The following is a 61,623-nucleotide window of genomic DNA, read 5'->3' on the forward strand; positions in this document are numbered from 1 at the left end:
CGCCCCATCAAAGGGCCTGACCTAGCCTTAGGAATCTAATGTTGCATTCAAAGACAACAAACAGACACTGGCCTCACATCATGGCAAGTCTGCTCAGCTTTCCTCTTCTAGATCTAATCTCTCTTCCCACACCCCCTCCATTCTGTACTAATCTGGCTTCTCACACACACTCTATCTACACGCTCACAATTCTCCAATTATTAGTCATAAATTTCCCTGACAGACAGATTCGTATGGCTTTCAACATTCCTACATGTGTGCCAGTGCTTGGCAATGTTGGAGACACAGACATGTTATATATCACTATTCCTGAAAACTCTTCACAAAAAGCCATAAAATATTCCAGATTTTATTATAGAGGGGAAACCTTCAGTAACAGCTCATTCTGCAAAGACAGATCTTTATTCAGGACGAATGAAAGACACAAACATAGTCTAGATATATTTAGGCGTCTGCTTTCTCTGCTGTTCTCTCCAGGGCATACAGTCGCCTGCTTTCTCCATTCACTTACACCTTAAAAACCTGAACTGCCCTCATCATTGGAAGCATTTCATTCCACACACTAACCTCAACATTTCATTTTCAAGATAATGACCATTATCACTCCACTGAGACTTAACCAGAACATTTTTTGCATATCCTGTAACAATGTTTGCTTAGTAGGTTTTTTAAAAAATATTAGCACACATTATACTTATGGTTGTATTTTTTTTTTAAATCTCTTAGGAACGTTTACATATACTGAAGTAAATTTAATAAAGAAAAAATGCAAGGTTAACTAATTAGCACACATACATAACAAGTATGCAATGTTTGTACAGCATATTGAAACGCTGGATGCTTTTGCTGATGCCTTTGCCATATTTGATTCCTAAAGCTAAACCACAAAACGTGAAGCAGGAAATAAATTTTTTACCCTTCACCACATACCATGAGCCACTTCTGGAGAACCACCCGGCTATCACTGCCCAAAGTCATATATCACACTAGAACTGTCACTGGCTAGAAGAGAGAAACAGGATACAGCTCACAATTTAAAATGATATAAAGATGATATAAAATGAATAAGGGCAATGAAATGCATTAAAGAATGCTGCGAATAGAGATGTAATTATGTTACTTGCACCATGGTCATGTTGTTTTTATTTTATTTTGGATCTGTTGAAGAAATCATTAAGCAGCCATCTGGAAGACAGTAACAGTGTTATATGTGTAAGAAACAGGCTTCATCATGTAGCACTGGAAATGATATTAACATACTTACAGTAAATATTTATTATCAAAGAATTGCTGTTTAAAAGAAGCCAGATGTGATTTGAGGAAGTTTCTAATCTAATCTCATCTAATCTAGTCTATTATATTAATGATTCAGATCAGATCTGTCTAATTTGAAATGTTTAAACTATGGTAAATATTTTCACACAGTGCTCAGTGCTCTAAAGCTGAACAAATTTGAACTTGTGATCCAAAATTTGTGAATTTATTTATCAGATCTATTTATCAAGTGATTTGCTGCTAACAAACTGCAATGATTGCATCAGAGTGAATGGCCTCAGACTTGTTGCTATTGACTTTTTGTGTATACTTTGTGAAATAAGATTTTGTAGAAACAAAATTCAGGAAAAGAATTGTACAGGGACTGTGCAGTACTGGGGAATCACAGTCAGGATGTAGATAGGAAAACATTTGATCAAACGTAAAATAAAAATTCTTTATTGTGGGTTTTTTTTTTTTGCATATATCCACATTAAACAATTTACATGTATTAGAAATTGATGTCTTTTCAAAGACTTTCACTGATATATATTTTTTATATTTTATTTTTATCTTTAACCTTCTACAAATGACAACATGGCTTTAGAATGCTTAGAGAAAGTCACGAAGAATTGTTGTTTTCAAGCTTCAATTTTAAAACCAATGTGTTCAAGTGATAATGTGAAGCATTCATGCAAAACAAAGCATAACCACTTCTCTCAACTGTGTAAACAAATCATTAATGGTTTAACTGTGAAATGTCACCATTCAGCAGATATGTTCCCCATTTATCCAGACCTTTGTGAGAAGAGGATTTTATATAATTGGACTATCAGAAAGTTTACATGAATACCCACGGTGGAGATGCTTATGCTTGTAATGTACAGTTTTACACACTCTAGCCTTGTCTGAAACAGATGGCTGAGCATATGCTGCCCAATCACCAACAGTTTCTCTACATGTGTCCCTGCAAATCTTAAAGGGGACCAGTATCATTTGTCCAGTCCTCTAAACAAACATGCAGCGAAAATAAAACATTGTATACATTCATTGATACAAATGCTACAGTTTGACACTGCTGACTATGTCCACACCGTACAGACATGTTTTAACAACCTAGCATAGAAGAATGCAGGTTTCTTATCTTCTAGCAATCACTACTGTTAGCATACTTCAGTAAGAAGCTAATTTTCTGCAAAATGAACACATGTTTCTTCAGTGCAGTCAATATGGTGTGCAGAAAGCAAAGCTACTCAACATTACATCCTGCTGCAAGATTTCAGAAGAGGTCAAACATGTTGAGCTGCGATTAACAGCCCAAATTGAAATGAAAACAAAACATTAGATGTCTTAAGAAACAGTTGTGTTTCAAAAGGCTTTAAGATAAGGTTTGAAATGACAGAAAGCAAATCTAGACAGGAAATAAAACATGTGGTCTCCAGAACAATACAAACATAAATGTGAACACTGAAGAAATAACAATCTTGTAGATTAAGTTTGTAAAGACTTAATATAACTAGCAAATACAAAACATGCTGCCGTTATCCCATTGAAGAAAACACTTGCTTGTTAATTACCAAAACATTTGCATCAGGCCATCTAGCTTGCTGAAAGGCCTCCTATGAAAGAAAGAAAGAAAAAAATAAGAAAGAAAGAAAGAAAGAAAGAAAGAAAGAAAGAAAGAAAGAAAGAAAGAAAGACCAACAACAACGATAAGATGAAGAATAGCCTCAAGTGGTAATCTGCAGGATTCATAGAACAGTAAAGAATCTATACATATTAGGTTTTGTAACAATAGTTCAATGCTAGTTGTGTTTTAATTTCTGCTGAATGCTAAGTGCTTGAAGATGGCCATGTTTTTAAGTAGGCTAATTCAGTGATGATTAAAAATCAGATTAGCGTGATGCAGCACCAAATTTGAGCATTTTCACAAAAATCAGACTTTCAGTTTCTCAGAAATAGCCATTTCAACATAACCATATCACCTTAGAAGTGTTTGCTGGACATGCATCATAAGATTTGTGTTATGCACACATCTATGAAGAACAGCTCCACCCCATTTAGACTGATTGGTGTTTGGCAGACATACTGTTTATCAATTTTAACGTTTTAATAGTTCTTCAGCTTCACACTCTCCTATGTGCTTTGACACCAAATATGCAGCAGTCTGAATCTGGTATTGCATATTATGCAAATTATGGTAAATTGGAATAGGTGGGGCTAAATGATTCTAATGCAGATTTACAGTATTTGGGCTGAAACAAGGAATCAACACTGATAAGTGGCTTTGACTCTTATTTTGCATGAGATGCTCGTTTTTGTACGCAAAAACATGAACACCGCCCCCCTGTGGCCAATTTGAGTGTTATTAAATAGTAGTAGGTTCATACTCAATCCTACCATTTAAGTTTCAAGACCATAGCTCAAAGTTAAGCCTGTCAATTGGTTGCTGAAAACGTATTGGCTGATGCCAGTCATGTTTGTCAAGTAATTAGATCATTAAAAATGACAGATAAGCAAAACAAAACACTCTACCAAGTTTCAGCTCAATCGGAGGACTTACTATCTGACCTTAGCTCCACCCTCTATGCATGACCACACCCAAGACTTTGCACCTGAGCTCAGAATCTTGTCCTGTATATGCTTTCATTTGGATGCACACAAAAATCCATAAGTTACAGCTCTTGAATAAATTATGCTCTGCGTCGTTAGAGTTGATATGTGGCGCCATTTTGTTTATGAATGTCAACATATTTGTGATAATTATTGAGGTTTCTGAAGATCAGTCAAAAAACCTAGGACTACTTCACAAACATAGGTTGTGCAAATTATCATATTATGCAAATTATCAAAAAAAAATTAATCATGGTGGAAATGAATGGGCAGAGTCTATAGAGGAGGAAAAAAGAATTTTGAGTGTGCAGCTTATAGCTATCGAAATATAAGATAAGCATCAAAACTTGTGCTATTGCAACACTACTAGACTGATGCTAGACCCTTTACTTGCCTGAATAGCATGGGAATTCTGCACCATGTGACAAACTTGGTGTTTCTATACTTGAGCTATGGTTTGACCTTTTTGTAGCAAATAAGTAGAAGAAGAAGAAGAAGAAGTAGAAGAAGAAGAAGAAGAAATCCCAACAAATATAATAAAGTTGCAAGCACTTCATGCTTGGATCCTTAATAATAATAATAATAATAATAATAATAATAATAATAATAATAATAATAATAATAATAATATTATTATTTCATTTATGTACTAAAAGCCAACAGATAAAATACCTTGCAAAAGCAACTGGCATGCTTGATGTAGATTTCATAGCATCAACCCCAGAAATTTGGTTGTTGATCCATTTTATTAAATATCATAAACTGCAGACAATCTATAGCCCACACTCACACTTTTAATATGTTTCATATTAACAATTTATATAGTACGATGACCGTATATTATCCACATTATTTAGATAAAAAGTCTACAGCAAATAAATTGGGGAGTCTTCATTTCATTTTATGTTTATTAAATAAAATAATAAAAATATAAGAAATAAATATTTTAAAAATAAAATCTAAAAATATTATTTGCAAATACACCAACAAATGAAATACATTGCAAAGGCAAATGACATCCTCGATGTAGATTTCACAGAATCAAAACCAGTAATTTGGTTGTTGATCCATTTTTATTAAATATTAAACTGCAAATAATCTACAACCCATGTCCAAGGAACAACCTGTGACCTTGAATATATTTTTATACTATCATTTTATATTCACACTGAAATAATAAATCATATCCAGGCCTTTAGATGAGAATGTACAACAAATAATTTAGTGAGACTTTATTATGTCATCAGTTGTGTGATGCCTTTCTTACTTTTCAACAGCTTGGTGTGCTGAATTTTTTTTTCTTGAAACTCTTTTCAAAATGTTTTCTTCTTCAAAACTCCTGTAAGTTCCTGTGGGCATGCACAGTGTCTATTCTACAAGTACTAGAGCAGAAAATGAGACACAGCAGGGGTCACGGTGAGAGCTGGGAGTCCACAGAGAGTTCAGTTTACAGTCGACTCCCAATACACAGGAGAGAAAATGCACAGCAGAGGAGAAGTGATGATGATGACGAGGAAGAAGGGAGCCATCAGCGGGTCAGATAGTGAGCAGAGTAAGCAGAAGTAGAGACAGTAACCAGAAGTGAGAAGGCCACTGTTTGAAAGCAGAAGATCTGTTTTCCTCAAAGTATGCTACTTGAGCTGCAGGCAGAAAGCAGAGAGAGAACTCACATTTATTCTACTTTTACGTAACTGATTTTAATCTAATGACATTTTGGTGAAGATAAAAATGTAAGACAGTACAGAGAGAAAGAAAGGAAAGAAAAAAAATTGGAAGCTTTAATGCAGCAATAGAAAAGAGCATCATGGGAAAGCTGTAGGCAGTCATATTTGGCCATAAAATGTCCCACAGTCTTGGGTTTAAAAATGATGCAGTTCATGAAAGCTTAAAGCAGCATGACAGTTGGAAGGCCTCGTGACAGTTCTTTCCTTTATTAGTCCCTAGTCAGCAGTTTCCTACTCACCCACACAGGCTGATCCCTCATCGTTGGACTCATAGCCCTGGTTACACTTCTTCTTCGAGCGGCACTTGAAGCTCCCATATGTATTGGTACAGACAGGACGCTCACGAGGACACACAGAGGGAAACTGTGTACACTCATCCTGATCTAGGAATTACAAGGCAGTGGAATGAAGGATTGTACAGATATGTGGAGGATTTGCAACAGAAAAGTGAGAGATGACAACACAGTTTGAGGGGTTACACTAACACAACTCTAACAATCTGTAAAGGCTATGAAGCTTACCAGTGCATCGGCCATTCTCATTAACAAAAAATCCATGTCCACACTGCAAAAGGTACAGAAAGGTAACATAGCATGAAGAGACTGAAATGATTTATCGTAAAGTTTCAGTTAAAGTGGAACAATGTACAGAATTTTATTGTATCTGGTTCAATCTGTCTAATCATTATGAACCAATATTTCAAAACTCACTGTAATTGTTTATCTAATTTTGATCTGGAAGTAACAAGATGGAATAAATAGGTTTAACAAAACAAAAAGGTGATTTTAATCTACTGTACATCAGGAAGACGCACAGTTATTTGAATGGAAGTCATTTATATTACTAAGGCCTAATACATATACATGTATTGGTAATAGTAAGCAGATTAAAAGCATTAACCTCTTCATTTCAAAATTATAAAACAGAACATAGCACTGTGCACACCTCAATCTCGACTGCTGGGGTCACTTCCTCCTCAGATGTTGGATAGTTGATCTCCATAACTGTGTTCAGGTCACTGAGCTCCAATGGTTTGGCCACAGACTGTCCATCTGGCCAGTACACCTCCACATTGGTGGCCACGTCTTTCCCTGTTGGCGAAGTACATGGCAGGGAAGCAAAAAGCCTCTCAGCACTTAGAGAACAGTCTGCCTTTGTAACCTCCCCTCCGAGTTAGGAGACACAATGAATGATTTCTTCTCTTTAAGCACAGCTCTCAATGGAAAAATTCCACTCAGGAGAAAAGGCCTCCCAAGAAGCTCTTTGGCAAAAGCCAGGTTGGAGCAAGCTTGGGTTTGGCACAAGGGTTGCAAGCTCTTAACAAATGCACAAGAATGTGCAGGGTTGCAGCTGTGTGCTGTAAGGACTAAACTTGTCTGATTTGATACAGTAAGTGAACGTCTCACAACTAACAGCAAACAAGACAGGATTATGGAGTTTGGAAGCTAGTGGTATAGCAGGCAATGTTCCACAGAGATGTTCATCCACCAGATTAGAACTGAGGTAACTGTGTTACATACTGTGCTCTATGCCAGAAGACCATGAATTTTCTATATTAATGCTTTTGGACAGTTTTTTGGCATAGTAACTTCTTAAACTAGCTATATTTAGACATTGTCAATCCATCCAAATTCCCAGTGTTCACCGCCCACCTGTTGGCAATGTCACAACCAGAGCCTGGCTACAGTTACTTCAACAGTTGGTATGGCAATGTCCAAAACATGATGATCATCACAGCGCCCATGCAAACGAAGCAAAACATGGCAGAAGAAGATTGCAGAACTTGAAAGAGACAGATATGGGAAGGAATGGGGAAAGAGCTTGACTGCGAGCAGCTCCCGTTTCCTTCCATTCCGCTTTTTAGTCAAGCATGGAGAGACGCTTTGAGTGCCTTGCCAGTCTTTAATTAAAGCAACATTTCTTAGGTAAACAGATCCGCAAGGGCTCCTGCCAGAACCAAGTCTGCTTCTCCAGGTGGCCCTTGGGAGAACACATTGGACATTTCACCTGCTGAAGCTTATGATTTCTCTGCAAGAGACTGTTCTGCTTAAATATTTTACATGCAGCTCTTATAGGGTAAAAGTAATCACACTGAATTTTATGCTACTATTCAACTATGACTCAGCAGTGACGGTTTCATGAGACAAAATTTTTAGTCAACAGAGAACGCATGAAGCAATGTACTGAATTTACTAAAACTGTATGGCTAACAATCAAGTACTCTAACAGCTATTCCAAGAACATGGAATTAGTCGTCCTTTAGATCTCAAGTTATCTGATGTGATTTACAATCTTTTAGCTCCTGATCGAAACATCCACCTTCCAGCACCAAATATGAATGCGTGGCTGTACCCAACACCAGGTATGCACATATTTACAGGCCCTCTGGGTGATCATTTGAGCACTAAAAGGGAGCATTTTGATTTTCACAGCATATTTAGAAAGTTCAGAGCTTCCAACTGGCTTCCTAGCAGCGCTACAAATCTGGCTGATGGCTCCCTGATGAGTTGCTGAAGCCACGCTCGGCAGAGCATCTGTAACTGAGCCATGGAGAGGGAGCACGTTCTTGCGCTGACCACCGGCTTCTGCACCTGTACACCAGCATCTCATCACAGACTTCTAATCAGTGAGGATATTAAAAATGCCGGCTTTCACATGGATTATGTTACCACCGCATGAACACACTTGACCTATGCACCCCAATGAAACAGGAATCATAGTGGAATCAGGCAAAGCACATGCTGCTTCACTTTGTACTGGCTTTGAAATTAAATGAAATTATTCATGCTTTAACAGTAAAGCTGTCAGATTTTATGAAGTATAATGTGACTCTTGTATTGATTCTAATGTTAGCTGTTAACATCTAATATCAGCTGGCCTTGGCTCTTCTTATTGTCAAATTTGTTATTAATACCATTCTCTAGATAATATTTTGAATGAATACAGCATAACATCAGACTTAAACACGAGCACTGTCAAATTTTTTACTCATGTCGTCAACACATTTGCCTGAATTAACAGCATAGCCAGGGGATTCTGTGAAGCTGCTCTGCATTTTGATGTTAGGAAACTAAAACTGTGAGAGTTGTGTATGCTGACTCAGAGTAAAATCAAAATACAACACCTACCAAGTCCAAAGTGAGCTACAGGTTCCATTTCACACAGGTATCCGGAGCCTCCGTCGATGATACGTGTGTGAACGCCATTTCTTTTAGTGTAGACGACCACTTTGGCTCCTCGAGCAAAAGCACCAAACTGAGTACGTGGAATCACACGGAGCCATCTGTTAGATGATCCCTGTGAGGCGCAATCAACAGCATGAGACAATTGGAAGAAAAACTCCAAGAAAAGATTCCATGTAGCAACAGCTGCATTTTTTATTGTTTAAATGGATGGTTTACCTAAATGGATTTACTAATGACTGCTGAAATGAAATGGCTAACTTATCTAGTAACTAGACAACAAAATACAGAGCAATATTGCAAATAAGTGTTTCCCTTCACATTTGAACGAAAACCCAATTTTCAGTTTAGAATGTATTTTCCTTACTTTTCCTCAGAAGACACTCACTTGGTTCACTCGGTACACAGAGATAGGCTGTGCTGCACTCTCGCCATGTGTTACCAGCAGATCTAACTGTCCGTCTCCATCAAAATCAGTCACAGCAGCTCCTTCAAAACAAACCCAAATGTCAGATGCAACACAGGTGATTGTGTTATGTCATGAAATCAGCTATTTTTTGCAATATATATAACAAGCTTAATAAATTAGAAACATATGGAGATCTAAATCAGAAGCACTTGGAGTGACTTGAAATGTGTGGTTTATTTATCATATTTAAATTATGGTGAAAAATCAAAGATTGATCATTTCTGCTTCCCTCAGAGTCTTCATAAAATACCCTGAATTTTATTTCTAACCTTAAATTGTCACAATGACTCAATTCTTACACTACTTTCCTCATAATTCTTACACTACTTACAACTTACAAATTGTCTACAAAGGTAAGTGAATATATACCCCATGCTTACAAACAGATATGCTTGGCACAGTAGAGCTCTAACGCCACCCACTGGTAAAGAACGGTCACATGTTTATGCTTGGGTAATTTTCAGGTGATAGGAATTTAACCTGGAGTTTAACCTGAAGGAATTTGTGTTTCATATAATAAAAATACTAAATAATGTGCTTGTTTGCATTTGCATAAAAGTACACACACAACTGTACTATAATCATAGGGCGATACCTGTTCCCCTCCCTTCTGGCTCTGCTGCCTCGCCAATGTTCAGCTCCTCTATATGCGGGTCAGAATTTTCTCTTCGAGACACCCTGTGAATGCAGTTAGCAGTTACATGTACCTTACTTTTACTTCAAAGTGGGCTTAGAGCGTATTTCACTCTAATCACAGTGATATACATATAATTACTGTCTTTATGCTTTCCGTTTCTGGTTCAGTGTTACATAACAGGTCTCACTTCTCCTCTACAAAAGTGTGCTTGGTGTGCTGATTCACTGATTCAAGGCAGGAAACATAATAAAAATCCATTAAGATAACTTTATAATTGCTTGATTAAAATACAAATACTGCTTCTTGTGACTTCAAATATCTAGGACTGCTCTTAAATCCACAAAAACTTTGGGCTTTTTCATTAATGCTTTAAATAATTAGTGTTAAGTCTCTCTTTTTTTGTTAGATATTGTTATTCAACTTGGTTTACCTAAACAATCTGTTAGCTGATGATCCTCTATATGCAATGTTGTTGAAAAAGACCTCCAGCTCATTGTCACTGTCAAAGTCTGCTACGATGACCGTGCGTACTGGAGAAGGCATGGAAAACTTCTGCGTAGCGATGTCCTGAGACACAGGGGTATCAGTATCACTTCCACTCATAAATACACACACCGCTTTAACACACTTTCCTAAATTCATTGTGAAAGAAAAAAATCTACAAAGACAAATATTGAAAATGGCACATGCAGACAGCTCAGTTGTAATATAGCCGGATGAGTAAATAATTCATGTCTGGTGTCTTGTATGCTTGACACAGAAGGCAGAGCTCGGGGTAAATCATGCAGCTCAAAGACCTGCCCCAGCAAGAAGTAAGAGCAGGAGGAAGTAACTGATATCTCCTTGGTTCAGTGGTGCAGCAATAAGTCCATGAAGAGTTATAGAGCACTGCACTCCCTCAAGTATTTACCCCTCATTTTAATTATAGGGCTCATAAACTCTGCTCGAGGAGTACCCTAGAATGACCTTGTCCTCCCTAGGTAGAGAAGATGCGATGGACAGCTTTGGACAGGATTCACACTGAGAAAGGCAGAAAATCAAAGGTGAACATGAAGTGAACATTTCTTACAATCTGCTTTTGGCTATTTGGAACCATCACTCTTGTGTGATAAAGAAAGCATACTGAGTGCATGTTTGGTCTAAAATTCTAGTGCCTTAAAATGATAAAGTTAAGCAGTTTGCAGTGCCTGTGCGGCTCGAGGTCACTTCAGATTTAATTAGCAATTCAGCAAAGTGACAGAACATCTTAATTAGAAATGGCAGTGGTCACACGAGCCAGCAGTGCATTGCAGATGTCTCTGTACAAGTGCTCCCACAGGACATTAACCCAGTATGTGACCCCTATAAAACAGCTCCCCTGTGACATTTATCTATCTGGCCAGAAAAAACATCAACCCCTAGTGACAACAGCATCTAAAACAGCACAGCAGGTCGACACAAAATGCTTTTCCACAATCACACAACGCTCGAGTTCAGCAGCATACTTAAAAATCAGGTTGATTTATGACTTGTATTTGAAAATAAATAATGCATGAAAAGCCCTATAGTTTAGATTACTCCAGGTTAAGTATATTTAGTCAGGGACGATGAACAACCACCAGGATAAGCTACTAGATAATTTATCTATAGTCTCTGGGCAGGCAAAAAGACACAAACAATTATTTTGCACTGTACAGGAGCCATTGATTCTGGCATGACCCCAAATACTATGAACACATAAATTTATTCGCAGAGGATTATTATAGCTTTGTTAACATGGACATATGCTGCTGTGTATGCAATAATATATGTGGTGATTTAACTGATTATTGATAATGCACTGATATTAAAATAGTTTCACTACAAGCAGGACTTGCAAGCTAAACCAGATGAACATAAATGGATTTTATCATATTATATTATTTTATTTTCTTTGTCAGTCTTCCAGGCTGGTGCTATACTGGATGTGCATCAGAACAAAATGAATCCAGCATAATTTAGTACAATTTGGTCGAACCGAGACGGAGAAGCTGTCCTGCACATCTTTCATTTTAGTCTACTGTAGCTGAATACTTTAATCAGTCAGATATAATCAGGTAGACCTCTGATTGTATGTGAAATTGCAGTGTGGTCATAGCAAAGGCCTCAGACAGTTTGAGGATGGCAGTCACTCTCTCATCAACACTTTCTCCACCAGCATTAGGATAATCAACACTGCTCCAATCTGCAGAGCACTGTAATCAGCAACCACCATCATAAAAATCTTGCTTTCTGTAGCATCTTACTATGTTTGCCTCGAGAGGAGTGGCACAGAGTTAATTCAGTGGAAATGAATAACAGTCAGAATGCTCTAATCAAAAAGAAGAAGATGTAGACAAATTCTGAGTCACGGCATATGAATTTCTGCAATGTGTGACTGAAGTCATTTTGTAAATGGACAAGATAATTTAGCTTCAGTTATACTGTTCATGCATCAAATTAGCAGTACCAAGAGACATGGTAAAATAATTAACAAAACCAATATAATTATTATGCCAAAATAAGCAATTATGTCCACTAACAGATTACCTAACTACACCTACTGTTTTCCCTCAGTAAATATTAGATTTCAATTTGCAGCAAATAAATGTACTGAAATAAAAGCAAGCTATCAAGCAAGCAACCACTTGCCACTAGCAAATAACAGCTGGTACAGCACCATCCAGCTGCCATAGTTAGATCAGTGAGCAAGATCCTTAACCCCTCTGCTCATGTGTGGGTGAAAGCTTGAGCCAAATGAGCAAAATGAGCAAATGTAAATGTTAAGATTTTAAAAACCCACCTTGAATCTTTGTTTGCGGTTATTGTTCAGTTGCAGGAATAGACGATGTGGCCCGTTCCAGTTGCCATACACAATGTCTGTCTTTCCATCTCGATTAAAATCTGCTAGAGCTACTCCACGGCCATGCTGCATCGGGTCCTCGACTCCTGCAGTGTGTATAAAAATGCATATATTTTGTATATTACAAAATACTGACATTTGCTGTTGATGGGATTGTACACTTAACAACAAAAAAATATACTATTTGGGCAGAAGTATGTGTTCACCTCACCATCACTCCTATATTTGGGCCTTCCTTAAAAGTTGGCAGCATGCAGTTACAGGGAATAGCATTACGTTTTCCCTTCCTAAAGCAATAATCCATAAAGCCATTATAGCCAAGGTTGATGTGGAAGTTCATGAGTGGCCTGAACGCTGGTCTCAACCGCACTGAACACCTCTGGGATGAAGTACTCACCAGGCTTTCTCAAATTTTAACATCAGTGCTAGACCTCACTAATGCTCTTGTGGCTGAATGAGCACAAATCCCCACAATTACACTCCCATATCTAGTGGAAAACTTTCCCATAAGAGTGGAGGCTGTTATATCATGCATGGTTTTGGAATGGACCTATAGGCTTGTGATGGTCAGGTGTCTAAATATTTTACAGCTCACCTGCCTGTGCAGCCACATCTGTAAACGTCCCATCACCGTTGTTGCGGAACAGAAAGTTGGGGCTGTACTCGTTGTCACAGAATATATCAGGAAGGGTCTGGCTGAATATGGGTCCCACCACGACCCCACGTCCTCCTATAGTTCATCGGAGGGACATCCAAATTTACCATATGCAGTCTGCAAATCATTACTGCTTTTCCAGCCCATTTCTCCATGCAGGCATGCCACTGTTTCTGCTGACACAAACTACAATCACATTATAGACTCTCTACAGCCATATTGCCCCTCACTGCAGTGCTCCCTTTACTAACCCAGAGGCAATACTAAAGCTTTGAATGTTTAAAGCTTACATCTTGAATTTTTGCAAGTTTAATTTCCTCTGCAATATATTCAATTAAATACATTTACATAATGCATTTGGTTGCACTGTCCATTAGCAAAATATTTCAATTCCTATTTGCCCAAAATGCTCCTGAGCCTCAACCAAATTAGAACAGAAATGATTCTAATTACACAGACTGAACATGGCTTTATCATATATCCAAATGACCTTTCATAATGATTCTATACACAGGTTCTCCCTGCCTCAGTGCACAACCTTTCATAACTGTGCTTCCACTGAAACAGCGTTGAATAGAGGATCAAAGTCCACTTCACAGTCTGTGCTGATTAATGGAATGTTTGGCCCATTGAGCAAGTCTGGGTTGAAGTATGGCTCTGTTGTCCTTGTGCCACCCTATGACTTTCAGAACAGCAAACAGCTGAGTGGGCCAAAAGCTGCCACTGTGCGGCTGCAGCAGCGACTCACGCACCTTCTCTCTCTATTAGAGCTGCTTTACCCAATAAACACTGTCCATAACTCAATGACTCGCAGCTGATATGAGCACTGGCTTCGGGTGTAAATCAGCCATGGGGTTAAGCACACTGACCCTAAAGCCAGCTGCTTTTAAGGGTTTCTAGTAATAAACCCTTTCTTTTAAGTATATATAGAGTAATACAAAATTATACCCGTAAACTTCTTGACTCCGGCCTGCTCTGCCATGTTGGACAGCGCAATAATCCCCATGGACAGGTCGCTGGCACTTTCATCCATTTCAATCAGCGCATGTGGCCCCACATTCCCGCTGGCATAGTTGGCAATGTAGATTGCATAGCGCCCTGTTCCCTAATACAGAAGAGAATTACTTATTGTGCATCTACCATTGTAAGCGATTCATATTTCTACACAAATACAAAATGTCTGATTATGCTAATACCAAACACAGCATGTATGAGCGCCTCCAAATGTTAACTACCACTTCATTGGATTGGAGGCCCTCATTTCTCTTGTTTGAGGACCCCATTCCTTCGCGTTCTCTGCATTCTCCAGCACCTACCCTGTGGATATTAATTTCACACTCCATTATCAGACAGAGTCCCTGTGGGCCTGAACTCAGCGAAGGAGCCGTCTAAATGAACTTACGCACACAGTTTCAATAAAGTCTCCAGCGATCCCTGCATCTCCACACCAGGGAAATGATGAACTAAAGAAATGTGTGCATAAGTATATAAATACCACTACCTAGTCTCTGCAGTCTTAATGAGGCATAAGAATGTAAATGTCAAACACATTACATTGCTCTCTGCACTCTACTGAGACGTCAACTCGGGTCAAGAAAACAGCTCGAGAAGGGGAGTTAAGAGAGTAGTTTATATGCCGTAAATATGACAGGCCTCATTGCCTTCAGTTTACTGAAAATGACTAAATGGATATCTTTTTATTTGATTCATAAATGTAGTAATTACAGATTGGAAGCACACACATAGACAGGAATATCATTCTAATTTAAATGGTACTGCATTGATGTATCTTCACCTCACTTACTAAAAAGAACACTATAGTTTTATATTTTGTTCAAATTTACGTCACTTAGGATAATTACCAGGAATTTAAAAGCCACCTATCAGTTAGAGAAGTGAGGCCTAACATGTGCTTTCTCATGTGAACTCAGTGACCGCATCTTTTAGAACTGTTGCTCATAGAGCAGCTGAACACAACGCATTAACAGGTTTCTTTCACAGACGTGCTGACAGACAGACATAATTGGTAAGTGTCGCTCTGCTCTACAGAGTGTTGCCATCCTACCAATCCAGCAAGGCCAATTATACTGTCTTGGACTCTTGGCCATGAATGACTATGGCATCTTCAGTATTTAAACTTGAGACAACAGAAAGACAATGAAGTTGAGGAGCCTCAGGAGCTCAGGAGCCTCTCTAGCAGTTTTTACCTCATTCAATAACCATCAATCCACCACTGCCTACAGTGTATGCAATCATCATAGATGAAAATTTTGACACACTGAAAAAGAAAAAAAAAAAATTGGTTTATTTAAAGCATGCCCATAATGGATGTTCATGCAGTTGTTGATTTTTCCAAAATCTTACAGATATGACTACACTCTATGTTACAGACTGAGCCACACATAAAAGGGATGTCCTAACAAAGTTCTCCTTGTGCAGTGTTATCCAGCTTCCTATAAAGTACACGTCACTATATGTAGCCACATAAAACATTGCAATTTTTCACACATAACTGATTTTTTTCATAAGAATTTAGTAGCCCTATCTCTGAAATATTAAATTATGCAGATGTTATCCAGACTGTATCCCTGTCTTGCATTTACTGATAAGCAATTATGCTCCAGATCCACTGGGACCCTTCATTCATTCATAATCACTGGCTGTTGGACATAACTAAGAGAACTAAGAGAATCTAAATCCTGAATCAGAGACCTGAGGCAGAACATGCAGGCTATGAGCAAGATCTGGTAAAACTGGTGATAGTGGTTTGGATATGTGACATGCTGGGGTTGATAAGACAATGCCCTTTTGGTGACACTAATTTGATAGTTACACCCCTTTTGCCAGGTATCACTGCTTTTAAAAGCTTTCTGTAGCCATCCAAGAGTCTTTCAATTTTTGTTTAATAAATTTTCACAGACTTTTCCTTAATCAGGGGACTGTCAGAGCCATTCCAAAAGATTTAGCTTGTACTTCTTGTAGTAGCTCCTCATAGATTTTGAGGTTTTTTGGATAATTGTCCTGTTGTAGTAGCTTCAGTTTCTTGACTGATTATGTCACATTTGGTTCCAAGGTTTGCTGATTTTTACTGGAATCTGGAAGTTAGCAATGTGTGCTTTTCATCAAATGCTCATGTCATCAGCACATTGCACTTTTTTCCAATGTGCCCCAGGCTTCTGGAAACTGTTTTGCATACATCAGACTATGAGGTTTGTAATGAGATCACAGGTAAGGTTTCCTTCTGATGATACTTCCATACAGGCATTTCTATCTGTAAGTTTTCAGTCTTCCAGAGCTTGCCTTGGCTTCCACAGTTCCCATTTGTAATAACATATTGGATAGTGGAAATTGTGATCTTGAAGATATTTTTATAGTCTTCCTTTACTTTGTAGACATCAATGAGCTTCGTTTTAAGATCCTCAGTTAGCTGTACAGATGAGCTGATGGTAGTTAAGTCTTAGCACAATGTTTAAAGAGTCAGAGATTTTTTTACTGGAACTGTTCTTACTAATAACAAGCTTAAGCTTCTTAATAAAGAATTAATGAGTCCGTTAAGGCCTAAATGTGAGTTAAATCAGTTCTGAGAATTTACAATTGGAACTTTTTCACATGCCAAAATTACATGTTTTTATTAACCAACTGACTGTTGGACTAAATTGTTTTTCAATAGTTTGCTACAGAAATTGTGTTTATCATTTTTTTTGTTTGTTTTACAACCAAGAAATTAATATTGAATATAAATTTCTCTTTTTCTTTTCGCTCCACAATGAATATAGTTCCTAAAGAAGCCATAGCTACATTAAGTGTTGCATGTTACCATGCAACACACAGTCTGGCTGACTGACAGCCCACAGTAAGTGCAGTAAAGGTTTCAGTTTAACAGACTTTTGCTAGTATTGGAATTTTATGTAGCGAGTCATTCAAACAGTGAAAAGTCCCAGTGCTGTTATACTAAATATAGCACTCTTGGAATGCTGCTTGTCTAATCAAATAAGTGGCTTGGAACTACTTGTTGTGCAAAGAAGTGTGTTTTTGGTGAAGGGTACCACATTTTTGCATTCAGCTGCATTAATTGTCTCACTGTCAATAGGGAATGTGCAATAATCATGGAAGAAAGTCTGACACAGTACCTAAATGTCCGGTAAAATCTGTTAAATGTTTTCAAATATAATAATAGAGATTTTCCCTTAAGAACAAATTTTCCCCTAGGAGAGTAGCCTGATGCAGAAAAGTTAAAATATACAGAATTTATTGATTAATTTATTGACTCATCTTCTCAATGAAGGCTTCATGTAAAAAAAAATGTGATTAAATAGTTCTTGTCTGCCCAACACTTCCAATATAACTGCATTTCAGATAAACTGTTCTTTCATCAGGACAGTGTCAAAAATGTTGAGCTCTTGGTTTAAAATTTATTTATCGACATGGTGGGCTATTTTCACTACATAATGCCAAATTACTATCCACTGAAATAGCCCTCACTTCAGCTCTATCTAAATGGACAGATACAGCTGCCATTTCATTTTTCACTTCATCTTGTATTGTGGTTCAGTCTCAAGATCAGTTTCCTAGATCAAATTATTCAGGTTTGATATCTCACAGATATCTATCTAGCTGAGGTGAGTTAATTACCGATATCGAACTCACATCAACTGTGTTGACACTAATTTGATAGTTACACCCCTTTTGCCAGTTATCTCAGCTTTCAAATGTTTTCAGTAGCCAGCCAGGAGTCTTTCAATTTTTTGTTGAATACATTTTCACCCACTTTTCCTCAATCAGCCAACTGTGAGAGTCATTCCAAAAGCTTTAGCTTGAACTAGCTGGAACTACATCTTGAAGTAGTTCCAGGTAGATTTTAAGGGTTTTTTGAATAATTGTCCTGTTGTAGAAGCTTCAGTTTCTTGACATTTGGTTCCTGGTTCAGGTTTGCTGATTTTTACTGGAATCTGGAAGTTAGCAAGGTGTGCTTTTCATCAAATGCTCACTTCATCAGCACATTGCACTTTTTTTCCAGTGTGCCCCAGGCTTCTAGAAACTGTTTTGCATACATCAGACTTTGAGGTTCGTAATGAAATCACAGGTAAGGTTTCCTTCTAATGATACTTCCACACAGGCATTTCTATCTGTAAGTTTTCTCAGTCTTCCAGAGCTTGCCTTGGCTTGAGTTATTTACCGATATCACATCAACTGTGTTGCACAGCCAAACTGCCACCTGGAACATCTGCTTTTACAATGTATTTCAATAATATGATGTTAAACATGGCTGAGTGATAAAAGAAGCTCTTGTGCTTTTGTTGTTTAGACATTAACAACTAAACATGGACATTATCTCTTGCTTGTTAAAAATTTCTATTAAACTATTAAACGCTATTGAAATTACTCTAGAAATGTCCCTCTGTGATGCCTGACAGCCAAACAACTGCTAAAACTCAAAGGAATAAGTTAATATACGGCAATATCCAACAAAAAAGAAAATACATACAATCCGGGGTAATGTAAACTTAGCTTATCCACTGATCAGCTTTTCTGTAGGTTGGAGGAAACTGAAGAACCCAGCAAAAACCCATACAGAGACAGGGAGATCAAGAGAAACTCTACAGACAGTATGACAAGCTCAGGATCAAACCAGACACCCTGGAGCTCTGAAGAGGCAACTCTACCCTTACACCATTAGGCCATTAACATATATTTCAATATAAACATGCAACCCCTGTCCATTTGGGACTGTCCATCTGGTAGCAGTGCAATACCAAAAATGCACAGATACAGTTCAAGAGCTTCAGGTAATACTTACTCACTACAAAGATGACAATGAAGAAAATTAAATGTGTGATCTCTGATTGTGGCATGGTTGTTGATGTCAGATGGGCTGGTTTTAGTATTTTAGAAAATGATGATCTCCCGGAATTATCACACACAATAGTTGCCAGAGTTTACACAGTATGGTGTGAAAATCATTGAATGAGCAGCAGTTCTGTGGGTGAAAAAGCTTTGTTGATAAAAGAGGTCAGAGGAAAATGGCCAGATCGGTTTGAGCTGCCAGAAAGGATACAGTAATTCATATAATCACAACTGTGGTGAGCAGAAAAGCATCTCAGCATGCACAAAACCTAGAACCTTGAGGTGGAGGAGCTACAAAAGCAGAGAAACCACATCAGGTTCCAAGAATGGCAAAGATTCTGTTAAACTGCACAGATGATGATTAGTTCAGACATCTTCAACTGTTCAGTCCATGCAACAGTAAAAGTCACATAGAAGAAGTTTTTCCCCATTCTGATGTTTGATGTGAACATTAACTGAAGACCTGATTTCTGCATGACTGCATGCATTGTGCTGCTGTTACATGATTGGCTGATTGGTTAACCACATGAAGGAGCAGGTATACCAGTGTTCCTATTAAAGTAATGGTAAGAGTATTTAATGTGTTTCCTTTAAATTCTACAGACTGGCGTTCCTTCAACTCATCAAGGCCAAAAGGACTGAATACATTTGTTTCTGTGCTTCATTATATTGCAATTAGATGAAGATAAAGTCAGTGCACTGCCGGTTAAATGCCAGTCTCTTCCTCTAATGTATCCTGCTCCTGCTGGACAGGGTTCCAGAGGCAGCCATAAGCCCATGGATAATTATTGGCCCGTACAGATAGGAGTGAGTGAGAACCAATTTATCTCCATTTCATGAACAGGTCAATACATCTCCCTGTCCACCCTTAAGAGACAAATGATAGCACTTCACCGTCAAACAGGACACATTCTTTAAAAATGCTTTTCAGTATTCACTGTCCTCTGTGATGATGGGAATCAAGCAGATGGATAAACAGGATCAGACATCAAGAACTCTATGTCTTTTAGCACCTAATATCTCATTGACTAGCATTTTCTCATTGAATAGCATTGCAATAATCGTTGCCATTGCCCTTTTAAAAGACACAGGATTAATATTACAATCTTCCAGGGGTTCTCTCAAGGGGTGCTTGCTGCTAGTAAATGATGCCACATTTCTTTCCCCACAATTCAGTTAAATCCAGACTGATCACATTTGTGTTTTGTTTTAGTTTACACCCTCACCCAGCTGTGCTACATCATTTATGCAGTGCCGCAGAACAGCATCCTCTTATTGCTCAGTCAAATGGAGCTGCAATCAAAAAATCTATTTCAATCCCTCGGTTGCTGCCTCACAGGATAAGTGGACATCGTTCATTGCTGACGGCACTGGAGAAGAGTGGAGAAGCCAGAAATATGCAGTTCAGCTTATTGTACTCTGGCTATCAACCAAATAATTTACACCATAAGCAATCTATCAAATTTTGCTGATTAGTTTGGGATTGTATGGAATGGGATAATCGTTCATGTGCAGCTCTCATATAAGGTCTTATCTTGTAACATGACGTTCTGTCAGGTAGAAATATTTCATAGCCATTTCAAAGGAATGAGGTATAAAGCTTTATGTAGCTCCCCGTTTGACTCTTGGTAGTCTTTAACCATAGATGATGTCCGCAAATGATGAAAAGGAAAAAGATTCACCGGGTTCTGTTACCTTTCTATCCACACAAGCTACTGAACGACCTGCCATTCGATTCGCCACATCTCTCTGTTCGTTTATCTCATCGTTTAGGAGATCCTCAAAACGTCCATTGCGAAACTTGAAGAGCTTATCAGTGTATGTTGCTCGACCTGGTCAAAGAAAACAGAACATTGTATTGTATAAATAGTCATGTATTCTTTTCCTTAAAACATCTGGTATGTTTTTAGCTCTCCATGAGAATATTTATATGTACATACCAGAGAAAGCATTATTAGAGTTGAGAACGTAGATCTCCTCCCTCCCATCGCCATCTATGTCACATGCTGTGACTCCAATAGCATTTCCCTGTCGGTCTCTGAGAGCATAGTATGGCGAACTGCGGTTGTCTACAGCAATGTTTATTAACCTCTTCTTTTCTTTATCATACTTCAGCACCAGGTTTGGGCCATTGTACCTGCAGGTGGAAGCATTATTTTTTTTATTATTTTTTTTATTAATTATAATGAATTATATCCTTAATTATCCTTGATTAGTTAGAGACAATATTTAAGAGCGTGTCAACTATCAAGCAGTGCTAAATGATAATAATGTTGGTTTTATTTTACACGTTGTTATTGTTGGTTTCGATCTAGATTTAATTAATTAGATAAATTAAGATAGATAAATTAATTCTAAGCCACCTACAACAGAGCAGATTTAAAGAAAACTAGAGTTTTTAGTGGATTTTTTTCCAAAATGTTCCCATTATGTTAATAAGTATCCAAAATATATCTTCCTCATTCCACTAGTTTTAAATCTTCCTTAAATGCAATGCCAAATCGTTTTACAAACGCGCGTTGCCGTTCTGGGTTAAAAAATCTTCTCTGACTTCTCTTGTGTGTTTGTTAAATTACTTTCTTCTAACATTATCATATGTTCCTCTAACAGTCAGCAGGTCTCTGTAAAGTTATGTGCACATTTATATCATAGCTTGTATCAGATCAGGCATAACATTATGACCACCTGCCTAATATTGTGTTGGTCCCCCTTTTGCTACCAAAACAGCCCTGACCCATCAAGGCATGGACTCCACTAGATCCTTGAAGGTGTGCTGTGGTATCTGGCACCAAGATGTTAGCAGCAGATCCTTTAAGTCCATGGGCACCTTGCAACTTACAGGACTTAAAGGATATTCACTGGACTGAAAGATATTACAGAACTTAAAGGATACTTTTGATAGACCACTGCAGACCGTAAAACACCCCACAAGAGCTGCAGTTTTGGAGATGCTCTGATCCAGTCATCTAGCCATCACAATTTGTCCCTTGTCAAACTCACTCAAATCCTTACACTTGCCCATTTTTCCTGCTTCTAACACATTGACCTTGAGGACAAAATGTTCACATGCTGCTTAATATATTCCACTCACTAACAGATGCCATGATGAGTAGATAATCAGTGATATTCACTTCACCTCTCACTTTTCATAATGTTATGCCTGGTCAGTGTATTAGTGTAACAAATCTGAAAGTACAGAAAGCAGTGTTTCTAGTACACAATACAATTTTTTTAATAAGAAATGAACATGTAATGTAATTGTATGATGCCATCATTCTCCAACTATGAGTCTTTCTGCAACTATGAAATGTTAAAATACATTTGCTTACATTAGGGATTAAAAAGTTTTAAAAAAAACTTCTTCAAGAAGATTTAATTACATTTACAGAAATCAAACTTTGATATTCAAACATTGGTCACTGTAAATTCCATCAAACCGTCATGTGTTCTAGCTGCAGAACAGTTCACTGTCAAATACAGCAAGATTTCAATCATTTAAAAGTCTCATGGAAAGTAGCTTATCTCCCCAAAAAGAGAAAATGCCATCTAATTACATTTCAACATAAATCCATACTTTTAGCTGAATTCCTCTTCTTAAAATGCTTCTTAAACATCTTTCATGTTTTAACCGAAACGTAACTTCAATCAAGCTTAATTAAAATAATTGACTTCAAATCCTTGGCTTCAAAATCAAATACATTGTCCCAAATCATGTTTTTCTTTTCTAGGTCTGGTATTTTAAAATCCAGATGCAGACATGGAACAAAATACTCACCCAGCCACAAATATTTCCAGGTCCCCATCCCCATCCACATCAGTGACAGCCACACCATAATTCAGCTGAGTGGGGTTGTTCTCATAGTCAGGGGGCAGCACACTCTGAGTGACAGATACAAACATGGGCTCTGAGCGCTGAGCCAGGCACTGAGCCACCATACCGAGAGCTACCGCTATCATCCACGCTGACATGGTCACCTGCTGAATACATGTACAGTGTTAGTTTTTCTCTTCCAACCAGGTGTGTCATCTTGTCATCAGTGTAAAAGGCACTTTCTTTAGGCAAGGTAGCCATCTACTGGAATCTGAAATACTTGATATTCATTACACTGGTTTAGGTGTGACAAACAGCCAGCTAGTCCATGGATAATCTTACATGTTACAATTTTCTAAATAAAACAATTAAAACATTTAACCAGTTATATTAACTGTAGTATTAAAATGTCAAATTTTAAAATGTCTTTTATATATTTGTTGTTGTTTTCTACACATAAATACATAGTTCTACCATACCAGGTTTTTACTACACAACTTTAAATACATTCTTTATTTAATGGATCAGTCCTTGCTCTTCGAATTATTAGTAACTCTTTTATATTTTATCCATAGCCATTACCTGGTAAGAAATTTGTGTTTCTAAAATGTAAATCTTATGTTTGACCTTAAATAGTGCATAGCATAAAAGAAATAAAGTCACATGTTAAACAGTACACCAGATTATACAAAATGATTAAACAAACATGTTGATGTTAAATCAAGTGCATTAACTTCAACTTTCAAAGTGTATGTACACCAACCAAGTGGCAGCAACATAACAAACCACCAGGAGATGCTTGAGGCTCACTTATGTAGCTTGCCTGATGTACTGAATGTAGCTTTAAACTTCTCTGTACAAAGCACAATAGAAAACGCCATTCACTGAGAGCTGGATTTAAGATGTCTCAATGTTTTCCCCTGTTAAAAGCCAATTACCTGGTCAACATTTCACTTACAGGGCAAAGGTATAAATCAGAGCAGTGAAGACAGGTGATAGACCAGGTATAAATTAAGACCTTAGAGTAAAAGCAATCCCACCACACAAGGCAGACATTTTGGACAGTAAAATCCATACGTAATAAAAAAAAGATTCAAAGACATTGGAGCATCTACTTAACTGTCTAAATGAGGTCAACTAAATGAGAGTGTTTCAAATTAAATACTGGACTGCCTGTGGATAGATGTAGTAGTAGACGAGATTCTGTGGTCTGTCAAAAGATGTGCAGGAGTTAATTCATCATACTGACTAAGTAGTGCTTTAGTAAATGTACCGCTTAAAGGCTAGGCATTGAACCCTAAATGTGTGTAAACACCAGAGTACATAACTGAGGTGAAGCAATAGTGAATAAATTACATACAGAAAAAAAGAGGTGTGATAGATAGAGAAGAAAAACCACAGCAAATTTCACAAGCTGGCAAAATGTATAAAGAGCTCCTTTTATTAATACAATATACTATGATAGCCCCAAATTACACAAGTCCTCAATGTCACAAAGGTACCCTTGTTAAATTAAACAGTTCAAGCATGAACACACAAGCACACAAAGTCCAGTAATTTGGTTACTATGCTTCAGATATAACAATAGACATAATGAAAGTGTCTGATTGCTTAAACACAAAAGGTAACCATTATGCTGACTAAAAGAGTGAGAATCAGGTTAGAGGAAATGCTAAATGAAAAGTGAAAAAAAATGAATGCCATTTTATCTATTATGCAGTGATTCTAAGAATAGAGGACAACACCTAGTACTGATTTCTCTAAACTAAAATATTAAATAGTGAGTTTGAATAAAAAGGCAGTGTAATGATGATCATTAAAAGGACAAAACGTATGTATAATGTATTGTTCTGTATTTTGCTGAAGGAAGTGTTCTGCTGGCTGGGATTGGAAACAGGCCAAGTTGCATTACAGGCCAAGTTATTACAACAATTAATGGATATTTTAAAACTACTGTCCAACGGCAGAGGACAGTAAGGACAAGTAAAAGACAAATCCTAGGTGAACCCCTCCTTACACATGCTATTTGTCTTGAGGTGGCATATGGTGTCTCTGCATCTCACTGCAGTTGTGAAGTAATGAACATATCCATACAAATACCACAGTGCACAGCCTGATTGTGTTAACTTTAAGCATTATACTAACTTGTATTCGTGAATGCAGGAGCTCTACTTTACATTTGGACTAAAGCTAAATCTTCTTAACATAAATTATGGAGGAAAAAACTCTAAGGTACTACTTTAACAACATGAAGGGGAAAAAAATAGGAAAGCTATATATTAATGCTTTAACATTTTGATATTCGTATCAACATTCGTAGGATATTTAGTAGCCTTCTAAGGTATGGAGGTAGCCCATGACAGTTTGCTCTTATTTTGCGTCAGGAAGGCTATTCAATTTTAGCGTAAATGACTGCGTCAAAAAGCTGCAGCATCAGTTTATGAACCCGAGACTCTTCTACACACACTCACAGCAAGTGCACACAGCAAGTACACTCACAGCAAGTGCACACAGCAAGTACCCTCACAGCAAGTAAAGCACAGATGGAAGATAAATGACAGTAGCACTTCTTTCATCAGCCTACAGAGCGCATAGAGATCATGTCAAATAATTCAAACTAGGCAAATCTGACAGCAACAAAAAGAAGATGAAGACGTATATTTCATGCAAAAAAAAGAGAAAAAGTTTACATGATCAGGACACAACTAGTAACCATACTGATCGCCATTTCACCCCGATTATTAACAAATCTCTTTCAAGTTCAGAAAAAAAACTTCTCCCATCATCTGTTCACCAACCAAACAGCCGACATTACCTATACCTATCAATGATGCGTTATTAGAGATAATACGCACGCTGCATGCACTGAATCCTGATGATCCACCGGTAAACTTTCTATAGGTGACATGCCAAGCGCGATAAAAGCATGCACTTTTATAACACCTACATGAAAAAGACGTCTCCAGCGACCCAAAGGATTCCCTCCGATGCGATTCCCAGCGGATTTCCTGGATCACTCTTCTGTTCAACACAACTGTCTCCCTTTGTTTTTTGTTAGTTTTTTTTTTTGTTTTTTTTTCTTGCACAACTTCTTACACATCTGAGCTTATGAAACCAGTTGTGTAAGAATCTGCCCAATAATAAGAGCTTGGAGTGAATACTTAAAAACATAGCCAATGACGTGCGCGGAGGGCTGAGCTAAATCTGCGGCAGGAGAGACAGCCTTCTGTGTTCTTCATCTGATCTGAGATCAGGAGGACTAGATCGCTAACCTTCACGTGCTAAAAGACATATTATATGAAACGTGCTGAATGAAACTGTTAATTAAAAAAATAATTAATAATAAAAAAAATCTTTGTCGAATGACCCCCCAGATCGTCTCTTGTCATAGATACACTATGGATACAAAAGTTTTGGGACACCCCTCCAAATCATTCAATTCAGGGGTTGTTTTTCAGGGGTTGGGCTTGACCGCTTAGTTCCAGTGAACGGGCCGAGCCCAAACCCTGAAAAACAACCCCTGAATTCATTGATTTGGAGGGGTGTCCCAAAACCTTTGCCAATATAGTGTATTTTTATCCATCGTAAGAGTTCATGTTCCCAGCTTAGCTTCTTTAAGGAACATACTGTATACAATACAATAACTTGTTAAGACTCTTGTTCCAGGCATGTTTTTTTTTTGTTTGTTTGTTTTTTAAATATAGCAGTCCAAATGCATGTTAGTGACCAGTTAATATAATATACAGCTGACCATATAAAAGTTAAATATCGCTCTGATTATGCTCAAAAAAGGCATATGAGATGATCATAGCATCTCATTAGCATTTCTGCCTCGCACCTCCAGGGTTGAAGGTGGCATGTTCTCCCAACTGCTTTGTGGTTTCCTCTCAGTACTCTGGTTTACTCTTCCAGTCCAAAGACAAGTGTTGTAAGCTGATAGTCATTTCTAAATTGTCTATATTGTGTGTGAAAGGGTTTGTGTGAGATTGTACCCTGTGAAGGGTAGGCACCGCATCCATGATGTCCTTTACCTTGTGCCTCCAGTCCCTGGAAAGGATCCAGGTTCCCTATGACCCTGTGTAAGATAAGCGCTACAGAAACTGGATGAATGATGACTGCAGCTACTATAGTGAGAATCAGGATCAACCATTCAGAATCATTAGTACCTATCATGGCTTACCCTGCTTCCTAGCAAACTAAGGCATATGAAGAAAATAATTCATTTCCAGAGGAAATGGCCATTTTGATATACTGTTTTTTTTTTTTTTTAATTTCCAACTGTCTTTTGTTAAGGTATCTGGCATCTGAGATACAAACAAGATACTTCTGAGATTAAAATTAATGCTTAGAATTAATCAGAGAAGTAAAGCCATGAACTACTTGTTCATGACTTTGTACATAGTTCACTGTAGTGGTAATTGTAGTGGTAATATAATTAAATCATAGTGCTTAATTTGAAAAATTATTTCACTTCACTATATTTTGTCAGCAGCAAAGACGGCTGGAGTCTGGGAGTCTGATGCCAGAATTCTGGCAATAGCATGACACATTTATTTAAAAAACAACCCCAGTAGACTGTATGTCAATTAAAAAAGAGTATGCAAAATTGAATGTCACTTCATATGCCAAGTGGTTAGTCCAAAGCAATGTCTGAGGCAGTGGTGACAGAAATACATCCCTGGGCCAAATTTTCAGGTATCCAAAATTTTAAATATTGCAAAGGAAGCAGGGTGATTATGATCTGCAAATTATTTCACAGCTCAAGACCCAACTTGTGGAAACATTAACAGGAAACCCATTTGTGTTAAGATGTCACTTTGATATTTAGTATATATTTAACTGTTGTGTTAAATATATGAACTAACAAGAGATACCTAGCAAATAACCTATAAGGTTATTGAATCACTTAAATAGCTAGCCATACTGTTCGTTGAGGTGGTGTTCACTACAACATAAAAGAAACAAAAAAAAAGTCAGCAATGCAAAAAAAAGTATGAACAAATGGTATGTGGTCGGCTCATAAAAGCTCATCATTCCTCTCACGTCAAGTAAAAAGTGCATCATGGAGCCAGTGGCAGTACAGCTAACAGTGCAAAATCTCCTTTAATGCTTTGAATGAAGTTTTTACCCATGTGAAATCCTTTGTGGCTGGTGCATTACAAAAGATTACATTTGATGCTCTTGACTGCAGGTCAGTCTGCCGATCCAGATTTGTTTCTGAGGCCAAAGGTGAAAATTGTGTTTCAACTGTCAGTTTAAAAAAGATTTCCCATACCCAGCTGTAGACATAGTATGCTGTTGAAGGGTGCAAGATTCCTTTGCACTTGGCTTTATCTTCAGAATCTATCATTTATCTCATCCACATTTATTGACAGGTTGTTCATATGCCTGTAAAGAGGTTCAGATCAGTTTCTTGGCTGTGGTGGGCTGTGATGACTGCCACATAGATCTTTAGGCTTGGGAACTGGACAATGCATTGGGCCCACCTGAAAAGGTGAACAGAATTTACACAACCAATTGAATTCACACAGCCTAAAGTACTTTTAGTCTGTGACCTAATAAACCACTATCAGGATATATTAATTGATAGAGACTTTCTGGATAAAGGATACTGGCAAATATAATAAGGATACTAGCTCTTTCGGCTCCCCATTTTTAGGCAGTTCGAAGTCTTTGATTTCAACTCTGATTTTTCTGTGGATGGAACTGTTTCATGAAATCTTAGTATACACTGTATTGTATTTTTATCAGATCTATTTAAATACCTTAACTAGTGAAAATCAAATTTGCATTAAACAGTATAGTAAACATTCATGCATTCTTGTTCTTACTTGTGTTCCTACATACTGCATACAGTATATGTACAACAAACAGAACTGCAGGCAGTTTGTCTCTATTATGCTAACCAGTACACACAGCTGACAGTCAAACTCATTCACACAAACAGCTCAGATACTGCAAGAGTTATATCATTGTCTAAAAAAACTTGTCCATTGCTCTCAAAATTCACCTACAAAAATTCTGATAAGACAAATGACTCATCAGTACACCTCGGAATCCACCGGGGTTTTTTCTGAATCAGTCAGATTCTGGAATCTGTTCATTGCAAGAAGTAAGGGGGTTAACTATGAAATAATAAGGGTTTATGTTTTAAGGGTGGAGTCCTATAGCATTGTATTGCCCTATATTGTTTTAATAGTGGATGCAAATTCTTGCTAGTCTGAGCTCAGACTGCAGTAGAGGAGAACACATTTCTTGGATTTTGGTTTATTGCTAGGTCCATGGATCATTGAAGCCTGGCAGCACACTAAAACGTCCTTGGCAGAATCTCTCTTCCACTTGCTTCTTCTGCCTGCCTGCCTAGCTTCTGATGGATGCTGTCATATTTCTCCCACCCTCCTGAAGTGCACTCATCATCGTTGGTTCTCGTATTGTGCAACATAATCCTCTATAGATGCTAATAGTTATTGCACAATGAATGAACCCTGTTCTGTGCTTTAGAGGCATTGTCTTTATTTATTTATAAACCTGGTATCTATGTCATGTATGGGTTTTGAGAACACTGCCATTCCATAGCTTTTAATTAGCTCTAGGGTCTAGTTCTAGGCTTAAACAACCACTCTGTTATAGTCCAGGGGTCTGGGAGTCCAGTCTTGAAGTGCCTGAAGTATACTGCACATTGTAGAGTTCCACCTCAGAAAACGCGTGTTTTACCTCATCCGCTAACCATTAGGGTTTTCAGACACTGAATTTGGTCTGCTTAAAATAAAAATAAATAAATAAATTTTGGATGAAGTCCTCTAGCACTGCTTTCTGGCGTACATCCATGTTATAGGCTTGTCAGGTTAATGCATCCAACTTCCATATAATTCCACCTTTAGGCAGACTGATGTGCTGACTATTTTCACACTTTTGTTAAACTGTCCTCTAATTTACCTCAAATTACTCCCAATTGTTAGAATGTAAATAAAAGCTTTTCTACATTGTTTTGGAGAAATATAGGCTTTTTAAGTAGATGTCTCACAGTATGTGTTAGGCAGAAAAACAAACTGGTTAAAACCAGATTTTTCATTTCTGAATTTTTGCCACTACTACATTATCTGTTTTTCCCCCTAGATGCCATTTACTGATGGCAATTCAGAGCATCCACAAAGGTTTTTATATTGTGCCACTTCGAGTGTGACATGCCAAATAATTCCTATAGAAGCAGTATTATTATGCTTTCATTTTGTCCTCACCCTGCCAGACAGATAGATCTGGATTCAGGGATCTGCTGTGCATGAAATCAGATGAATTTGATTTCCTATCAGACTCTCATTGGTTCTTTGTCAGCGCTCTTCTTTATACTTGCATAGAGAGGCACACACTACAGGATTCAACAGAGAGAATATCAAAAATATCAGTGTGTAGGCTATTGTTTTGTAAATGGAATGCCAATTACTCTTTACCTGTTATGTTGCATAGCAAACTAAACTTGTTAACAGTTGAATAACAAACTTGTTTGACAAACTGCATGGTGGATGAATTTCTTATTGGAACCCTAATTAATAATAGGTAAATTATTTACTGAACACTATTTATTAGGCTGTTTTTGCCACCATTAATGCATAATTAAGGTATGCATTACACTGATTTCATCACAGGTAAGGTTGTTGTTAGGCATGAAAACTGAAAATTGTTAGGCACTGTAACTGGCACCCACAGGTGGATTTTTGCTCTATTCATTCATCATTCACTCATCTAACAGACACAGAGGACCCAGTCTATCCACTGGGCATGCGACTATAGCTTAGAGACGTTTAACTGCCTGAAACTTCTGGCACTCTAAAGCCTTTCTTCTCTGCCTCACTGATTCATTTTTTTACTTGAACCAGTACTTTTTATACCCACTTTCCCACCCCACTATATGTCACTCTTTAATTTGATGTATGAATATATGACTTATGCGTCAGTAGAAGGACACATAAATCTGTTTTGTGTTGGGGAGCAATAATGGCATTTATGTTCCCTGTATTGATTGATATCCTTAATAGTGTTTGTTCTTTATGAGCTGAGAAAATAAAGGAATTCTGTAGTTTGGAATGAACCTCCACCTCCATTGCATTAGAGTGGTTAAGGTCTGAAAGAGCAGGATATTGCTTAGAAGTTCTTTACATTAGAATATATATGGAAGTAGTTCTAAGATCTGAAGTAATGCACTGTGCCACACCTGAGATATTTTGTCTAATAAAGTGTGCTGTCTGCAGAAATTAGATTTTAATTGTTAATTATTATTTAATATAAAAGTTATAAATATTATTTTCAGTATATGTAAAGTGAAAGTCTTGTTAGTTTAATTTCATATAATTGCTTTTTGGCACTGTGATTAACTTCTATTCAGAGTGTATTCCTTCCTCTCCCATTGTTCAGAAAGACACAAATGGGGAGAGCAAATGCAACACAAATAACTATTCTTTAAAAATGAGCAGAAAAACATCTCTGAATGCTTAGCACGTTAGCTATAACACACCAGAAAAAACTGTTCAGCCAATGTGGCATTCTCACCACAGCTGTAAAAAGGGGATATTTGAGTTAGCATATCCTGGTCATCTCCTCTGACCACTCTCATCAACAAGGTGCTTCTTCCCACAGAACAGCTGTTCACTGGAAGTTTTTTTTTTTTTTTGTTTGATTCTTTTCACATCATTATGCGTAATATGAGCATTCACACAACATATGAGACTGTTGGTTGTAAAAATCCCAGAAAATCATTAGTTTATGAAATATTCAAAACATCAACAACCCTCTGGCACCAACAACCATGTCATGGTGAAACTAGAAATCTGTTCCTGTGGTTTATTCACTATTAATTCTAGATAAAATGCATATTAGGATGTGATCAAATACTTAAAACAAGCGTAAACTCCCCCCAACTGTTCCCACACAGCAGATCCTTGTTAATTCCTCTCCCTTTTCTCTCAGCTTTGAAGCATATGTTTAGAAGATTCATTTTCAGGTAAATGGTTGTGTTGTTTATATTTTAATGACACTGTTAACAGTGACATGAAGTCTTGTTTAGAGATTGAAATGGTTATAGATTTGGTGGGCCATTTGGAGCAGTCTGTACTTTCACCTTGTAAAAGCATATTAATTTCAACTCTCCAGGTAAAGCATACTATAGTAGAGCTGAATGTTACAGATATTATTACACCAATGAACTGATAAAAAAACAGTATATCTTAGAGCATTACACAGAATGCTTTATCAGAAAAGCAGAAAGAAAAGCAGGAATCTGCACCATATCACTGACTACCTTCAGTTTTAGCCCATATATTATTTCATGTCTAGGCTACAATAAAAAGTCTAATACACTTTAACAAATTCAAGAGATATGCAACAAACCCAAGAATTCCATGCATCATGACAGTTTTGACACATGAGTTTCATGTCCTCAGGATTTGTCAAATCAATAAGAGAAATCAAACAGTGATTTTTAACCATTCCAGCTTGTTCAGGCTTTCAGGGAGAGAGTCTCAAATGTCATAACAAATCAGTGTCACAGTGTCAGTCAGGAATGTTATTAAAATGAATGTCACTACATATAATCTGGCATGATTTAACTGTACAAAAAAAGCATGTTTGTCAGTCTTTCATATGAAGAGAGTGTGTGAATATCTGCTCCAGTGTGTACTGTAGAGGGTGTTAAATGAGGAGGAGTAGGACAAATCATTCAAAACAGTTATGTCCATGATTTAAATTGACATTTTGCAAAAATTGCTTTGCTAAGATAAAGAGGCATGTCACCACAAGGTGCTTAACTCTTACCTCTGTCATATTTCTCATTCTCTTAAATTAATTACAAATCGATTTAGAGAACTCTTATAAAGGATTAGAGAAAACCTGTCCATCTCCGGTGATGGGAGTTTGAGGTAGAAACCAAATGCCAGCATGGATAGGTTTTGCAGAATGAGTTTCCTGGCAGTTAATCATAGCAATATTCCTCAGAAATTGTAATTGCTTTTATCCTTCATGTTCCATTCTCCAGATTCTACAGCACCATGCATGTTGGATGGCAGGGTGCTGTTCCTTGTGAGGAATCTGGGCTTCCTAATTTAAATGTAGCAACTCACTGTAGCAAATGCAAATCATTTTAGCATTTGTTTCTGCTTCAAAGGAATTTATTTAATCTGTAAAGGCCTACCTACACACCATTACACCTTATGCTGAGTGCAAAGGCATGGTGACTTACATGGAAAGAATTTTTTTTGCACTGAAGCTAAGCGCAAGGATAAAGCTGGTCCTATTCCCAAACTAATGGACTATTGATTTAAAGGAAGTGGTCAAGTAGGATCTCTCAAACAGATCTTCAACCTCAGCACAGTACAATGGTCTGCTTTCTGCACCTCAAGTAGTTCAGTCGGTAAAACGGATTGTTTGGTCAGCTAGGGGTTTTAAGTAAGCTAAGTAAGTACAGACTCACTCAAACCATGGTTTATATGAAGTACAGAGTCAGTGGGTTCAATAGAATATAAAGACCAAGAGGCCTGTTCAACTTTTGTAAAAGTGTGTAATTGCTGGACAGGTTTTTTTTTTTACGCAGAATGGACAAAAACAATCCGGCATCTACTCTATATGCTAGCACTGCAAGTTAGGCTTTAACAGCCTTACAGTGTTACTTTTGATGTCTGCCTGCCTCGGGTCTGTAGGCTAAATTTATGATAATTCAGCAAGGTAACTCCTGCCACCTATGAGTGTGGCCAGCTGAGGAAATTCACTTTTTGCTTTAATTTAAGGAATATTGATCCCAGAGGGGTTTATTGCTGTATGACATCCATAATCACAACAACAGTGTGACAGAGCAGATAAATAACAAGGCAGCATCAGGGAGGGGGCATGCCAGAGAGAGAGCTGGAGGTAATCTTTCATACCTCCGCATTAATTACACATTTCCTTGACCTTGATTGATTTCTCATAACGCCTATAAATTCCTTTTTTGTAAACTTCTATGACTTCTGTTTGTTGAACATCACTTTGGAAGATTGAAATTCAGCTCTAATAAATCAGAACACTTTTTGTAATTACATGGCATATCAGCAAGCCATGATGACAAAGAGCTATAAAACAGCGTATGCATAAGTCTCACTTCACTCGAGAATGAAGAACTGGGTGAGTCTCTTATTAACCATAAAATAATGTTAGGCTAGACAATTACTTAAATGTGCCCATTGTGCTCTTCTCAGGAATATTCCTGAGCTGAGTGATGTGAAGTTAAAGAGCAGTGCTCAGAGGACTAAAATGTCATTTGAGTTCTGTTCTCTAGCACGGTAGAGTTATATGGTGAGTGAGCTCCGAAAGGCCTTGTTCAGGATTTATTTATTGTGCAGTAAAACCTGGCAGCACCTAGTGATGTGTCACTGCGTTCTGTTTTGCATATACAGTTCAGGGTTTATCTGCACCAAGGGTGAAAAGAGATGCAGGACTGTGCATTTCCCCTCATTATTTAATTGACAGTAGGTAATAAATAAATAAATAAATAAATAAATAAATAAAAGATTTGTTTTCTTGTAATTTGCACACATTGGTACAAAACTATATATTTGTTTATAATCATATTATATGGGTTTAATTGCTTGCAATGTAAAATTATTTATAGAATTATTTCTACCCAGGATTGAGTCTTACCCAGCTGTAATTTGGAAACATAATTAATTTTTTTTATAACACTAAAATCCATGATTAATAAAAACCTGCAATGTTGAATGAACAGCTGTAATGCTGAATGAACAGCTGTAATGCTGAATGAACAGCTGTAATGCTGATCAAAAATTTATCTGTAAAATAAAGCACTCGGACACTAATCAAGCTAGTGTTTAGTTGCCTTGAAGCAATGCTCTGCACAAAGCATCATAAACAGCATATTGCAGGTGGAGATGTTTTTCGATGGAGATCATTTTAGATAATAAAATGATAATAAAAAGTGTGAGGACCAATAAAGATTTAACTTTTTGCATGTTGTTTGGAACAGTCAAGAACTGTATGGTGTGTGTGTGTGTGTTATGGCTCCCCTCATACACCTCATGCATACAGGTAGGATGTGGAAAACATGTAGCTACACCTACAGATGAAGGAAGATTATAATCAGCACTGGATGATATTATAAAGGTAATATAAATGAAACATATTGCTGTGTGGGAAATGTGTAGCATTAAAAGCCAAGAAGAAATTGTCAATAGCTTTAAGCAATCATTTACTCAATGTTACCTATTTATGGTTAAAGAATCCTTTGGCATCAAATCTGGAACTCTTCTCAACAAGCCTTGTCTTATCTTACCCTCTGACCTAAGACAGAAGTTCATCTTATCAAGAGAACATGTTAAGGAAGTCGCACTTTTTTTAAATATGACCTTGAAATAATTTTGACATCGATATGCCATCCTGGCTGTGTCTCCATGCAAAAGCACTTTCAATTATGCAGGCCAGTGGAGTGAGAACAAATATGTGATAAATGACTGGAAGACCAGCCAATAGTTAATGTCCTTCTACTTCTCTTAGCCACAGGGAACAGTTTTACACATGAAAGGTGGTTAAGGGGAAATCTCTCCACTGTCCTGGTTTCCATTAACTTTACAGTGAGCGCAAAGACAGGCCAATGTGTGAAGATGGAGTGATACCTTAAAGAACCTCCGGTGCATTGTGAGATGTCTGTCAGATTGCTGTTTGCATTGGAGCACATGGAGCTTAACATGTCCTGACTCCTGTATTTCAATACAAGCAGATTCAGAGATTATTATTATTATTATTATTATTATTATTATTATTATTATTATTATTATTATTATAAGAAGAAGAGGAAGAAATATTAAATACATTTATCTATCATATTGGAAGCATGCTTTGTTTGTTGTGATTTGTTTAGAATAATCAAATTTTGAGAGAGAACAAAAAATCTATATTTTACTTGCTATAATTTGTTTGCAGTGGAAACCAGAGTCATTCTTGTTGGTGTTCTGCCCATGTATGGATTTTTTCCCCCCAGCACTCTGTTTTTCTCTTGCCCTGCAAAACATGCCAATCTGTGGATTTTGGCTACTTCCATTTTGCTCATGGGTGTGAATTATTGTGTGTGTGTGTGAGAGAGAGAGAGAGAGAGAGAGAGAGAGATGCCATGTGATAAACTGGTATCCTATGTATTGCTGTCATTTCTCAGTTAGGCTCCACTAGAATCCAATATAGACCATAAATAAGCAGTTAAATAAAGATAAATTAATAAATAATAATGATGCTGTGGTGCAGCTCCAGGGCACGATGCCTTCTGATGGACTGGTGTCCCATTTGGGCTACATTTCCACCTAACTCCCAGGGCTCCTGGGATATGCTCCAAAGCTGCCATGACCCTAATCATGTTAAAGCATTTAGTGACAGAGTACGAGTGAGCAGTGAAGCTGCTTTCAGACGCCACCACTAGATGGAGACATATTTATAATGATCTGCAAGTTTCCGTAGGATTTTAGAAGGATAATTAAATATACACATATATTTCTGCAAAGCTGGACGGAGACTATATAATTTACTGTTTATAAAATGTTACAAATTACATATATTGTTCAGACATGTCTAGAATAAATATACTGAGAACAGGAACTGCACTGAAATTGTGAGACTTAAGATTATTTCAATTCTGGTTCTGGGCATCTCTTACTGCATTCATAATTATTATCCAGTCAAACAAATAAACAAAGAAATAATTCAGTGTTGCATAAATATGTCTGCCACAGGCACCTGGGTTAAAAAGTTCATCCCATAATCCTCTCCTCATCTTAAAAAGAGCAAAGTGTAAATCATACTATAGAAATCTGTTCTGAGGAGTGAGATATACTGCTTTCATAAAACTGCAAAATCAGTCTAATTTAGTGAACATCTTGGATGCCTTGTGCCAGCAACGTTTTTTTTTTTTAGTACATGCTCTGTTCCCTTCACTGAGCAGAAGCCTCATGACCCTGCTAAATCCTTCCCTTTGCCATCGGCTCCATCCCCAATCCACCCTATAATCAGCACTTTTAACAGCTCTCATTTTCTTCAGTATATATAGCTGTAATTGTCGGGACACCCTCCCAGAGCAGAGTGGGGCTATAAGAAGCAAGAAAGATTCTCTTTCTCGCTCTCTCTCTCTCTCTTTCTGTCACACACACACACTGTATAGGCATGTGTGCATTCAATACTATGCACATATTGCTGTTGTCTTCAAATAACAGTGGTCTGAATGCAAAATGGGACTGATGTGACATACCTGACAGACAACACTGAAATGAGAGACTCTACTGCTACACAGTTTCATTTTAGAGTTCATAGCTCTCATGAAGATTACATTTGATTTATGACACATATTACACAGTTACTGCTCAGTGCTCTGTGTGACTCCATTAAACCTCTAGTCAAACAGCATATGCCAGTCAACTGGTGATATTAAATAGAGGTGTGTACATTAAATGAATTTACTGCCACACAATTATAGCATACTTTAATGTAGAATTTCACATGTACAGATATATACACGTGCTATATGTGGAAGTACTCTCATAGGATGGAATTAGAAAAAGGTGTTTTTGTGGAAAATCTTTGTTTTCATATTCATATGAGAAAAATGTGATTTACTAAAGAGCAACTTGGAGTTGTGAAAAATAGACCTGCAATATGTTTTATCTCTCCCATGTGTTTATTTGCTTTGTCTATGGTCATGTAGTCCTTGTAACTTTTTTATCTGTCGAGTGAGGGCAGGGTGGAGAGAATTTGGCATTCCATATGCAAACATGTTTGGAAACAGGACATACTTTTGGTTTGCAAGAGTAAAATGAGAACACAGTGGGTGTCAGTTTGCTAGCAGTCCTGCATGTTGATGCTGGGTGATAAGCGCCACAGCAGTGTGTAAACCAGCAACTCAAATCCACCCACTCATTAGAAAGTTTTCTCAGCTGTGCCCTTAAAATAAACGTCCTGTTCTACTACATTAATGGAGGCAGCAAATATTTCAGACAATTAAACAATTATATTTACATGAATACATTTTTCCAAAATGATGGCAAAATTATAAAATATTATAAAATAATACACCAAATATATGTAAAGATAATACATACAGTACATAGTGTCTTTTGTTGCTTTGTGTTTACCACTATGATGTAATAGGAACATACATTTTGGTTAAAAACATACTCCTATTTATTGATCATTTATTCATTTAGCTGACTTGCACCTGATTAGTTATTTCCATTCACATTAGAACACAGTCTTTGCATGAACTTTAACAGTAGTGCAATGACCGCCAACCAGTGAGAAGCCACCTTTATGACTAAGTAACAAAAAAAAAGATGGGGGGGGGTGGGAGAGAGAGAGAGAGAGAGAGAGAGAGAGAGAGAGAGAGAGAGAGAGAGAGAGAGAAAGAAAGAAAGAAATCAGTACCCAGGATCAACAGCATCTGAAATGGCTTGGACTATTGATTTCTAATTCTTCCAGTATGCTTTAGAACCTTTAATCTGATCAAACATTTGTCTAGAATATTGAACAAAACCAACGACACACACGGTTCATCCCTGAGAGAGCATGGGATAAAGAGCATTAGTTACACTGAGCTGAGTTTAGACAGAAATTGGGTTTCAAGAAAAGTGTAAACTGAGGATCAAATAGCATCAAGTCATACAGCTTCCTTATAGTGGGAATACAGTATTGTGTGATGAGGGCTTCTAAATAAATATCAAGTGTAGAATAAAATGTTACAGAGTACATTATAAAAGCATGTGTAAGTAAACATGTAAAAATGATGTCTCCAGAATCCTAGAGTATTCAATACATTAAGAAAATAACAGTGAGTCATTTGGCACCTTTTAAAACATGATAACTACAGTATATGGTAAAAGTGTATCAAAGAAGCAATTTGTGTAAGCTGGTGAAAAGGTCACTTAAATGTACAAGATTTTAAGGGAAAAAATGCCATTGAGATGTACAATTTATGGTCTAAAATGTCTGTATAGTTAGTGGCTGCTAGTAAATGTCATCAAAGGGAAGTTACTGAGGTAATAAACAGGCTAAAGATTGATTATAATAATACAATACTCATCAATATAGATGGTTTCTCCATCAGTTAATACATTTACAAGCCAGTTGCTCGACTTTAAGGCTGATTTTTAGGCCGAATAAAGAAAAGACCAAAGATATTCTATATTATATTGAATTGCTGTGATATTAAACCTCTGCACCATAAAACATTTTGTTTTTCTTAGCTTCATAAACATGACCATATGCAATTCCCGTAAGTAAAGCTTTACATTGTTTACCATACAACTTGCACTAGTTCTTACGCTTCAGGCTTCTGATAGGTTGAGGTTTAGCATATAGTTCAAGATGTTTCTGAATTAAAACAATAACTACAAATCATACATGTGTATTTTAAAGATTAATAAAATAACCTGTCCTCCATTCAAATATAAAAATGAGCATAACAAAGCATTAAATAAATAAATTTGCAGTTTTCTACTGTACAATGTCTATTATAAGGTATAACCACTTCAGGAACTTCCCAAATTCATTAGCTTGATGGAAAGAAAGAATGAAAAGAAATGAAAAAATATATGAAGGGGGTAAATACTGAATAAAACAACAAATAAACAAAATAATTAACAGAGACCACTAAACTGACCCCATGGTGATGATTGGGCAATGTCTGTGAGAATACTGATGGTCAATAAATAAAGTGCAACACTCAAAGAATATTAATGAATGTAGTGTAATAAAATTCACTGTGCTGGAACTCAGTAAATAAGATGCAGTTAATATTTTCAGATAATAGATGTCTAGACCTAAGTACAGTAATCCAAAGATATATATCTTACAGCTTGATATATCATTTTGACTCCCATTCACCACCATTCAATAAAATTATCAGTGAATATAAATAAATCGGCTGCTCTATTAGTCATTTTCAGTAATTGTTTAGCACTGAGGTGTTAAATAAACAGTTACTACATCTCCACTTATCAATGCATTCTGACTTTTTTTGATTTTGTTTCTCCCCCAGCAGGAAAAATAATAAAGAGCTGATATTTTTTTCAAAGTCCATAGTGTAACTGGTCACAGCAGGTATTGTCTGCACACGGCTCAGAGGAAATTATTAGTGATCTGACGCTGGTGTTCGAACAAGTCTTCGATCTCAGCACTGTAGGCATCTCCTGTACAAGGGAAAATCAGGCAAGTTCACAACAATGAAGAAATGCATATAGTTTGTGAATATTATTATACTAACTATAACATATTATAACAATAATATAACTGTACCTGCATGACAGCCATACATGTAGATTCTGTGACCATCATATCTGCACCTACAGCGCATTACATTATTCATGAAGTCTGACTCAGCCATATCCAGTGACGGATTCACTTCCACCTGTAGTGACAAGTAAAGTGGAAAACACAATTAGTTTATGGCTTCAAATGCAGAACTAGAGCAACTTTGATCTATAATATTTACCTTTTTTCTATACAGAAGTAGGCAATGCAAAAAAAACAAAAAACAAATTCAATTACATATTCACATATACTCAATCACATCACACCAACAAATAGTGTGATGATATTAGGCCTTTACTAGTGATTAAGGTTTTGGACTACTGTAGCTCCCTGAGCAACACCATTATTGTCAATTTCATATATACATATATTTCATTTTCCAGATAAAGCAATTCCATTAAATTTAAATGATTAAAAACCTAAAATGTGTGTACTTTAATCAGTCATTTTTTTGACATTTGATTTGTCAATTTGTCAGATTTTTTGGCAATTATAGCTTGTGCCTTTCTGGAGAGAAGCCATGAACCTGTCTTATAATGGAATGTGGAAAGAAAGAAACTTTCTCTTTGCTGTGTCTGAAGGAGGGGGCTTGATGGGCTTAAATTGATGGGAGTAAATTAACTAGAAAGAAAAGTAGAAAGTGAACCATTTTCTCTAAGTTTGGTTGAACCCACAGTGTGTATCCACAGACAGACTCCCTGTGTCTGTTTGGATTAGTTGGTATTGGCCTTTATGTGATGATCAAACAGGCTTCCTAAACTTTAAGCATTACCACAACTCAGTTTATTGCTACAAAAAGCTGCAGCAAAATGCTGGCTTATAATTAGGATCTGAAAAACATGCTTAAAATATATACGTTCCATCTTGTGCTCAGACACGATACATAGACTAAATAAAGCTTTTAAATGGTATACACACATAGGTAGACTGTAATTAAAATGCAGCTCCTCATATACCCACCATTTACTGCAGCAGAATAAGATGTATAAAAAAAATGGGTCTTAAAGCGGCTCATGCAAATTTTGTAGTTGGTATGAGGCATGCTCGGGTTAAATAGGCCCAAATGCAGAGAAGGTGATTTCACTGGTGATAACCCATAAAGATCTGCTTGATTATCATGTAATTATGTTAGTGAAAGAGATAAAATGCTCAGATTCCTGCCTGACTGCAGGTTGTGGGAAGGGCTACACTTAAAAAACTGGTCCATCATGACTGGTTTATCCAAATATCACAACAGTACAATATAATAAAATATAAAATAGTATATAAAACCTACCTGAAAGATATAATCTCCTGGCCTGACATCAGTGATATCAACCCATTGGCAGTCAATATCATGACGATATGTATCCCAACAGCCCACAGAAATTCCTTGATCTCCATAGTTGTAACATGAAAAGCGTTTCTGGAGTCCTAAATAAAAGATAAATGTCTAAATATCATGCAAAAAAATGTTTGTTTTTTTAAATGTATTGCATGATGCATACTAAAGCAGTTATTACCTTCAGGACAATACGTGTCCTCCAGACAGAAGCTGGCTTTGTGTCCTTCTGCCACTCTGGTTCCATTGAGTGTGAGAAGGTCATAGTGTGTAAACACTTCAATGCTGTGGTAGTGCCTGCAAATACACCATCAAATCAATCTGTTATTGATGATGATCACCAATATGATCAAGTTTACCTGCTGTATTACTTTAGTCAGATTGTGTCTATAGGAACACTTTATCGGAAGGAAACTCAGGTTGGGAATAAATACAGAACACTGAGCCATTATAGAGTGTTAGTGAATGACCTCACTGCTGCAGCATGAAGGTGTTGGCTGCAGGGTAACACCCCTTACTGAATGCTGTTGATGTCCTGGCAGGGTTGTGTTTGCAGCTCTGTTTATTCAGGTTGGGTGAATGGACTGCTTTGAAATCCAAACCTCGGTGGTGTTTCTTTAAAAGATTAATGAATAAAGTATAGAACAGGGCTATCCTGGTCCTGAACAGCTTACCTTGTTCCCACAGACTGGGTTTATAGCCACTTGTAGGCATTTGATTGTGCACTTTAGAGTACATTATTATTTTTAGTTTCGAACCTTTCCAAATTATACAAAGAGGCTCAGCTAAATTGATCATTTTAAATAATCATTTTTAAACAATAAATTTAATGCATTAATATGAGTAATGCTCACTGACCCAGTTTAACTCATATCAAATTACTGCTACTGCCATACAGGAGAGCAAGGTGACAAACTTGAAAATCATTTTCATTATCTTATAAATCATAAAAACAAAATCATCGTCCTGTTTTTTACTTAGACTTTAGCCCCAGCTTCTAAGCCTTACCTGTGACATTGGTGCCATGTCCAGGATTCTCGTGAAGCTTTGGGCCTGAAGTCAGCTCTCCCCAGGTTCATGATGCGGGAGGAGAAACGCAGCAGACGCCGGTGACCATAAGGCCAGTTCATGCGGCTAGCTGAAGAAGACAGGCAGTTCTCCTCATGGGCACAGGTGAGCAGGTGAAGTGGTCGATCCTCTAGATACGCTGACTCCTGCACCAGTTGTGCATCCACCACCAGGTCAGGGGCAACTAGAGCAGGTACAAAAACAGACAAGCTTATGGTAAGTAGGGTTACAACAACTAATCTATAACACTAGATGATAATATTAAATTCAGGATCGTGAAATGGATTGATTAAAATGTTAAATATTTTAAAGAATATTTTACTTTTCTTGAACCACAATTGGAATTTTGGCCAAAAACATGGATTGCATACATCAAAAACCTTGTCTGTAGATGAATCCTATAAAAAGCTATTGATCCCAAACATATATCCAAACCCACACAGAAATGGTTGCAGGTTGTTGTTTTAGATATAGGTTTGGGATCAACAGATTTTCTTCATGGTTAAATGGTTGTTATCATTCTAACACTCATTAAGCAAACAATCCTAATCTGTTTAAAATTTGTTCAAAATTTGAATTATTAAATAAATAATTATTCTGGAGTATAAAATGATCATAAATAGTTGTTGGTACTAAATCTTTAGTTAAAGTTTAGATTGATGAGACACTGTACTTTCTGAGCAGGTGACTCCTGCTGCTCTGGATCCTCCTCCACGAGGACAGTATACATTGCTGTTTTTGCGGCATTGCTGAATGGACAGTTCAGTGCCCACACAGTGAGTCCCACTCAGCACCACTTCCTGGGCATTTTGGTCTCCGGGCCAGTAATATGTGTCCTGTTCACAGTTATGAAGAATTTTAGTGTTCTGTCAATACTGAATATTGTGTATGCTCCACATTCCATGAAAGACTAACAGCTATGATGACACCTTTATGATTAAGTAGTTTCAGGTCAAGTAATGATGCATTAGAAATGTTCTGCTTCCCTAAAAGTCCTAGTCTACTTTCTGGATGAATGAAAGCTGGCATGTCTGAAGTGAGGATAAACTTCGATATGACACAGATGTGAATGGTTTTACATGGCATACATTTTCCTAAATGGAAATGCTTTACAAAGAGAGAGGATTTTGTTCTATAAGATTTCCATAAACATGAGCAATAATACAATTTACATCGTAAAATACACCCTTAACTAGAACTCTGTGTATTCCAGTCCCACCCCTTCAACATAACAGAACAACTACTATATAAACTAAGGTGTTTAAATGTACTCTTCCTTGAAAATACGCACGACACAATCCACACACAGACGTAACTGTGGCAGTGTTTAGAAACAGGAGAACAAGTGACGCATTCAATGAATTCTGGAATGTGTTGCATTCTTAATCAGTCCCATGTGCCAAGTGCAGGCTCACCTGATGGGCGCGTGCAGCAAAGCCAAAGCCCAGCTGTCTGCACACTACCATTGCCTCATTAATGCCCCAGTTCTCACTGCACACTGCTCCCCACCGCTTCCTGCCCCCAACCTCCATGAGCACTTCCACACGGCCTTCTGCTACGTCTCTGCCCCCTACTAAACGCACCTGACACACACACACACACATACAAAGATTTGGAGTATACATATTGGCACATAGAAATTGTATATCCACAATGAATCAACAGAAAATATTAATAGCAAATGCAGCTATGTATAGGTGTCATATTAGTTATGGCCCATGCTTCATTGATTCTGTTAACATTGTAAAACATTTCAATAGCAAAGCAAAAATATAAATGCCACACATACATTTAAAGGGAGTACACAGACATTAAAACTGCTGCTGACCTGCATGTTGACACCATGATCATAGTGTCATATCTACCATTTTTACTATGAGATTTAATCAAAGCATTATAACATTCTGTGTGTTTAGCACATTTCCTTTGTTTTACAGGGATCAGTTAAAACTTTATTTGACACCCAAGAAGAAGACTACACACTATAAAAATCTTTTTTCTTTAGAGGTATAAGAATTCTGAAAAAAAAAAAAAAAATTACTTACTGTGGTCTCCAAGCCTGTCTTGGGAACATTACATCTGACAGATGCATCTTGGGTGTGTTTGAAAGTCCAGGGCTGGACTGGTTGGAAATTGCAATCCAAGATGGAGCGCTCACTTCCTGTACATTGCACTGAGTTCATATGGATAGGCCCAGTTCCTGTAAAATATCAGAAGAGAAAACCTTGAATATGGTTTCAAACATTTCCACCTGAGTAAGATATTGTTTTTATCAATAAATCAACCTGATCATACGTATACATTACTCTGTTGAAAAAGATCCTCATTCTAATGTAAATTGTCTGTGTTTAGATATATTGCACCTTAAGAAGAAGTGATAAGAGGTTTTCTAATTCACCATGTACCCAGCAAAGAGAGAGAAGGCCTGCAATGTCATTCCTCTACATGTCTTGCAATTAGCATCAGTAAGATAAACAAATGAAACAAACAACAAACGTCTGCTTGCTTCCATTAATCATGGCTGTCACTTCACAACTGCGCCACATAGACAGTGCCGGCTCTGTGATGATAACTGGTCATGGATAATTTTCTACATTTGTTTGCTTTCAACAAACAAATATGTGGCTAGACAGCATTTTAGAAGACAGAAGGCTGAGAGTAGAAATCATCACACAAGTTATATAGTGCAAATGAGGTATAACTGGTCTTGAAATGACTATGAATAAAACTAATGTGAGAGATGTGTAATCATATGTTTTCCTTATCTCTCAGAGCTGCAGGGGAAGTTTAAAGAAAATGCTGCTTGGAACTTTGGGGAGTGGCTATGGAGAAAAACGGTTGCTGTAAATTGCAGTATGGTGTGTTTCGTTAAATTCTACAACTCATCAAAAAACCATTTTCAACCCAGCCACTGAAATCTCTACCAGTTGTTTACTTACTGGTACAAACACAATAACCACACTACCTAAATGGAGACTGCACTGTGCCCAGTTTTACCATAGTTCTGGGAAATCATTTGACCATTGAGGGAATCACAAGAAACTGGTTTTGGCCTTGAGGTTTCAAGTGGATATATACCTCATAGAGAAAATTACATATAAGGACAAAAATATACCATTGGTTAGAAGTGGAAACAGATACTCATCCATTGTCCCTGTAATTTTGGCAATTGATGATGTGATCAAGAAAAGGCAACTTATATAGAATGTTTCCTCTCATCACTTTATTGGGATTTTCCCTTTAAAATAATTCATAAAAATAAAATATTATATTTATTTCACAAAAAATATTGATGATTGGATTCAGGCCCTACATCACAAATTAACCAGTTAATCAGAAGAAATTGAGGATTTCTTATGTGGGAAGACACCCCACACTGAATCCCTGTGCTTTACAGGTACAGGGCATCACACCCCATGCTCATTCACACATAGGGTCAATTTTATCAATAGTAGCGTTACCATTATACAGTATGGAATCTCTATATTAATTCTTTCCACTGAGTGAACAGACTACTTATTTTTCATAGTCAGGACTTTTTTTGGCCTGATGTCAGCACAGCAAATTTATGCAAGTGTGATTTCCCAAGCTTCACTTTCATCCTATAGAGACATACAGCTTTAGTGAGAGTTTTCTACAAGTCATACTGCGCTTTGAATGAGTTTCATTCAAAATCCTCAGACAAAGAACAAGGAATTTACATTTATTGTGCCATTGGCAAACTGTGTATGCATCAGAGAACATTCCTTCACCATTTATGGGTTCAGAAGTCATGAATCCACACAGCACCACTCACACCCACTTTTCCTAATATTGACCACAGTCAGTTAAGTCCTGCCTCAGTTTTAGCCAGCTGAGTAAGACAAACACAACCAATCTGACTAATTAATATGTTACAGAAATTCATCTTAACCCTGTCTGTGGAAATGTCAACATTTTGGATCATTAATTGCACTAATAGTAGCCATGTATTTTAAAATAATCAGGTAATACTTAGATGACAGACTAGCCCAAATGTGCATCAGACAGCATTTCACCTTGATTAAGCCATGGATCCTGAGAAAGAGTTATTTGAAAGTCATGGCTACTTTAGTGTACAACAGCTTGAAATCATCACACAAGATCTGCTGACTACACACACCAAATTTAATAAAAGTAGCACTGTGCGTTCATAAGATATGGCATATTTAGTTCATTTTGAATTATGTGCATATTTAGCCTAACTACTTGCATTAAAGTTCATTCCAATTGCTAATTTTGTTGGAACCTGGAGTAGAAACAGTTTTTTGGTCGGTCTATGTGGTCTAGTCTTTTCTGTTTAAATGAAATTCATTTGTATAGAAATTTGAGCATAAACATTATTACAAAGCAGTCTAATAAGGTGAAAATTGGATGAAATTACTAATGAAAACTAATTGAAAGAGCAAAAGGAAGAGAATAAAACAGAAATCAGGCTTAAAAGAGAAGCCACTCAGTGGCACCAGATAGCGAGATGGTTTATTAATTTTTGGTATTGAGAATAGACAAAAAGTATTGAATATGATAAAAAAATATATGAAATATACAGCTCATTACGGAAAAATGTATGGCTATGTTACATACAGCTTATGTACTGTAGCATGAGGATGAATACAAATGCAGTGTCTAAGCTAAAACAAAAGTGAATGAGGTTAGTTCATAAATTAAATTATGCACAGAAGGATGGACTTTTTGGCTGATTTTGAAAGTGCAAAAGATTTGTCACATTTCCACACCTTAGTTCAATAAAATGAGGTATTAGTAATTCACTTCTAAATAAAGAGAACAATCCTACTACTTTCTTGTTCTAGTTGAGTTGGTTTAAGGGAAAAAATGTATAGTATGCAACCTTTCAACATTCAGAAAAAATAATAATAACTGCTGGTTAATTTAACTGTTATGGAACATTACCACAGTCAGGTGATTGATGTAAATGTACTCAGCCCTAAGAAGTCATATCCTGCCTCATTTTGCTGAATCCTTTCAAAATATCAGAATAGCAATACACTCAGAAACTGTTCAACCCTAGTCAGGATTTCGGTGGATCAGTAGCCTGTTCATGGAACTCTGGGCATGAGGTGGGAATACACCCTGGACTGGACACCAGTCCATTGCAGAGTGTCATGCTCAATTTTTGACACATAGGAGATTATTTATCTTAGCCAATTTACATAGTGGCATGTTTTTGGGAGGAGGGAGGAAACTAGAGAACCCTCCCAAAGAACACATAGATACAGGGAGAACATTGTATGAAACTTCTTACAGATAGCAGCCCAAACTGAATCAGGGACCCCAGAGCTGTAAGGTGACTACACTACACACTGCACCACTGTGACACATAATATCAATACAATATCCAAATATCTTACCTTGGCCCATGTAGGCTCCTGTAGGGGCTTCTTTAGCAGTACCAAAACCCAGTTCTCTGCACACCACACTGGCAGAGACACGATTCCAAAGATGATCAACTACAGTTCCCCACTTTCCTTCACGCAGAACTTCCACCCTGCCTTCACCCAAGCGAGGTCCTGACTTCAAACGTACTGCCGGCTAGGAGAAGGCAAATTACACAACACAGGATAAGAGATTATTAACTGTTATGATGTGCTTAGTGAGTGTCATTTGTGGACAAACAATTACTTTGGCCTTGAGTTTTACTAAAAGAAGACAACGCTTTCTGATACAGAATATGCTGGATTTTTCTCAGTTTGTCTTAAAAGCTATAAACTGAAAGATTATCACACCCTACAATTTGCATATTGTTATAACTTGAATGAAAGTTGAATAAGAATACCTTGATAGGATATGGGGCTTGAGGCCTGCCTGAGGACATGCGTGAAAATTGCGGTCCTGGTTTGCAGTGGACAACTGCATAGCGTCCATTTTTACATGGGGTAGAACTATGGGGAATGGAGAGTTGTGCACGACACTCTGTCAGGCCAGGCTCTGTACCAAAGCAATGCACTTTCTCCACCCAAAAACTCTTCTTCTTGGCCATAAAACTCAGCCTGTGGGAAAAGGAAAGGAGTGGTCATGTCAGGTTACGATGCCAAAAAAGGTGCAGAGGCGTGAACTTTATAGTTTTGGTTATTGCCATGCGATGTATGACGTGAGGTAATATTGAGTGAAACTATAATGTTGTATTTATAGTTGAATTTGGCTCATCAATACATGCCCCCTAAAAGATAAAAAAATCATCTAAGAGGTCATAAAGAAGTCATACCTGGTAGATGGATCCTTAACCTTTTCATCCCATATTTTTCTGTAAGAACAGAAAAAACAATGTATAAGTCAGGGTGACTTTATATTTATTGTCTTGCTCACAATCAACCAAAAAAATTAGAATCAAATAAATAAAATGGGATCGACACTAAGTATATGGATAAATGTCCTCCAAATATAAAATATATAAATGTCAGAGCATATGTGGTATTGTGGTAGACAGTTTCAGTAAAACATATTATTCTTGTGTCTTTACCAAGTCAATCCCAGTTACAAACTCTTATACAGGATATTTTTTGATGCAGCTGGAATGTCCTGTGTGTGCATGGAAGGGTTTTGATGGAATGTTCAATGCTTAAGGTCACAAGTGCAAACTGTAAAATCTATGTGTATATGTGGAACAATTGTCTATACCGCCACAGACATGTAATACTTAGAAAAATCTTGAACTCTCAGTTGACTCAGGCTCCCAGCCCCGCTCTGTACTTATCAAAAGTACAACTATAATCCACATAACTAAGTTATTTCTAGAAATGGTAGTGGAAACAGTAACAGGGGATCAAATCAAGCAGTTCACTTATATTTATATTCACCTGAAAGAACAAGCAAAGCAAATCCAGTTGTAAATATGGGTGTCACTGCTAGGAAATACCAGCGTAGAAATACCAATATACAGCCAAACAGACCCATGCAGTTTTAGTCCACAACATGCTTTAGTCTGGGAAGGCTTTGGTCTGAGAAAGCTTTCAAAATTGTTGATTTAAAAAACAGACATTTCCAGCAGTACCGCTATCCTGGAATGGGAAATGCAAGGCTGCCCACAAAACAAACTGACCTTCAAGGAGTTTCAGCTGACCGGATTCAAAGTAAATATCACAAACAAGGCTGTGTAAGAGAAAACGCCTTCCAAGAGCATCTACTGCTTGTGCTGTACACATCAGAGAGACATAGTGTGTGTAATGAATCTTTAGCATCCTCTGGTCAGGATTTTAAACACTAATAAAGTTTAGGCTATAGATGTTTTGAAGGAAAAGCCGCAAAACCTGTTAATCAGATGTAGGTTAAAGTAACACCTTCTGTGGCTTATGCTAATCTAAGAATGCTACAATAAATACTACAGAGCCCACTACAGCTACATTTGTAGTGATGACAAAGACATTATTGTAAGTTTAGCTTTCACTAGGTTTTTCAGTGTAACATAAACACTGACTAGACAAAAGGAAGCTTACAGCTGCCAGCTTTTTTGGCAGAAGGGTTCTAGGAAATCTCTGTGATCCATGAACAACTCAGCCAAATTAATCAGTACCACACACACAAGGATTCTCCCTTGCAGAACCACCATCTGCAACCACCGTAAGCGTCATGGCTTGAGGTCAATGCGAAGAGCTGAACATGAATGAAGTACTCAGTCTACAGTCCACCAGACATCTCTTCTCACCAGATTGTTTTTAAATTTGTTCTGACAGTTTTTTGGGCCTGAAAATACCCACCTGTTCATGTAATTAGTCTCAGAGTTACACCCTTACTTTACTACTGAACCAGCAATGCTTAATGATAGGGAGGGCTAGTCTGTTTTGACGCAACAATCACGCTACTGTTTTTATGCATCATTTGACACACACGTACTCTCTCTTCCTTACTGAATCTCACTCATGTCCTCTGTTATTGCTTTTATTGCTGAATATCCATTCTGAAGAAATCCATTTTACTTTAGAAGTTACTTTTAAAATATATATATATATTTCATATTTTTATACATTTCTGTAAAGTGACATTTCTGTCAAAATTCCAGGGAGTTTTCCAGGGACCATCATATTCATTATATTGTCTGAAGAAAACCATTCATTATATTGTCTGGAGAAAGTATGTTCTCACTGATCGGCAGGATTGTTACCTTAGCCAAGCTTTTTTAAGCAATGGTTCTTTCAGTGATGGATATACACATGGCTGTGGCTGTAACAGCAGTAGCTTTGTTGATCAGCTGTTAGACTACAGGTTCCTTACGTCATGACGGTTAATTTCAGTAAGCCTCCTATAGTGAGCCATTGTTGATTCACCTCTCTAAGTATTATACAATTTGCTGATTGTAGTCTTTAGTATCCAGTTTACTTCAGAGAGCAGCAAACAATGGAAACACACTTAGGCTGAGAACTCTCAGATTTTCAGAAGTGACAAATCTTCAATTTGAAAAGATTTGACAGGAGAGACCTTTTCAGGTTACCTAAATATACAAATATAAAAACAAATGGTTAATTCTTCTGCATCCCCCTAATTTGTACCCTGCTAGCTATCCCAGGTCTGAAATCATGAATGTCCATTAAGACCTACAAGTCCGGCAGACAGTATTGGTCAACAAAAAGTTAAATTGATACCTGACTATAAAAGAACTTAAGCAATAGGATAATTAAAGCAAACAGTGGTCTAAGTCTTTGAATGTCTATGTGGTGAAACCCAGAGTCTGGTGCTGACGCAGCAGTCCATACAGTACAGCTATAATTGAATCCCCGTTTTCCCTGTACATAAGAATCTCCGAAATCCTCAACTCCTTAACATGTAATTATAGTATCTTCAACAAAGCACCCAACAGAGGGTGGGTGGAGCTACCTGGACTTAGACGCTGAGTGGGCGAATAAAGAATTTGCCCTGTCTGCCTTGGTCAAGTCTGGAGCTGCGTGGTGTACAGACACGTACAACATGGTGAGGTCAGGAGGTGGGTGAGTTTACGATCCAAGTTCCAGTGGGATAAATGCAGAGTGACTTGAAAATCGGACACAGATTTCACTGACCTTACCGTAAGCTCTAATTGTAGATAAAGCAGCAGCATCTTCAATACATTGAAAGCACTAAAGTTAGTTTAAACCATATATAAAGTTTACTTTAAAAAAAAGGTTGATCTTTCGAGCTCAAGCTTGAGATCACATGGAAACTTGTGAAATAAGTCAAATATCACACTACATGAGTCCACCTTAACAGTTCTTTTAATACTTCTACAATAATTCTACATTATTTAATCTTGCCATATATTTATAATTTGTATGTCCATATTTCCCATTTAAATGTGAAGAACACCTTAGTATGCTCCTAAATAAAAAATGCAAAACACTATAACAAAGATAAGACTCAATATCATAAATGCTTAAAGCAGTGGAAATCACAGTTTCTAGAGGAAGCTGGCGATTTGTCATTTTAGCACAAAAGGCACAAGTCTAGCACACATTTTACTACATATTGTTATAGTTTTTAAAAAAGCAGCAGAGCTGAGCTTATTTCATGACAGCAGATTAATATGCTTTGCCAAGGTGTGGCTTCTCAAAAAAGTTTTACTAAGCCACAGATTTTACAATAAACAGCAGAGACATAAGTCAACAGCATACAAATGAATAGCAGGTGTGTACAGTATCTCAAATTAATTGTGACTAATTAATACTGGTGGAAGAAAAGATGTAGCTGAGATGTGGCTTTATTTTTATTTAGCCTAAAAGTTATCGGTTCTGCTTCTGTTTAATTGTAATCAGTGCTGCTTCATTTTTTGGAAATTAATGTATGATAGACAATTCTATGAATTAATACTACTAAAAGGGGATACCTTTCTGAGAAAGAGAAAAGGACAGGACTTCCTCAGCTGCACTTCTATCCTGTATTTATGTTCTAGAAAAGGCATCATTCTAAAGGCCTAAAAATACATTTCCTGTCCATGTGGCACTGTGAGAGGATTCTGAGGTCACCACACAGTGCCATAGATTGGCACTTAAGTTTTCACATATGTGCTTAGGCACGTATTAGACATCCTTAAAAGACCACCAAATACAAACCATTGCTCACTGAAATGAACATATTGGTTTTTAACTAGAGCTCAGATACTAAATTCACCAAATCTAATATTAGTGGTGTTGTGCAATGATTTGCAGGTAAAGATTTAATATTTCATTGAATCTCTTGCTAAGAAAAGATACCCTTCAGGATAAGTCAAGTTATAACTTGTAATCTAACATATAATGCTGCTGTTTATTTTATATAACAGGATTAGTTTCCACTAATACATATTACATCCTGAATACTATACATCACAGCACTCTATTATTACTGTTACTATTGATAACTTCAAAGCCTGGCAGCAAAAATGGCATATTCAGGCACACAGTTAATACTTTAACTAATACTTCCACATTAGGTATATCCACAGCACAATTCTCAACAACTATCCCTTTCTCTAGCTATGTCTGCTTGATAATATATTTTAAGTCTCATCACTTTTTCTTTTCAGTGGCATACTTTAGGAATGACACAACTTCAGCAATTTCCAATTTGCCAGTATATAGCTCTGTCTGCTTGACTAATAACTCCAAGCTGAAAATGCTGAAATGGTAGTTCTCAGATACTGCTGTGAATCATAAATCATTATTTTGGTATTGTATGTCTGGGCTGTGGAATCTTAACATCGGATTTTCACTTGGTACCTTCAAGAGTACATTTTTTGAACCATGAATGTGTATCTTTAGCCTGGAAGCGTGGATACAGTGTACCTTTGAAATTATTGAAGCTTCATAATTGAAGCATAGCATTGAAGGTACCCTAAATGTGCTTCTAGGTAAACAATGCATATTACAGGTACGAAAGATGCACCTTTGAGGACTATCACCCTGTGTGGGGGTATTTTTTAATTCAGCATTGATGGATCAGATTTCAAATGTGAATTCAGATTTAAATATGATGTGCATTTATAAAGTAAATTGAATACCTATTAATTATTTAAAACTGAACTGGAAATTTCAGTGTTGCCATCATTTAATACAAAAGTACTTAGTGGATGAATGTCTGTTTTAACTGTAAAGTCAGGAGGGTCACGGCCAATAAAACCACTGGTATAACAAACAGATGCTCTATCCACTACAAGGCTTTTTGTAGTTTCGAATTGATGTTGATCTGCAAGAGCAATCAAGAGGCATATTAGGCCTTTTAACAGAAAACCAAAAGGCTTAGGCTAGACATTTTATCTCCAAAATTGGGTGCACAGATAACAGCAGTAAATTCTGAGTGATCTTTAAATCACTGTCTTCGAGTTTGGAAAAGGTGCCCAGAGGGAGGAGATAAGACAAACAAAAGATCTGCTCTATTAAATGGAGGAGGTGACTTAAGGGCTTGTTATGCAATACATCTTCTCTCCTCCTTTTTATTAACTGTACAGAACTGTCATCAGTATCTTATCACAGTATTGTTCAGAATACAAACTTCTAAAATATCAGTGTTAATTTTTAAAGAAATAAAATTAAACAGAATTACTAACAGTTTAAAACATGGTTCTCAAATTTACACCTAAGCAATAGTGTCTTTAGTGTCCACTTTGTATTAGCTCTACCACACAAAAATTCAGATAGGTAAAAGAAAGACTCACTTGTAAGCCTTCATGTTGGGCTTCACAGCATCAGGGAATCCCAGCATGCCACAGACCACCCTGCTGCTGTTCATACTCCAGCCTTTGTCACACACCTGCCTCCATCTCCCAGCATGCTTCACTTCCACCACACCCTGTGTCACTAGGGCACGTTTCTTCGTAGCCGTCAAAACCGGTCGCAAACGGACTTCCTGAATCCTCACTTTACTGGTAGTCTAAAGAATAGTTTAAATATTTTAAATAGAATTGACACAAAAGTGCTTTTATCATTTAATTCTACAAGTGAATGTAATGACTGGCATAATAGAGAAAACTAATGCAGAACTCTGCTGTTGTTTGGAGAAAATAAACCTTCAGAATATTTCAGAAAAGAATTTGACAGCAGACTCATAATGACTCAGAAATCTGTCTGTACGCAAACATTTTACAGAAATATGTCTGAAAGATGAAGATCAGAATGCATGTCATTCCAGCTTTGACTTCTCCTAAGATAACACTTCCATTAAAGGCCATGTGACATACAGGGATGTTCTATCTGACTGCTTACCGTATCATGAAACTGGGGTCTGGATAATTGACCCTGCCAGGGGGCCCTTGAATTAGAGTAGATGTCATGCCACCGGTTTGAGGTGGTAACATTGCTTCTAGTGGGAGGGCTTCGTCTAGGCCCTCCAGAAACCACTTGGTCCAGCCTTCTCTCGGGATTACACACTACCCCAAGGTCCTCTGAGTGCTTGCAGTCGTGGATGCCCCATCCGTTTGACTTGCACTCTTTCAGTGATTTCTCTGAACCATCACAGCGCACATTATCCATCCAAATAGGCCCTATGTAAAAAAAAAAGCATGTTGGGAATTTATGTAAAAATAGCATCACTGGTATGAATGGACAAAAGAAAATGTGATATTGTGCATTGTTAATACAAAAAACTGAAACACATCTCCATAAAATCATCATTAAAGGTAATGAAGGAGGATTCTTATGAATCTGTCTGAGAGAATGTAGAGTATTTGTTAGATGGGTAGACTGAAGCCTTTGTTTAGTTTTAATGATCAGGCTGACTGGCCAAGTGGTGTTACACTTGCTTTGGTTTACTGGGGATCTTTATGGTTGCCTTAAAGTTAAATTATAGGGCAGGGCAGGTCAATGTAAAGAACAGCAGAGTTAGGCTTTCGCACCACTGTGAAGAAAGTTGTCTTTAAATGTCTTCTGCACTATATTTATGACGGTCATTCTGAAAAAAATTGTTAGTGGTAAGGCGAAGCATCTGGACTTGTGGTATAATTTTAAATACGTTTCGCCACCCATTGCAGATGCTTTGATTTACAACTGTTTGTTGTACAACGATTTCTTACACATCTACAAAGACAGTTACATTCACAGGTAGGATATTAGCTTTGATTCTCATTACTCACCATCTCCTTCTCCATATCTGGCACTGTGTGCCCATGTGATGGCCCCCCGAAAGCCCAGTTCTTTACAAACCACATTTGCCAGTTTAATGTCAACCTCGTCATCGCACACAGTTCCCCATGTACTGTTGTGCAGCACCTCAATGCGGCCTTCGTTGTCTCTGCGCCCGACTCCTGCCAAACGCACTTTGGCAGGTGGTGTCCGACGTGGGACTGCAAGAACAGCTACAAGGAACAGGGAGCTCAAACAGAGACAGACAGCCAGGCCCATATTAGTGTCGACACAGCACTCCTGAAAAAAATAAAAATTAAAAATTAAAAATTTTCAAGTATGGTGTTTATTAAGTACATCATTATTAATTTGTTCAGCATAACAATTGTCAGAACACCATGAAGTACTGATTTCAACCACAGATTACCACTTCATTCATTCATTCATTCATTCATTCATTCATTCGTCTAAGCATTAAACAACTGCTCAGGGACATGGTGGATCTAGAATAAATCCTGGGAACACTGAATGCAGGGGAATACACCTGGATGGGACACCAGTCCATTGCAAGACACCATTAACATACTCATTCACAACTATGGACAATTTTGCATTGCTAGAAGAAGATGAAGAAGAAGAAGCTAATCCACCTATCTGCATGTTTTTTACACTGGGAGAAAACCAGTGTACCCTGATGGGTAACTTTGTTAACTATCCTACAGAAGAATTTGATTTGAGTTTCAGAAGATTTTAAAAATCACCAAATCTTGTAAAAAAAAAAAAAAAAATCATGTAAATACAAAGCTGAAAATAGGTCTAAAAACATAACAAGCTACAATTTTGTAACTCTATTACAATAAAATAGCATGGTCAACAGATCATTTTTACTACATTTAAACAATGTTTTAAATTAATCTCTCCCAGTGTATATATATGGTTCTCTAGTCCACCGAACAAAATAGCAACCACTGGGGTTAAAAAAAAAAACTATCACCACAAACATTCAGGGAAGTAAAACCACATAACTATATATATTTCCACAATTCTCAGGTGTGGACAATATAATTAGTAACACAAACATCACTCTTTGGCCCCTGCTAAAAAACATGGTTTACCAAATCCAGAAAGGGAAAGCCGGGAGTTATAAGTGGTAGTAGTAAATTCCAAGTGCTAAACCAATCAGCAAAAAGTATTATTATTAACTCCGTGGATGAAATGTGAAAATAAAAATGTGAAAAAAAAAATTATAGTGTTTAAAAGTATATAAAAAATGTCAGAATTCACTGAAATATTGAAATAACCATTGTTCACATGTTTTAGTGAGAAATGCATGCAAAGGTTTACTCACCTTGAAGCCACACTAGAGTCACATGCGTCCCTGATCAGGGAATGTGAATGAAGGAAGGAGTGCACTACTGAGAAGAGGTCCTCACTCACTCTGTCCCTTTCCTTCCCTCCCTCCCTCTTTCCCTCCATAACTATTTGGTCCTCCCACACATGTCCGTTTCTCTAACTCACATGGTTTTGACCAATTAACCCAACCAATCATTTTCTTGTAACGACATGGATTATTGAGAAACACAGGTAGACTCACTCCTGAAATTAGCAAGATGATTTAATGAGAGTAATCAAAATGTTAAGGTTCGTTATTAGCAGGTATTTAGAAATAATTGCATCCTTGGGCTAGTTTCTATTTGAAAATATTACTCATATAAATTAACAGACATGTTATATTTAAAAAGAAGTTAGAAGTTAAGGAAAAAGAGGCTGCTAAGGCACTGACATTTTTCTAATTGTTGCAAGTGAATAAATATATAACTCATTTCATCAAAATTTTAACAGTTTATTTTTTTTATCTTGGGTGATATAGACATAATTTTAAAACCTTTCAAGAAATTATAACCAGTCAATGCTTGTTTACGTTCTTGCTCATTTACTCATTTACCCAGCTCATTTTCTGAATAGAAATGGAATAAACTACTTTTAATCAAATTCAGCCTTAGTACAAGAAAAGCTTGGTTGTAATTTATCCCCCTAATATTGTCTTCATCAAAGAACTTGTGTAACTCCACACTACAGCTCCTCAAAAACATGGTTGATTAAAGTTCGACTTATTGGTTTCTCAATGGACAAGAGAGAAACTGTTCTAGCAACAGCTGCATCCATACATTTGTTCAAAAGATATTTGCCCCTACCTAAATATATATATATATATATATATATATAAGTGAAAGGTTTGTGGCTGAAGAAGGAAAACTGCTGTTGTTAAAATGTATTTCAGGTTTATAGCAAACCTCACTGGAACTTATTTAGAGAAACAGATGTATTCATAGCAATTACATTCCATCAGCTCATGCAAGGTGGGTGTAGAGGATCACAATATTTACTATGAAACCTCAAATCCGCTCTGAGGCAAACAGGCATTGAGGAAAAGCACAAAATAAAAATCTACTAATCAGTGAAAATGTTGCATCCTTCTTAGTTTGGTATGTTTCTTTAACTTATATCTACTAATCTACATGTCTGTGATCTAAGGTATGTGTAACTGTGCCTAAATACATATCCCTCCCTTTTTTGCATAAACCAAGACAGGACGTCGGGTTCCCATTAAAGGGATCTAATCAGAGAGAAATCCTCTTTTATAACCAGGGAGGTGTGAGAGCCAAAAATAAAGCTGTAGAAGCTCCAGATTAGCATGTTATCAAGCTACAATGACGAATTTCCTTGCATACATCATCTGAGTCTCCATCCATATACTGTATAATCCACTGAGATTAAAGGATATGTGTGTTTTGTTTTTTTTGTTTTTTTCAAATAATACAGTAGACATTACGGTGACTAAAGCTATCTGTAAGAAAGCAGTCTTCCTACGGATGATGTGCTGCATTTGCTTGCATTAAGAGTACATTCGCTGATTGAATGTGTGCACATGTGTGTGAGGGGTGGGTGAAATAAACTAGAGCCACAGACTGAGCTCTAAACAGGCACTGCTGTGGTGCACTGAAGCCTCCACCTCTGTAATTACCCTCCAAAGCCTGGATCAACCCCTAGCCACAATTTGAGGTGCTGTGAAATAAATACATGCTCTCCAACAATAAACAACTGCCTTTTTAAATTATAGCACCTCCTCCTGTTCACCCCCACTCTGAGCAGAAGTCAGGAGTTTTTGTAACACGGATATGGACAGATTGAAATGATTTTAACAGCATTTTTTAACCTAATTTAAGACCTCCAGTTAAAATATATATTTAGAAATACTTTCCAACAGAAACGGTTTAGAGGCAAAGTTAAAAATCCATGGGATGGACAGTTTAAGACAACTTAAGCTATACTACTACAGGCAGGATCTGGCTCATCAGCCTTGGATACTTGGCCATTACAATGCAGTTATAGAATAATTTGATATGGACGGTTATGGGTTCACATATTAGTGATATAATGATTGGTCAGCATTAAGTAATATGCTAATGATGAACCACATGCATTCCCTGTCACAGTGAAAGTTTTCTGCCCCAATCCTGATCTAGTGCTATGATATGGAAGCAGATTTCCATTATAGAAGAAAAATCATTAGCATCCATTAGCATCTTGTTAGCATCTTGTTATTATTAGATAAATATGTTATAATAACAACATAATTGGTCTTGTTTTTACTTCTTGGTTGGTTATGATCAATTAGTTTTTACTTGATGCTTGGATTAAACCACAAGGAAATTTTAATGTTACTGAGCAGTGTACATGTCAAGCAATATACACTGCCAAAAGTTTGTGTACACCTGACCATCACACCCATATGCATGTTTAGAACATCCCATTCCAGATTTAGTTTATATTTGCTATAATGCCCTTCACTCTACAGCTTTCTTCTTTTCCTTTATAATAATGAGATGCTGATGGGGGATTGTCCTTGGATGGCAGCAGTGATTCTGAGTCATTTTTCTTCTCATTCTCCATACACCCACCTGTCTCTTTTCGGTCATCACGTTCCTAATTTGGACCTTGTTCCTGTTCTTCAGGAAGACCCACCCCACCCTCTTCATTTCTTTCTTCAACAGCACCACTTATGTGTCTGCGTTTACCATAATTCAAAGACTGTGGTTTCATTATTTAGTCCCGTGCTTGGTATTTCCAAGTTATTCTCTAGTGGTTGGTTTATTGTGTTTTCTGGTTTTAACTCTTGTTTGTTTAAATGACGGTGAAAGAGGAAACACAAGAGTAATACCAAGATCAATATTAAGTAAATTATATTTAAAATGTAAATAAAAATGGTGCAAAATACCGATTTAGTAATATACAATGTACAATTTCAACATCATTCAACAACACATCAGTGCAAGAGAGAGTGTATTAGATTGAATTAGATTGAGTATTAAGCAGAAGTGTTATCTGCAGCTGATAAATTGGTAAAAGATTCACAATCAGCTATCCAAGTCTAATCCAGCCATACTGTTGCTTATGCTTCTTTGCCAATATGTCAAGATGTGATCAGTGAAAGCTTATTAAAATAAAATGATTATCCCCAAATTATCCCGACATTATCTGCTATTAACATTGACAGTCCTATCTCCTTTACATTGTCATAACTCACATTTAAGGCTGCTATAATCTTACGGTTCTTGGCTCAGAACATTATTGGTGTTAAGAGAAAGTGGTGGTGGAGGTTGAAAGGGGTGGGGGCCCAGAAATTGAAGGGCTTTCTCCACCACATCCCAAAACACACACACACACACAGTTGTTCAGACTAAGGCTGTCACAACACATTGGTGGTTTCCTCATGAAATTAATGCTTTTTCAAATTACAATGTAAATAAATTACAGAGCTTTCCCATCCTGAAGAGCTTGAAAGTATGCATGTGGTCATTATGCATATGCACAGATGTCACACAGACGTCACTATTACGCTGACAAATTTTGCTTGAGTGATCCTAAATTAGCAATCTTAATGTAAATGAAGGGTTTAAGACAAAAAGAAAGGTTTAAGACAAACATATATATATACATATATATATATATATACATATATATATATATATATATATATATATATATATATATATAATGATTATTAATAATTTTGTTTTAAACCTTTCATAGTATGATTGCAACTGCATGAAGCATTAGAGCATCACACTGAGTGAAAAAAATACATAGGCATGTACACACACACACACGTTTATTAAATTTGTAACATTTGAACATATAATTAAAACAAATTGCATAGTACATTAGTCTACTATAAAAAAATTTTGTACTTGCTTCTTACTTACAAACAACAGTACTGTGCTTAAACATCACATGCTTAGCTTTTAGACCTCTAAGTATGGTATCAACCCTCAAGGATTGGCCTTGAGACACCAGGAATTGGCCAGCACCTCCTACAATTCTAAATATTTAATCTCTGAGATTTTTAACATTTCTGTTACAGCGAAGCTTGTGTCTACTGTCTGTAGGTGTACTAGAATGATTCATGTGCTATTGCCCCAGCAAAGCTTGTGTCAAATCTGTTCATACATTAAAAAGGATGACTATAACAAGTAACTATATATATCAGACATTGTATTTTGCGTTGCCTATCACGGTGTTTTTCAACATTTTATGATGTTTGGCACATTTTTTTACATTTAAAAAAAAATCCCACGGCACACCACCAACCAAAGATTTTAAAATGTGTTCAAAATGACACACTGTGGCCTAAAACAGTATATATAATGAAAAAATGTATCTCTCAATTGTTTATACTCTCTCAGTGTGAAACCTGGGCTCTCCCATTCACTATTGTGGTTTTTTATTAAAGTCTTTTAGATTCTATTGTCAAGAAGGTTATTATTGCGC

At 37.1% G+C, this 61,623-nt stretch overlaps 2 protein-coding genes across 4 annotated transcripts; both read right to left on the bottom strand.

The window, feature by feature from the left end:
• Window positions 1–1,705: 1,705 nt before the first annotated feature.
• On the bottom strand, window positions 1,706–26,189 carry crtac1b (cartilage acidic protein 1b). 3 transcript variants are annotated; one of them, XM_058386092.1, is made up of 15 exons: window positions 25,997–26,187; window positions 23,014–23,213; window positions 21,179–21,375; window positions 20,934–21,070; window positions 14,343–14,499; window positions 13,335–13,469; window positions 12,680–12,825; window positions 10,310–10,446; window positions 9,838–9,920; window positions 9,162–9,262; window positions 8,720–8,888; window positions 6,537–6,682; window positions 6,113–6,155; window positions 5,831–5,974; window positions 1,706–2,873 (listed from the first exon to the last, which is right to left on the bottom strand). In XM_058386092.1, the coding sequence occupies exons 2-15, from the start codon at window positions 23,205–23,207 to the stop codon at window positions 2,854–2,856; spliced, it is 1,809 nt and encodes a 602-aa protein (XP_058242075.1). In that variant the 5' UTR covers window positions 23,208–23,213; window positions 25,997–26,187; the 3' UTR covers window positions 1,706–2,853. The 3 variants fall into 3 exon arrangements, with proteins under 3 accessions (XP_058242075.1, XP_058242074.1, XP_058242073.1); XM_058386091.1 differs by lacking the exon at window positions 1,706–2,873 and adding an exon at window positions 4,515–5,507 and having other exon boundaries at window positions 23,014–23,216; window positions 25,997–26,189; XM_058386090.1 differs by lacking the exon at window positions 1,706–2,873 and adding an exon at window positions 4,516–5,507 and having other exon boundaries at window positions 25,997–26,188.
• An 11,407-nt stretch (window positions 26,190–37,596) lies between these two features.
• loxl4 (lysyl oxidase-like 4) lies at window positions 37,597–57,221 on the bottom strand. The gene is made up of 15 exons (XM_058379687.1): window positions 57,140–57,221; window positions 55,803–56,091; window positions 54,937–55,214; window positions 54,390–54,604; window positions 48,999–49,037; window positions 48,570–48,783; window positions 48,145–48,325; window positions 44,803–44,957; window positions 44,173–44,340; window positions 43,431–43,593; window positions 42,698–42,941; window positions 41,871–41,986; window positions 41,645–41,781; window positions 40,354–40,465; window positions 37,597–40,247 (listed from the first exon to the last, which is right to left on the bottom strand). Exons 2-15 carry the CDS (start codon window positions 56,068–56,070, stop codon window positions 40,177–40,179), a joined length of 2,361 nt encoding a protein of 786 aa, XP_058235670.1. The 5' UTR covers window positions 56,071–56,091; window positions 57,140–57,221; the 3' UTR covers window positions 37,597–40,176.
• Window positions 57,222–61,623: the final 4,402 nt, after the last annotated feature.

Source organism: Hemibagrus wyckioides, linkage group LG03, assembly GCF_019097595.1.
Source record: "Hemibagrus wyckioides isolate EC202008001 linkage group LG03, SWU_Hwy_1.0, whole genome shotgun sequence".
NCBI classification, from domain to species: domain Eukaryota; kingdom Metazoa; phylum Chordata; class Actinopteri; order Siluriformes; family Bagridae; genus Hemibagrus; species Hemibagrus wyckioides.

Bases quoted from the DNA above. Each gene is read 5' to 3' on its own strand.
- crtac1b (XM_058386091.1), bottom strand. From the start codon at position 23,207: ATGTCAGCGTGGATGATAGCGGTAGCTCTCGGTATGGTGGCTCAGTGC. The intron at 14,500-20,933 runs GTAACAGAACCC...CTTCTGTATTAG, and splicing joins TAGCTTGTGTGGATAGAAAG to GGAACAGGGCGCTATGCAAT. The intron at 10,447-12,679 runs GTGGGTTTTTAA...CCTGTGTCTCAG, and splicing joins ACCGCAAACAAAGATTCAAG to GACATCGCTACGCAGAAGTT.
- loxl4 (XM_058379687.1), bottom strand. From the start codon at position 56,070: ATGGGCCTGGCTGTCTGTCTCTGTTTGAGCTCCCTGTTCCTTGTAGCT. The intron at 48,784-48,998 runs GTATGACTTCTT...CTTTTCCCACAG, and splicing joins GTTAAGGATCCATCTACCAG to GCTGAGTTTTATGGCCAAGA. The intron at 44,958-48,144 runs GTAAGATATTTG...GATATTTTACAG, and splicing joins AGGAGCCTACATGGGCCAAG to GAACTGGGCCTATCCATATG.